The sequence below is a fragment of the Hippopotamus amphibius genome, chromosome 8, assembly GCF_030028045.1.
Source record: "Hippopotamus amphibius kiboko isolate mHipAmp2 chromosome 8, mHipAmp2.hap2, whole genome shotgun sequence".
Classification (NCBI taxonomy): Eukaryota; Metazoa; Chordata; class Mammalia; order Artiodactyla; family Hippopotamidae; genus Hippopotamus; species Hippopotamus amphibius.
The window spans coordinates 89,618,503-89,690,591 of record NC_080193.1 but is presented as its reverse complement, the minus strand read 5'-3'; positions in this window follow the sequence as shown (position 1 = coordinate 89,690,591).

The following is a 72,089-nucleotide window of genomic DNA, read 5'->3' as shown; positions in this document are numbered from 1 at the left end:
AATCTTTGCTGATATAGGTGGTGTGGAAGGACAAATATCTGGATCAGCGAGGTCAGAATTTAATTCTTGTCTTTACCTTGACCCAATCTTCCCCATTTCATTGCCACAAGTTTTCTCTCTGAAAAATACAGAATCTGTATATTTATAAATTGCCCTCTTATGCCCACTCTTTCATTTGATATTCACCACAGCCCTGTGAGTTGAACCCATACTTTGGGGGTATGTCTTAAATTGCAGAGAAGTAACCATTCAGGTGGCCAACTGATTGTTTAGTCTACCCAATGCCAAAATCAAAACAAAGGGTCACAAAGATTTTTCAGCACCCTCCCTCATATTGCTTTACTGAATCCAACCAGTGGTTTGGTGGAATTGACTGAACCAACTCTTTGGTCTTCACCATAGACACAAAAACCACCTGAGGCCACCTGTGCATACACACAGAAGACATGCTTATAAAGCTGTTTCCAGGTGGTGGAGAGAGCAGCCATATATATGGGATGCAAAACTGGCTGAGAATCAGAACAAAGAAGCTTCCTTGTGTGCCATTGTGTCGTGCACCACTCCAATCCCTGGCATCCTTACCTGGACACAGAAGTGGGGTGGTCTAAATCTATTGCTTTCAAACGTTGCTCCTTGGATCTTTCCCCAGAAGCTGCTGAAGGAGGAAGGTGCCGAGACTGCCCCTCCTGCTCCACCAGAACAGCTCCATTTTTACTTGCCTTTTGTTTGGGCTTTTGTAAGAATTTCATGGAACAGGAGTTCCCTACCTTAAAAAAAAAAAAAAGTTTGAAAACAACTAGTTTAGATCATTTTTGAAGCTTCTTTCAGCCCTAGTCACTTATGATCCAATATTCTAAAATGCTGTAATGGTTGATATAATAGAGAAATATTAAGATCGCATCTGTATTTAGATCCATTATAGTGAGTTTATATGGTGGAGTCATGTGTTACTGGGCAAGGGGCAGGGAGTTAAGTTCTAAAGACAAAGTTCGGGCAAAAAATGAATTTAGGGGACTTTCCTGGTGGTGCAGTGGTTAAGAATCTGCCTGCCAGTGCAGGGGACATGCGTTCGATCCGTCGTCCAGGAAGATCCCACACGCCGCGGAGCAATTAAGCCCGTGTGCCACAACTACTGAGCCTGCACTCTAGAGCCTGTGAGCCACAACTATTGAGCCTATGTACCACAACTACTGAAGCCCACACGTGTAGAGCCCGTGCTCCACCAAAAGATAAGCCACCACAATGAGAAACCCGAGCACCTCAATGAAGATCAGCCCCTGCTCACCGCAACTAGAGAAAGCACTCTCACAGCAATAAAGGCCCAACACAGCCAAAACAAATAAATAATTTAAAAAAATGAATTTAGTTAGAATTAGCCTTGAATTTCTTTAAACGACTCTTTTTGGCAATACCTTTATCAAGACACAATTCACAACATACAATTTACCATTTAAAGTGTACAATTCAGTGGTTTTTAGAATATTCACAGTCATGGAATAGTCATAACAATCAATTTTAGAATATTTTCAGTTCAAAACGAACCCCTATACTCATGAGCAGTCACTCCTATTTCACCAACCACACCTTAGCCTTAGGCTACCACTGATCAATTCTCTCTCTCTCTAGATTGACCAATTCTGGACATTTCATATAAATGGAATCATACAGTAAGTGGTCTTTTGTGAATGGCTTCTTCACTTAGCATAATGTCTTCAAGATTCATCTATGTTATGCTATGTATCAGAACTTCATTTCTTTTTACAGTTGAAAAATATTCTATTGTATAAACATACTATATTTTGTATATCTATTTATCAGTTGATGGACTCCTTCAGTCATTCTTAAATCACCAGAATCTGGACCCATGGATGTTCAAAAGCCAAAAATTAACTAATTTTGTTTTCCTTTGTTTAGAAAGCAATTCTGCCTCCTCACCCACCTCCACTTCTCCAGTGAAATGGAGGCTGGATTCTAATTTGAAGAGGAAAATAAGTTAACATATTTATTTTGTTTTTTATTGTCCAGGTCTTCGGGTTGAATTTAAGTATGCTAAATATGTCTGTGTGTGTGTGTGTGTGTGTGTGTGTGGTCATGAGCGTGAACCCCATTCTATCAATGCTGGTCAAACTCTAGTGTGCATCAGAATTACCCATTAAAACACTGATTCCTTGGCTGCACCCCAGACGTTGTGATTCAGCAGGTCCAGGGTAGGGCCTGAGGATCTGCATTTCTGTCAAGTGATGTTGCTGCTGCCTGTCTAAGGGCCACATTTTGGTACCACTGCAATATATTACTTTTACAATCAGAAAAATAATATACAGGCTTACCACAGAGATATTGCTGATTCAGTTCCAGATCACCGCAATAAAGTAAATATTGCAGGAAAGTGAGTCACATGAATTTTTTGGTTTCCCAGTGCATATGAAAGTTTTGTTTACACTATACTGTAGTCTATTAAGCATGTAATAACATTATGTTTAAAAAAGTTACATACCTTAAATAAAAAATATTTTATGCTAAAAAATGCTAACCATCATCTGAGCCTTCAGTGACTCATAATTTTGTTGGTGGAGAGTTTTGCCTGAATGTTGATGGATGCTGACTCATCAGAGTGGTGGTTGCTGAAGGCTGGGGTGGCTGTGGCAATTACTTAAAATAAGAAAACAGTGAAGTTTGCCGCATCCACTGACTCTTCCTTTCACGAAAGGTTTCTTTGTAGCAGGCAATGCTGTTTGATAGCATTTTACCCATAGTAGAACTTCCTTCAAAATTGAAGTCAATCTTCTCAAACCCTTCTGCTACTTTATCAACTAAGTTGCCGTGATATTCTAAGCCCTTTGTTGTCATTTGAATAAACTTCACAGCATCTTCACCAGGAGTAGACTTTCTCTCAAGAAACCAACTTCTTTGCTCCACATAGGAAGCAGCTCCTCATCTGTTACAGTTTTGTTATGAGATTGCAGCTATTCAGTCACATCTTTCAGGCTCCACTACTAATTCTAGTTCTCTTACTATTTCCACCACATCTGCAGTTACTGATGCTTTGAACCTCTCAAAGTTGTTCACAAAGGTTAGAATCAGCTTCCAAACTCCTGTTAGTATTGATATTTTGACCTCCTCCCATGAATCATGAATGCTCTTAATGGCATCTAGAATGGTGAATCCTGTTTAGAAGGTTTCAGTTTACTTTGCCCAGATCCGACAGAGGAATCACTGTCTATGGCAGCTATAACCTTAAATGTGTTTCTTAATAATAAGACTTGAAAGTCAAAATTACTCCTTGACCCATGGGCTGCAGAATGGATGTTGTATTAGCAGGCATGAAAACAACATGTCTCATTGTACATGTCCATCAAAATTCTTGGGTGACCAAGGGCATTGTCAATGAGCAGTAATATTTTAAAAGGAGTTTTTTTTTTTTCTTTTTCTGAGCAGTAAATCTCAACAATGGGCTTAATATATTCAGTAAACCATGTTGTAAACAGATGTGCTGTCATCCAGGCTTTGGTGTTTCATTTGCAGAGTACAAGCAGAGTAGATTTAGCGTAATTCTTAAGGGCCTTAGGATTTTCAGAGTGGTAAATGAGCCCTGCCTTCAACTTCAAGTCACCAGCTGCATTAGCCCCCTAATAAGAGAGTCAGCCTGTCCTTTGAAACCTTTAAAGCAGGCATTGACTTTTCCTCTCTAGCTATGAAAGTTGTAGATGGCATCTTCTTTCACTAGAAGGCTGTTTCCCCACATTGAAAATTTGTTGTTTAGTGTAGCCACTTTCAAATATTATCTTAGCTAGATCTTCTGGACAACTTGCTGCAGCTTCTACATCAGCACTTGCTGCTTCACCTTGCACTTCTGTGTCATGAAGGTGGTTTCTTAAACCTCGTGAACCAACCTCTGCTAGCTTCAAATCTTTTTACCACAGCTTAGCTTCCTCAGTACTCTCAGCCTTCCTAGAATGGAAGAGAGTTAGGGCCTTGCTCTGGATTAGGTTTTGGCTTAAGAGAAGGTTGTGGCTGGTTTGATCTTCTATCCAGACTGCTAAAACTTTCTCCATAGCAGCAATAAGGCTGGTTCACTTTCTTATCATCTGTGTGTTCACTGGAGTATCCCTTTTAATTTCCTTCAAGAACTTTTCCTCTGTATTCACAACCTGGCTGTTTGGAATAAGGGGCCTAGCTCATGGCCTATCTCAACTTAATCATTTCTAGCATTTGATTTAAAGTGAGAGATGTGTGATTCTTCCTTTTACTTGAACACTTAGAGGTCATTGTAAGGTTATTAACTGGCCTAATTTCACTATTGTTGAGTCTCAGGAAATAGAGGTCCAAGGAGAGGGAGAGAGATGGGGGGATCATCCGGTTAATGGAGAAGTCAGAGCACATACAACATTTATCCATTAAGTTAAACATCTTCCATGGGCTCAGTTTGTGGTGACCCTAAAACAATTATGATAGTAATACCAAAGTTCACTGATCACAGATCACCATAACAAATATAATAATAATGAAAAATTGAAATATTGGGAGAATTACCAAAATGTGACGCAGAGACATGTAGTGAACAAATGCTGTGGAAATATGTCACTGATAGACTTGTTCAATTCAGGATTGCCACAAACCTTCGACTCGTAAAAAATACAATTATCTGGGAAGTGCAATAAAGTGAAGCACAGTGAACCAAGGTCTGCCTGTTGGTGAGTTGCCTGCACTGTACCAGGTTACTCTTGTGCCCTAATGATGAACGCACAGAAGACACTTCTATGATCTATTATAACTATAGAAACCCTGTTAGAGGGCTGCTACTAGATGCCAGGCACTGTGCTAAGGGCTTTACCCACATTCTTCCAGGAAATCCTCACTGTCCACCTATAAGGGAAGTACTATCAATATTTCCATTGTAGATGCAGAAACTAAAGCAAGAAGTGGTTAAGTAACAGGCTTAAGGTAACTCAGAGTTGCCCCTGGCAGAACTGGCATTCTAAACCAGGCAGTTGGACTCCTACAGTAAAAGAGGTAAAGTCAGTTCTAAAGAGTTAATACTTAATCTGAACTTCTATTCATTTTAGGAGACTTCAAATGAGGACCTACGATATGCTAAGTGTTGAGATTTCTACTCCAAGGGAGCTAATAGAGAAAATAATTTCAGTGAAATTACCTTTCTTGATCACATATTTTTATATGCTATCCTTTTTATGGGCATTTTGTCTGATCTTTGCAAGCCCATAACAAATGCCTTGAGAGCAAGGATACAACCACTTGCCTTATCCCCTTTTTCCTACCCACCATTATATCCATCTGTTCTTTTGTTGTTAGTGTATAGGAATGCAGGAGATTTCTGTGCATTAATTTTGTATCCTACTACTTTACTAAATTCATTGATTAGTGCTAGCAGTTTTCTGATAGAATCTTTAGGGATTTCTATGTATAATATCATGTCATCTGCAAAGAGTGAACATTTTACTTCTTTTCCAATTTAGATTCCTTTCATTTCATTTTCTTCTCTGATTGCAGTGGCTAAAACTTCCAAAATTATGTTGAATAATAATGGTGAGTGGGCACCCTTGTCTTGTTCCTGTTGTTAGAGGGAATTCTTTCAGTTTTTTTTCACCATTGAATGATGTTTGCTGTTGGTTTCTCATATATGTCTTTTATTATGTTGTACTTTCATTTTTTGACTGTTTTGCACACAAGAAAAGTTTTTAATTTTTAATGAAGTCCAGTTTATCAATTATTTCTTTCATGGACCATGCCTTTGGTGTTGTCTTTAAAAAGTCACCACCATACCCAAGGTCTTCTAGGTTTTCTTCTATATTGTATCCTAGGAGTTTCAGTTTTGAGTTTTGTATTTGGGCTTACAGCCCATTTTGAGTTAATTTTTGTGAAGAGTATAAGGTTGGTATCCATATTCTCATTTGTTTGTTTGTTTTGCACGTGGATGTCTAGTTGTTTCAGCACGAATTGTTGAAAAGACTATCTTTGTTCCATTGTATTGCCTTTGGTCCTTTGTCAAAGATCAGTTGACTATATTTACATGGGTCTGTTTCTGGGCTCTCTATTCCATTCCATTGATCTATTTCTCTATTCTTTCCTCATTACCATACTGTCTTAATTACTATAGCTTTATAGTAAGTCTTGAATTTGGGTAGAGTCAATCCTCCAACTTTGTTCTTCTCCTTCAATATTGTCTTGTCTCTTCTGGATCTTTTGCTTCTCTGTATAAAATTTAGAATCAGTTTGTCAATATTCACATAATTTACTCATTTTCTACCAAGTGTCCACAAACCCCAATGAGTTATAAAGTCCTGGAACACAAAGATAAAAATGCATGCTGCCTGCCCTCAAGACCCCTAAGTCTAGGTGCGTCTGAAACATTGTTGACTAACTCATCACTTGAAAAGCCCCTTTCTTTACCATGTTTCAACAAACAACCCTTGAAGTCTTGTCCCATGCTCTCGCTGCCTTTTAACTGAGGGCTGAAAACTCCAGTGTGTACAGGGGACAGGCAGACCATGGAATAGAATGAAGCCAGTTATATGTAATTTAGAAAGAAGTAGAATTCAGGCCACAGCAAGATGGGGAGCACATATTGATAGAGATGTTTGCTTTCGTGAAGGGCAGACCCTGCTCTGCCTCATCTTCTGTTTTTTTGAAAGAAACCAGAAACCCAGAATTTGATGTGAATTCCTCCAATTATTAATTGTTAAAAGCAAACTAAAGTTTTTAAGGGGGTTAACCATAATAGCTGTTCAACTCAGCCTATGAGCCGCCAGTTTGCCGCCTCTATTACAGCTCCCCAAATCCCTCCAATCTGTTTCTTAGCAAGCCCTGAACTAGTAGGTTTTTGTCTTTCCAGTGTCTCTCACTTAATCCTTCATATAAATACTTTGCATCTAAAGCTTCAATTCCTTACTCCTTTCTCACATCTCTCTATCCCTGCCTCCAGACAGTTTTTAACAATGATTACGACTTTTTTGTCTTAACAGATGAGCATTTCAAGTTAGGTTTCCCCTCCTTCTCCCCTGTGACCCTTCTGGTTTTCTTTTCGGTTTTGTGTTCTGCTATAGAATGACCAAAATTATGTCCTAAGATGGGGGAAAGAAAAATCTAGTAAATCAGCTCATAGACTGGCCATAAATCTCCAATGCTTATCACCCTTTTAAGTCAATAGTCAGTTTAATTTTATAGACTGATGATGACTAACTCTGCTGCAGGAGAAATTTTGGCTCCTAATTTTTCTCAAGACCTTTAGTCAAGGTTCAGGAAAATGGGGTCAGCTAAGGGAATGGTTTTCAGGAACTCATTTAAAACACGTTCTGTACTCTTAACACCTGCTCTCACCCGAGCAGCATAAAAAAATACTGCACAAAGTATATAAAATATGGTTTTATCATCACCATCATGATTATTAAAGACTAATATTTACAGAATGCATCTGTGTAGCAGGTATTATACTAAGATGGTACATACTTTATTTTCTTTCCTTCCTCACAATAAACAATGGAGCCTTTACCTCATTATCAGTCCCATTTATAACAGCTATACCCCTGTTTTCAGTTTTGATGATCACAGAAGCATAAGAAAATTATTCAAGTTTAAAAGACTTTGAGAGTTTATGTCATCCATCTCCTAACCTCCAGGCAGGATGGAATCTTACTCATTACAGAACTGTGGGGGGAAAAAAAAAACTATTTAAAAATAATTTAAAAGATTCTTAATAAATCCTCAGCCTCTTCCAATTACTCATTTTGGTATATAACAATCATTACTAGCAGGAATTCTTTTATTTGATATACAGCCCACAAATCATGGGATTTCATTTGGATTTTTAAAATTAATTAATTAATTAATTAACTTATTTATTTGGCTGCATTGGGTCTTCGTTGCTGCATGTGGGCTTTCTCTAGTTACCACGAACAGGGGCTACTCTTTGTTGCGGTGCACGGGCTTCTCATTGCCGTGGCTTCTCTTGCTGTGGAACATGGGCTCTAGGCTTGCGGTCTTCAATTGTTGCAGCACGTGGGCTCAGTAGTTGTGGCTCACAGGTTAGTTGTTCTGCAGCATGTGGCATCTTTCTGGACCAGAGATCAAACCTGTGTCCCCTGCATTGGCAGGCAGATTCCCAACCACTGCGCCACCAGGCAAGTCCACATTTGGAATTTTATCTGGAATTTCACCTGGAACTTTGCTCTTTTCTTTTTTTAATTCAGGAAAATTGTTCTTTTTAAAAAAATTTTTTTAAGCTCTTTATTGGAATATAACTGCTTTACACTTTTGTACCAGCTTATGAGGTACACCAAAGTGAATCAGCTGTATTTATACACATATCCCCATATCCCCTCCCTCCCACGACTCCCTCTCACCTTCTCCTTCCTGGCCTTCCAAGGCATCACCCAATCAGTGAGTTGATCTCCCTTTGTTATACAGCAACTTCCCACTAGCTATCTCTTTTACAGTTGGTAGTATATATATGTCTATGCTACTCTCTCACTTCGTCCCAGCTTCCCCTTCACCCCCCACCCCCCCAACCCCAAGTCCTCCAGTCCATTCTCTCCATCTGCATCCTTATTCTTGTCCTGTTACTGGGTTCATCAGTAGCATTTTTTTTAATTTTTATTTTTTATTTTTCGTATATATGAGTTAGCATACAATATTTGTTTTTCTCTTTCTGGATTACTTCACTCTGCATGACAGACTCTAGGTCTATCCACCTCATTACATAATTTGCTCTTTTCTAATTGAGATTTTTATTTTTTTAATTTTTTTTAAATTTTATTTATTTATTTATTATTTTTTGGGGGGTACACCAAGTTCAATCATCTGTTTTTATATACCTATCCCTGTATAACTGAGATTTTTAAACTAGGTTATTTACTTGTCCTGGGACCCTCCTTTTATAGTACACAGACGTCTCTCTGAAATCCCCAGAGTATCATTTGAAATGAGAAGTAGTATGTGTCTGAACATGTGTGTGTGTTTAGTTTCGAGATAAATAAATACAAAAGCAAAATAAAATATCTGCCTAATGTCTCTTTAAGCCAGGAGTGTTATTCACCAAATCTTGGTATTTATTTGCCATTATTACACATTGTACATCAACCATGAACTAAGTAGTTGGGATAAACAATGCTAGGGGCTCTTTTCTGTGGAGTGGATAGAAAACTTGGTATGTCAAGCCCTAAAAATTCCTGTCTTCACAAAGTCCTTGACTAAATTACCTGTCTTCTATCCTCCTCTTTATGATGGGCTTTTTAATTGTTCCTGGACATGAAGAGCAGCCATAAAATATAAAGTGCTATTCACATATTGATTAGTAATTAATTTATCATTGTATTCATCTAAGAAACTGTGTTTAGATCAGAAACTATTTTCTCCCCACTTTATAGATCCGTAAAGCAAAGCTAATGATGGTGACATGCACTTGTCTAAGATTCCACACCCAGAAAATAAGGGAACAGAGAGTATGTGTGTGTTTGTATGAATCTGTGTATGAGTGGTAGGACCATCAGGTGTGTATGAGGTTGATTTATAGCCTCTGATTTTTTCATCTCTCTTGAAGGCCATCTATCTCTACTCGTCATGCAAATGGATTTGGGTAGTGATGTCAAGGACCCTCAAAACAGGCTATTCAACTACATGGACAATGTTGTAAGGAGAATTGATTACTGAAAACTTGCAACTATCTCTCTGGTTTCTCAAGAAAAGACTGAAGACTGTGGATCCCAAAGAGTAATGGTATAAAGAGAGATCCAAGAATCCTGAAGCAAAGAGAAAATGCTCAGAGAAAGAGAAAAGGGCAGCTCAGGCAAGACACACTATTCCAGTAGCTGGCAAACCCAAACCAAGAGCTGGTGTTTCCTGCTTGTCCAGGCCTAGCACCAGATCTCAGGGAACTCAGCCAAGGGGAATCAGTCTTGCATAAAAAGAACAACAGAGTGGAACCAGGAAGACAATGTGGACTCACTCCTCTCCCTGTAGCCTGCATGGAGGTCCTAAAGCCGAGAGAGGCTGGTTAGGTAGGGTCAAGCTTAAGAGAGAGCCTCATCTTCTGAAAGGTGGATGCAGGGACAGACTAACCCTCTGTCTGAATGACGTTGTCTGTCTGCATGCTATTACATGGAGGTGGAGAGTTATTTTTATTCCACTTTTTCTTCTCTTAACTACCCATCCTTGGGTCTCTGACATTTTTTTTCCCCTCAAGCTTACCTTTAGAAATTTCATTCCCTATTTGCTAACTTAAACAGATTTAATTTCAGCCTGAAATTTAAAAGAAACCCTCTTCCTTCAAGTCTTTGTTCAGATTCTTTACTACAAATACATAATAGAGAGACATCATCAAACCCTATCTGCTGGGTCACCACTAATACGTCCCCTGGGCACAAGTTGTTCTCTATTTTCAGGTCTCCAGAACCTAAAAGATGTCATTGAACCTCTGATTCTCCCCTCCAGGAATCCCTGCACAACTTATTTGTTAAGGGAGTGGTGATATTCTTTATTTTTATTTAACAGACACTTCTATAATACCTGTTATGTGCCAGGGGCTGTTTTGAAATACTTTACAAGTATTAACTCATTTAATTCTCACAGCAACCCAATGACGTTGGTACTATTATTATCCCCATTTCACAGATGAGGAAACTGAGTCATGGAGAGGTGACCTGACTTGCCCTAGTTGTGCAGCTCATAGTGGTGAAATTGGAATTCCTGCCCAGGTAGTCTGGCTCCAAGTCCCTCACTCTAAACCATCACTTCCTGTTGAATCTCAGTCCTGCTGATGTATACCACCTGTACTTGTTTTTTAATTATTTGGTACTAAATTTTCATACTTACGTGGAGAGATGATATAATTGGATCCCCTTATTTATTCAAGTAAAACCTCTGGTTTTCAGTTCCCCCTTGGTTCTACTTGTATTGAAAATACCTTGACCGTGTTTTTAGTTCATCTTTATGCTTAGAGTCTGCTGGGGGCTCCGAGGTCCCTGCACAACTGTTCTACAGGGTTTGAGGATGGGTATGACCAAACCTGGCATCTTGTTCTGAGCCAAAACCGCACAAGGAAAGAAGAGAAAACGCTCAACAGTCAAGGGTGCTCAGTTAAGCCACATAGTTTAGATTCTTAGAATCTGGTATCATCTGTGCCACCCATGATGAGTCACTTCCAGGCGGTCCCTGCCTTCTTATGGGCTGGAGCTTGGCCTTGACAGCAAGGAATTTCAGTGGGAATGGATGTCACCAGCTCCTTATACAGTCACAAAACCACCTCTGTTAAGTTCAGAGCCATGCAACACCCGCACTGCATTCCTTCCTGCCTGTGAAGCTTCCATGGCCTCCCTAACACCCAAAGGAAGAGAGGAGAGTGAGGAGGGAAGTGCAAGGGAGGGGAAGAGAGGAGAGGAGGAAAGGAAATCCTTTTCATTAAACCCCAAATAGGCCATCAACCTCCAGACTGCTCTTTTTGACTCCTCTCCAATATGTATTCTACATATTGTACTGTAAAGCTCCCTTCTAACCTCAGAATTCTGCTGCTTAGGACCCTCTGTGACTTCTGATTGCCTCGAGTTCAAGTCCAAACTCCCAAGCATGGGGGACAAAGTTCTTGATAACCTGGTCCCTGCTTTTTCTTTCTGTTTGCCTCTCAACCCTTTCCACATTCCCATATTCTCTTTCCCCTCCCTTCCTCTCCTTTACCCTCCCCCGCCTTTACCCTCCCCTTGTCTCCTCTCCTCTCCCCTCCTTTCTCCTCCTCTCTCCTCTCCTTTTGTCTCTCTCCTCTCCTTTTGTCTCTCTCTCCTACCCCAGCCCACCTCCCCTCTGTCCCTCCCTTCTTACCCTCCATTCACATTAGACCAATCATAATGCTCTAAATCCACTATCCTCCCTCTTGCCTCCTGATCCTCCGTGTGCCCAGAATTCCTTCTTCTATTCCCTTAATCTATTCACTAACTCCTCCTTAATCTCTAGGACCTCACAAAGCTTTCCTCCAGGGAGCCTATTCCCTGACTCCCCCACCCCCTTATGCCTCATGTTAACCCCTGTGATGCAACATTGCACCTCACGGTATTTTATTCTCCAGTCAATGTTCTTCCCCTTCTGCTTCTCAAAGGAATCCTTGTCACGTTATCTTTGCAAAACAGTATCTGGTACATTGAAGATGCTAGCAAAATACTAGTTGAATAGACGTCATCAATAGTACATGGTTGCATAAGTTGGTGCCCATCCCAGACAAGGGTCTTAGTCTACTTTTCTCATGTTACAGATTAGGAGTCAGGCCCAGAAAGAGTTCAAGTCATTTGAACAGAGCTCAAAGCTATTCATATTTACAGCTGGAACCCAGACCATCGGGCTATGAGCTTCCTGATGATTGATGATGGTGCAGAGAAATACATCTTATTCACTTGTGACTCCAGTGCAGAGAACTAAGTATGGAAAGCGGTAAATGCCTAATGAATGAATGAATGAATACAATGGCACCACGTTCTTTCCACTGCCTAGGGCAACATCGAACAGACTCAGCCGTATTACATTTGCTTTAATAATGCTTGACATCTAACGCGAACAATTAGAACCCTAGGATTCAGATTAGTGTGTGAGTTACCTGCTGTCAAGATTTACCAGTCCTGCTGACAATTGTCAAGTTGCTTTGACTTTGTGCAGTATTGACATAAACTGCATTTACTTCCTGCACTGATTCATTGCAATGGCTGATTTGACATCACATACAGACGTGGCCCAGATATACTGTTACCACCATTCCAACAGTAAGAGGCTGCTGCTATTTTTAAACTTCCCCTGGAAAGTAGATGATATGATTCCCTTGCTTATCCATTCTGATGTCACTCAAACCTCCGGGGAGGAAAGTTCCTCCTTATATCCTGCTAAAATTGCTTCTACCTTGTATTTGGAATGTTTCTCCCTACAGGTCAGATGACAACTGATAGGAAAGACTTCTCCTCCAGTGTCTGCCAATGTTCCTGGCTGAGTAGACAACACAGATAAGAGAAAGTAAGCAACCCTGTGTCGCTAACACAGACTGCAGCATATACACAGGGACTGGTTAGCATTGCCACCTGGGCAGCATTCAACAGGCTTGCAGAGGAGTTCCATTAGGGGTCGTCTGGTTGATTTTTTGAGCAGAAAGTTCAAAAAGTGAATGTAAAGTAGACAGAGTTTCAAATTTTAGCTTTTCCACTTAAGGAACTTGCTCCAAGTTCATACACTTATTACCTTCTCTGGACTTTTCTTTTCCCATCTGTAAAATACACCTGATGATAATATAACTGTCTTAGGTATTTGTTGAATATAATTTATACAACACACTGCATCTAATGCTTAGCACATGGTGGACAGTAAATATCTCACACAAACACACACACACACACACACACACACGCCTCCCAGGGCTGTGAGCAGTAGTTCTAAGGGATAAATCAACATCTGCGCTGTGTCTTTTTATTTGGGGACTCACATTTGAAGATACTGTTTTTTTCTGTTCGTATCCTCTTAATCCCTTTATTGATTATTTGCAGCCCTTGGATATGCTCTGAGGATGACTGTCCAACATTTTCCAATTCCCCCAGGGCCTTCCAAAGCAAATTTTTTATTCCTGGCCATAGCTTGTATTTTAGCAGATTATCCCAAATGTGCACCCTGAATTTGGTGAAAATCAGTCCAGTTGTTTTCTTTCGACATGCTAGAAAGAAAGAGGTAGTAGAAGGAGAGAGGGGGGAGAGAAAGAGAGAATTGCATTTATGTATACGGAAGATAACAAAAGGCAGTGGATAACCCACTTGCCTTTCCTGCTTCTCACCAAAAGCATGGATATAAGGCAGACACCTGAGCTTGGGAGCATGAGAGGCCCTGGCATTAGACAAAACACTTCACAAATTAATGGAGCATTTTAGCAAGTATTTCAGGGAAGAAAACCTGATATGAAAGTCAATTGAAAAATATCTTGGTACTTTGAGCATTGAGAAATCACATCAACAAAGACTGAGTGGTTAGGGTCCCCAGGGAAGAGAGTCAAATCCTAGAGTCCCCAGCAGGGGACAGGAGGGCTATGAGTGTGACAGAGAAGGTTCCACTGTAGCAGAATCTGGAAGTAGATAAATCCCTCCTGGCCTTGGCAGGGAATTCCCTTGGACCCTGATCAAGGGTCTTCATCAGATCCTGGGTAAGGAGTTGCTGGAGAATGGCTACCAGATCTCCAGTGATGGGAAGTCACATCCTTTTATGTTTTGTGCTGAAATAATTGTCAATGGTTTTCATTCCATGTTTGAAATTTATAGTTGATGAATACTTCTGTCAACGTTAATAACTTTTAAGTAGCTTTGTTCAATCTAAGAACCTATTTAAATAAAGATTTTCTAACCAGCACCAGAAAAGTCAAGGTTAGCAGCACCCTTTAATCTGTCCAGCACCTTAAGGACAAAAGCTTTTCTATCATAATCATCGTGTTAGATTTCTACGTCAAGACAATGATGGACTCGCCACCTGCCGCATAAAAATAATAATAAAAACAATGTAAGGTAGAATTGCATGGGTTCTACCTCTCAAACTAGACTGTGATGTTTTTACTAGTAGAATGTTTACAGCTTCTAACCTTTAATTAGGACTTCATCAGCTTCGTGGTGGATGTAAAGGAGCTGCAGGAGGTGATGGGAAATGCATGGGTCTCTCCCTCCCTAGGGACTTTGTGGAACAAGATTTACTCTGCAGCCTCTGGAATGCTTAGCCACGGGCCCACCTGACCCCCTAGATACAATGACTTTGAGGGGGAGTTTCAGCACTGGCATACTCACTCAAGGGTTTAGCCGTCTCCTGAGCTGTGTGCAACACACAGTTCAGGGGTTCCTGGGTGGCTACTTAGAGAACGTCTCCTACTTGCTTGTTCCCATAATTTTCCCCATCAGGGAACCATGCTGACACAAAGGACAAGTTGTCTCTGCGGGTCCAACACTTTGCTGCCACTGCTGGCTTTGCATCCTCCTGCCTCTTTCCAGGAATGGGGTTCACACTAGAGGAGTAGCTTTGACAAGATTGGGAGGAGATGGGAAAGGAGGCTGGCTCTTCTGAGCAGGGCAATCTGGCAAAAATACTGGATGCGTTAGGACGCACGTAGCAGACTTGGCCCACGAATCTGTCCTAGTTCCAGTGTTGCCAAAGATGCTTGGTGAAGTAATTAAAACATAGGTTTGTCTAGCAACTCAGACTTTTCCAAAATTCCTTCACACTTGGGGCTCCATTTTGTGCAAAAATCAGCCTAGGACTGCAATAATTCTCATGTTGCAGATGAAGACATGGATTTCAGAGAAGTTAAGCGTCTTCTTCAAGACCACACAGTAAGTGGTCAGGGACTGAAGTCTCTCAATGATAACAAAAGTATGTTGAATAAATGAGGCTGGGCTGGAAGCCAGTCTTCTCTCCTTGATTAGGGCCACCAGATTAGACAGGTAAAAACAAAGGAGTCCCAGCTAAATTTGAATTTTAGATAGGCAAAAAATATATTTTTAGTATAAGTATGTCCCATATATTTCATCTCACAGAAGTCTCACCTGTCTCTCTCTCTCTCTCTCTCTCACAGTTTGTTCAGTTCCCCCCTTTATTTTCATGGGATAATTTCAATGTCTCCCCATTTGTAATCCTTGTCATCAACAACAAAAATTCAGCAAAAACTCCAAATGCTGATTTTTGGCTTTCTATTCACTGAATACTTTAATAAAACACTTTCAATATATTTTGAGTCAAATAAAAATAAAATTAAGAGAGCTTGCTCACAAAAAAAAAAAAAAAAACCTAAAGGCCCTTAGGTTAATTTACTAAGTAATTCCTTAACAGATTAAATATTTCCAAAATCTGACTCATGAGGGGCAGCAAAGAGAAAATGTGTGTTCTCCCCTGTTAAATTATTGTTTTGTATGAAATGTCAGCTTTGTCAGAAAAATTTGTAGTGGAATTTTTCTCTGTGTATATTAAAATATTTCCAAAATTATCTACTACAGCTGTTATGTTTAAGAAACTTTTTATTTTAGAATAATTTTAGATTTATGGAAAAGTTGCAAAGATGGTCCAGAGAGTTCTCCTATACCCCTCACTCAGTTTGTCTCATTGTTAATATCTTACATAATTGTGCATTTGTCACATATGAAACCAATATTACTATTAATTGAACTCTATACATTATTAAGATTTTACTAGTTTTTTTCTACTAATGTCCTTCTATGCCAGGACTCCATCCAGGATACCACAGTACATTTTTGTTATATTTCCTCAGTCTCCTCTAGTCTATGACAATTTCTCTGTCTTTCCTTCAGAGTTTTGAGACCAGTTATTTTGTAGAGTGTCCCTCAGTTTGAGTTTGTCTGATGTATTTCTCATGATTAGCCTGGGGTTATGGGTTTTGGGGAGGAAAACCACAGAGGTGAAGTTCCCTTCACATCACATCATACAGGGTCACATGCTATCATATGACATCACTAGTGAGGTTAACCTTGATCGCTTGATTAACTTAGTCTTTGCCAGGGGTCTCTACTCTAAAGGTATCTTTTCTCCCTTTCCACAGTCCATGTAATCATATATTAAAATGTGTTTCACACACCACTCTACAAAGGAATCTGGAAGTCCGCAGCAGAATTCAAGCAAACCCTTGTACCTTATTTTAAGGCAACTATTAATGACAACACTTTGTTGGAAGATAAAAAACCCAAAGCAAATGTTAAGCAGGATAAGATACTAGGACAGCAAGCATGATTGGAATTTTCCTGGCAAACTGGGACATACGGCCAACTTACTTAAAAGTTTGTCTACCATTGTGCAGGCCCCTTGGAGTCCAAGCAATTGTCTCCTTCAGGATGCTGAGAACCTCTGTTAAAGTTCATACACTTCCAGAATTTCTCTCTCAACTATCAGGCAGCTGGTACCTTGTCCAGTTACTCTGCCATGCTGGGTTCCTGAGAGGAGCCACTCAGGGGATGCTCCATCAACATGCTGCCCCATTTACCAGCACTCTGTCCCAAACCATGTGAGCTGGGCCGGACAGCAATGACAGTTTGAACATGCATCTCTTCTTCTTTTTGATTTTTCTCCCTTAGGACAGGGTTTTTCATAGATCTTAAGCTGTCATGCTTTTGTCCCTTTCTCCAGGGCTTTTAGGGCTAAGGATGGTCCCATTGAGAAAATTTCCAGAGTTCAAGTCTTACCAAGGAGAAAGACAAAGAGGAAAGTGAGACGAGTTTTGCAAAGCCTTTTCACCCTTCACTGAAGGAGAAAAGCTCCATTCCTGGGGAAGATGGTGGGCAGGGCATTGCAATACATGTTCATGTGTGAGGCTGCCATTTTGTGCTTTGCTTTGAATGCATATCAGAGCCAGGCCCCAGGTAGAGGACAGTGTGTGTGTGTGTGTGTGTGTGTGTGTGTGTGTGTGTGTGTGTGTTGGGGGGTGGGCAGTGAGAGGACAATATATACCTCTGATACTTGTGAATTCACTTAACAAGTTATTAAACACATCATGGGGTATGCACTGGACTGCTTCTTGGAGATAAACAAATACATCACAAAACCCCTGACCTTATGAAGTTCATGGTTTAAATCAGAATCCTTCTCTCTATAACAGAAAACTGAAAATTAGACTTACTAAGTCCAATCACCATAACGTCCATATTTTGGGGAAGAGTCCATGGCTTTGAAGCTGAATGGGAGCCAAATAAACCCACCAGCTGCACCCCTTCTATGCTCAGACTTTTGGTCCAAATTCAAATACAACTTAGGAATAGCTGCCTGTGAGGAGCAGTAATGCTGAACCAGGGTGTCTTGGTTTATAGCTGGCGCTTGGTGGTTGGGAGAAATCACGGATTTTGGCTCTTGTGGTATTTGCTCTCTTGAGCACATATGATGTTATGACAATCAATGGAATCTTTATGACAGACATAAATAGTAGTAAGAAATATATATTTTTGTTGGTATAATTTTCTTTCATTTTCATCTTTAGGCTTCTTCTGGCTTGGGCCTTATGATGGCTTGGTGTTAGGCCCAGATCATGTTTCACTAAGGGTTTGCTTTGGGAATTAGGGATTGTTTCTTCACCCCACTAGGAAAATTAAACCCTTCTTACAGGAAGGATGGGTCTAGAAAAGTCTATTCGGCAGATGTGACTGGCCATATCCTATGTAAAAAGTGTTGTTCTTGAGATAGGCGAGTGGACCCCTGCCAGCCTGTGGGTTCCTTTTGTTGGAGTCTACTGTTTCTCTTGGTCTGAGCAGGACTCCGTGAGGAGTGTGGGTCCCTTTCAACCAAGAGGCCAGGCTTCACACCAAGAGTGGTGTTCTATGTGCAACTGTAGAATCACAGAATGTCAGCCATGGAGGGAAACACCAAGATGACCTGAGTTCAGGCTTCTCACTGTACCCATGCGGAGATGAGTTTACTGGCAGAGCAGACTCCAGAGTCTGGGTCTTCAGATTACTAACCCAGGATTCCTTCCACTCAGCCATAGACCATGTGGTGATTGATGTTCCACTTTGCTCTCACTTGGACCCAGATTAGTGTTGACCTTCAAAGGATTAAGAGGGAAAATAATAGCAATAAAACTTGACTGAAAGAGAAATTGAGATTTTGAGAATGAAGAAATGATTGACAATTTTGAGGGATAATATAATAAGCCTCTTGCCTGTGTAATATTTCCCCTGATAACAAACATATTTACTTTGAAGCTTCATCCCTGGAGGCTAGCTGAGGGACTACCCCGTCTGCAAAATTACCCACCAACTCCCTAACCACCATCCATGGAGGGACTTTGGGATGGACCTCTTTAATTCTCCTTAACTTCCCGCAGGGTTCAGGGTAGGAGCATCAGCAAAAGGAGGTTTCTGGTAAAAATGAGTGGGTCAGATATTCAAAAGACCCTCCACAAAGGCTGTCCCATCTGTTCTCTAACAAATTTGGGTTTTCTACACAGGAACTTTCATCACTGTCATTCTTCCCTTCAAAAATAAGCTCCATATTTAATTTCACACATAATTAAATTTAACTTTTCCATATATAATTAATATGTAATGAATGGCATGAGTATATGATTCCAGAGGAGTGGATGGATTTACAACTAATAAAGGCAGATGCTGCCAGTGAGTGAGTGCTCAAAGTCCCCTCCTCCCTTTCCTCTACAGCACAGATTCTGTATCCCTTCATTCAACTAAAAGCAAAGGTTGGGGTATGAATCTGCGACTCCTTAAAGTTTATTTCAGACTTGGGTACTCAGAAAGAAAGTCAGTGTTCGTAAACTGTGTGTCCGACACGTACTAACAGAGTACATGACAGAGGCAGAGAGTCCATGTCTGTATTCTATCCTCCTGAATATCCTTCCTAATTCTCTCTATATGGATTCTCCTCACCCCGATCAGAAGTTTCCATAGCAGGCAAGATGAAGTTTCTTTTGCTGATCCCATATAGCAAAACATGGGTTTTTTTGAAAGAGAGACCTAGGCTGGGTGCTAGAGGAGAAGATCAGGCACTATTGGTGGTCCTGAGGGCCAGCGGGGGATGAGGGGCCATCAGTGGCCCTATCAATGGCCTTTACAAGGGGCAAAGAAGGGATGGTGCTAATTAGCCTTTGTGGTATTTGACACTCTCTGTCCATGGTGTAGCATAGCCTTTCTGCAACAGCCAAGTAAACTATGCTCCTGGTGACCCAGCATGGTCCCAAATGGAAGATTTTCATTGGTTGCAAACCTGCTTCATTACTCTCCATTGGGGGTTCAACCTCAATCCATGGGCTCAAGCGTGAAAGTAATATTGTATCTCTATTTCCCATAAGTTAAATTCAATTCCTACCCTGGGGTGTCAGGAATTCAATCTTATTTTTCACCCCCAACCCCCATTCGAAGACAGACCTGAGTTTTTAGGATCTCACACAGGAACCACTTCTTGAAGAGGCACTTATGGGCCTCAGTGGGCTGTCCACTCTCTCATGACAGACATGTCTCCATGGTGCCATTGTACTGCCTTCATGCCCTCCTTTCTGCTACTTTCATGCTGTGCTTAGTGCCATGGAGGGAACTCCTGGTAGGGCTGTGAATGTCAGACTGAAGACACATCACCCTGTGCAACACTTGATTGCTTCTCCAAGATCCTCCCACCCCTTCACACATCACCAGGAGCTGCCCCCAGACCTTACTCTTACTGCACCCCCACCTCTCACCCTAGAGGATCCTATTGCAGGCAAGTCAATCCCTATCTCTCCACATCTCTCTCCATGGTTTTCTCCCCTCTGTTATCAAATCCAAGTCTCTTCAGTGGGTCTAGCTTCTAAAAAAAACAGCATGAAAATAATTCTCCAGAGGCAGCAAACATAAAACTGCTGTATACCTGAGTGGTGGGAGGATAAATAAGAAATCATGGGGGGAAAATAAATTAGAAACCAAAAACTGCCCCAGCTACCCCTTAGAATAATCAGAGATCGGGACACAGCATGATCTTCTCCTGCCTTCCTTCTTCTCTTCCCTGTTTTCTTTCTGTTTTCCTGAGGTCTTGCTGGCCATTGAGGGCAGGCCGTCATGACTGCCCACCCCACGTTCTCTGGGTCCAACCACACCACCAGCTCAGGGTTTGATTGCACAGCTCGGGATCTTGTGCCAGGTGCTCCCTTCAGATGCACTGAATCTGACCAGAGCTCCTCCAGGCCAGCTCAGTGGCTGAAATCTTTGTCTTTCCCAGTGTTCATTTCATTGTTTATTTGATCGTGAACACCTTCAGATGGCCTGCTCTCTCTGAGCCATGGCCATCCTCCTTACCTCATCCACTAACATTCCTTGCCTAGTTCCTTGAGTTGAAACTTCTGACACAGAACTTTCAATGGGAAGAAGGACTGTCAGGTAAGGCAATGAGCTTCCTGCTATTGGGCCACCACCTCCTAGGACCTAACGGAAGCTATTCTTAATTGGACACAAAATTGGATTCTGAGGCCTCTAAATGCCCTAGTCTCCAAACATTTTTTTATAGGTGAAATTATATATTTACTTATTTATTTATATTATTGAAATACAATGGAGGTACAGTATTATGTTTCTTTCAGGGGTACTACATAGAGATTTGATATTTGCATACATAATGAAACAATCACCATGATAAGTCTAGTAACCGTCTGTCCCATACAAAATTACTACAACATTATTGACCATATTTCTTATACTGTATATTAAACCCCTGTGGCTTGTTTATTTTATAAGTGGAGATTTGTACCTCTAAATCCCTCACTTATCTTACCCCCTTCACTCTCATCCTTTCTGGCAATCACCCATTTGTTTTCTGTAATTATGAGTTAGTTTTCTTTCTGTTTTATTTGTTTTATTTTTTAGATTTCACATATGAGTGAGATCATATGATAATTGTATTTCTCTGACATATTTCATTTAGCATAATACCTTCTAGATCTATCCATGTTGTCAAAAGTGGCAAGATTTTATTTTTCTTTTTATTTTGGCTAATAGTCCATTGTATATATACATCATATCTTCTTTACCCAGTCATCTATTGATAGACACTTTAGGTTGCTCTTTTTTGACATCAGTCTTAGCAATGTTTTTTTAGATCTATCAGGCAAGGGAAACGAAAGCAAAAATAAGTAAATGGGACCAAATCCAGCTAAAAAGCTTTTGCACAGCAAAGGGAACTATCAAAAAGTGAAAAGACATCCTACTGAATGAGAGAAAATTTTTGCAACTGATATATTTGATAAATGGTTAATATCCAAAATATACACAGAGCTCATGCAACTCAACATCAAAAAACCAAACAACTTGGTTAAAAAATGAGCAGAGGCTATATCTTAATAGGTGTGTTGGTTATATGCACACAATTGTCAGAAATCACTGAACTATGCTCTCAAGGTCTGTGCATTTCACTGTATGCAAATTATACCAGATAAAAATTATAATAAGGGAGTAACAGGGACAAATGGAAGTGGTCACATAAAATAAACAAGTTTTGAAGAAGTTAAAAAAATGACTCGAATAGACATTTTTCCAAAGAAGACATACATATGGTCAATAGATACATGAAAAGATGCTCAATGTCACTAATCATCAAGGAAATGCAAATCAAAACCATAATGAGATGTAACTTCACATCTGTCAGAATGGCTATCACCAAAAAAAACAAATAATAATAAGTATTGGTAAGGATGTGGAGAAAAGGAAACCCTCTTGCACTGTTGGTGGGAATGTAAATTGATGCAGCCACTATGCAAAACAGTATGGGGCCCACTGGTGTTGTGCTCACATCCAAGACTTGGGGCAGGGAAGGTGGTTGTGGGGAGTCATGGAGTTTCCTGTGAAGGAAATGGACATTCCTACAGAATGACTTGTCTTTTTGCTTTACTTGCACTATTGGTTCCTTAGGAAAACACTTCCTTTAGCCAATTTTAGGGAAAATCAGGTTCCTCGTGGGAGAGTTAAGCATTCAGGAACCAGAATCAGTCCAGCCACAATGAAGACAGGCCAGGCCATAACCATTCGGCAAGTTATTTCAGGAGCAGAAGTCCTATTCCTGCCATATCCTCAATTTCTATTGCAGAAAAAAAAAATCAGTTCTATACTGCAACAAAAGGGCTCTTCTGGCTATGATTTGCTTAACACAAAAAGTTTTGAGCATGTGTCAGAAAGCAAACTAAAACTTTTTTTTTCTAGCAAGATTTCCATGTGTGTAGCAGAACTCCAAACAGTGTAAAGCTTTGAGAGAGTAACTTTTATAGGTTTCCTTCTTTTGCTTAACAAGTACCTCCATCAGTATTAGAGAGTATTTTTTGAGGAAAGAGAGAATTGATTAGTGAGGACATACTCTACTCAGCACCTCCAGAAATATCTGATCATATCCGCACAAGGAATGGAATAAAAATGTTAACACACCTAACTTTTATGAAAGATATACATCCCCCACTATCTGTAATCTCAATCTAGATATATGTCATGTCCTATAAGCAAAGATTTATGTATGTGTTTTTTACCCCAAGACACAGGGAAAGCCATTCTATCTATGCCTCCATTCAAGTGAGAGAGTGCACGAGTAAGACAAAGAGAAAGGGGGGTGAAGATGGAGAGAGACAAAGACAAAGAGATCACTGATATACCAGCTGCATTGATATTGAAATAAACACTGATAATCACCAAACATCCCTGCAGATAATTGAGCCAGCTGCTCCAGTGTAGGATGGAGCTGGGTTTCATTCATCTTGCTCTTCTCCACAGTACCTAACACAATGTATGTTGTTTAAACAGCTGCTTGACAAATGCTGAATGTTGAATGATATCCCCTTGGAACAGAAACAGGCTGTTTGGTGGTTGGGTGGAGGGGTGCTGGGAGAAGCATACTGGTGAACAGGCAAACACACTCAGAGGAAGGAAGACCAACAGAATGACTTTTAGCTCCTCCCTTCCTTTTCCATCCATGCTCAGTGCTTGGGTGTCCAAGTTACTTCAGCAATAGGTCCTTCCCCTTTCATTCAAACTATCAATGGGGATGCATTCTCTGCTGTTCCTCTATCCCATCTCCACAACAGCAGCTCTTAGGATAAGATAGGAAACCCAATAAAGGACCCAACAGCACTTGGAAAGGTGGAGGGAACCACAGGAGCCCAAATATCTCATGGATTGAGAGAGAATCTCACCGTCCAGTTTCCTTTAATTGTTAGGGTCCTCCAACCAAGTACACACTATGGTCAGGGGAGGGTGGTATGCTTAGGAGATTGGGTGCAAGGGGAGGGAGGGAGAGAGAGTGGAGGAGAGAGAGACAGAGAGAGAGAGAGAGAAGAGAGAGACCCTAACATAATAGACAGGCCTGAAAAAGCACTTAACACCAGAAGTCCACCAAAGGCATAAGAATAGGTTCCCAGACCATGGCATGTCTGGGTTATAAGCTGATGTTATTTGAAGGTATCTCTTATTGGTCCCACTTAAAAGCCATCTCCTTTCTTGACTCTCATTCCCTGAAGTGCCTTTGCGTCTACCCTCAACACTTCCCATGGCTGTACCTAACCATGGGCACCGTATAATTCAGACCAGTTTAACTAAGACCTTTCCTATGCATCCGACATTTCACCTCTACCCTTTGGACAGTTCTTTGTCTACCATGATGCCAAAGACCAGGGCTTTAATTCTTGTTGAAGTAAAGAGTAAACATCAGTTAATATAAGATACCCCAACTCTATCTAATGTCACTTCATCCATCTAACCTTAATTCTCCCAGCTTTTCTGCTCAAACTCTGTATCTCCCTCCTCCCCAACACCCTGCTGCAGATCAGTCCTTTAGTAGCTCTTCCCATCTTCAATGCCCTTTCAATGTCCCCACTAAAAGTCCTCACACCTATTTAGGCCCTGCTCAATTCTCCTTTGCTCCTTAAAGTTTTCAAGATCTGTCTGTCCTCAAAGAGCATACTCTTCACCTTGCTCCTGTGCACTTGTAGTTGCTCATACTCATTGGCCCTTAATCACCCATAGCCATGCCTTATTACCTGCATTATGCTTGTAATTAGTCCTGCCTTCCTAACTCAGTCACCACCTCCCTCGGGGCAAAGGGTAAAGCCTCCATTCACATCTGAAATTCATAACACCCAGTGTCACCCAAGCCCTTGACAAATAAGCAATAAATCCACAAGAAATAGGTCACCCATCTTCTTGGCTTGACAGGCTCATTCATGGAAGTTAATGTCATTTGGACCAACTTGGTTAAAACATAGGTGGGAGACATTTGGACAGCCACGTGAGAAAGCAATCATAGCCAGTGGTCCCTGCCAGCTCAGAATGTAGGAAAAATGGAGCAGCAGGAAACAACTGACAGGGTGTGGGAATCAAACACCTTCCTAACAGGTGAGGAAGCATTAAAAATTGGTAGACAAGGGACTTCCCTGGCAGTCCAATGGTTAGGACTCCGCACTTCCAGTGCTGGGGGCCCAGGTTCAATTCCTGGCAGGGAACTAAGATCGCACAAGTGGTGCAGCCAAAAAAAGTTAAAAAAAAAATTGGTAGACATTTGGAAAGACATCTGGCAATATATATTAAAGTTTAAACTATGGATAGCCTTTCATCCCCTATTTCATGTCTCAGTGTCTTTCTAGAAATAAATTCATACGAGTACATAGGAGATACAAGTTAAGGTGTTTACTGCAGCCCCCTTTATAAGAAACAACCTAAAATCCATCATTAGGGTCAATGCTAGATAAGTAATGGAACATTCATATAACAGAGTGCAATGTAGCTTTTTCTTTTTAATGAAGTAGAGCTTTGTGAAGACATGGCAAAACCTCAGACAAATTAAATAAAGAAAAAATTGAGAGTAATACATATGCTATGGTATAATTAAAAAAAAAAAAACACAAAACCAGCCCTAATTCCCCCATGTTGCCTGTGTACATTTCCATAAATGTAAGTGTACAAAAATGTTTCTAGAAGGATTCACACAAAACAATAACAGTAGTTACATCTGGAGAGAGTTCTGGAAGGAGAGGGCTCATGGACAACTGTAGCTTTCTATCTGTAGGGTCTAAATTCCTTAGAAGGAAAGTATCTTCACATACTACCTCTGTTCATTAACAATAAATTAAGCTATAAGAAGAAATCACCTGAGATAACACAAGACTGGAAAGTGGGGGCAGATGAAGAGATTTATGCCTGCGGTTTTCTGAATCATAGTCATACCTCTCGGTGGAGGTTGTAGCCAAAGTGCAGACATGGGGTGGGTGGGCTTAATCAAATGTAATGAATGTGATGTCATTTGGGACCCTCTCTCTGGGGAAAGAAGCTTAAGTCAGTTTTTCCTGGATTGGGCTCAACATGTGAAGCAGAACTGAGGAATTTAGGAAGAGAGGAGCCATGTTGGTCAGAATAGAGGATGCCCCCCTTGCTCCAGCCAGTGCAAGTTCGCATCAGGAGCAGAATCGAAGTTCACAACTCGAAGCCAGTGGCTCCGGAGTGTGAGTGTGCACAGGATTCCCTGGGGGTTTTGTGGTTTTTTTGTTAAACCTGAAAAATCCTGAGTTTCACCTACGGGGCTGGTTCTGGTTCACAAGGGCTAGAGTGTGTGGCCTGGGAACCTGCCACTCTCTGAGAACACGTGGAGCAGAGTGAGGACCACCTCTCCTCTGGTGGTGGCCCACTCTTCCCACTCACGTCATGAGAAACCTTGTTTGTCATTCTATCCTGCCAACTGCCCCCTCTCCCACTCCCAGCTTCCCATTTTCGAATGTTCAAACAGCCATCAGAATTAAATACTATGTGTGGACACAGAGTGGGGGATGGAGATGGTGGGATGAATTGGGAGATTAGCCTTGACATAAATACAGTACCATGTGTAAAATAGCTAGTAGGAACACCTGCTATATAGCACAGAGAGCTTAGCCAGGTGCTCTGTGATGACCTAGATGGGTGGGATGGGGTGGGGGTGGGGGGGCGGGGCAGAGGGAGGTCCATGAGGGAGGGTATATATGTATACATATAGCTGATTCACTTCATTGTACAGCAGAAACTAACACAATATTGTAAAGCAATTATATTCCAATTAAAAAAAAAAGAATTAAATACTGAATCCCCAGGTAGGCAGTAAAGGTAGAGGAGGTGGTAAGCAGAAAAAGGAGTGGAGAAGGGGAGGTGGGGAGAGAACAAGGGGCCAAAGGGTGAAGACAAGTCAGTTTAGTTGGATCATCGGCTTGAAATGAGAAATTTTGAATCAAAGGTGGCTGCATGGGCTTCAGATACTGACCAGATAGAGTCTGAAGTTCTGCAATTATGCAGCCAGAATTGGAGCTGTTGGCTAAAACTTGTAGAGATAAACGGGAGAGAAAATGAAGCTATTCCAAGGCTTTGGGCAGAAATATGTTTTGGGCAAATTCAATGTCCCAGGTCTTATCCTTGGGGAGAGCTCAGGCTTGTCCTGTGATAGACAGGTGGAGAAGTGATTACAGTAAAAGTGGCTGACGTTTACTGAGCACTTACTCTATGCCAGGCATTGTTCTGAGCATTTATTCACTTAAGTCTCTGCAATAACTCCTGGGGTGTATGATATCTTAATCCCCATTTTACGGATGAATGAATTAAGAAACAGAGAATTAGGTAACTTTCCCCAAATCACACAGTTGAGGCAGGATTTAAATCCAGGCAGTCTGACTCCAGAGCTCATGACTCATTTATTAAGCTATTATGTTTTACTTAGATATATAAAATCCAGTCATAGAGTCATCGTAAGGAGCAGAGAAAACAGAGAGGGGGGGGAAGGTCACTTGTGGTGAGGAAAGGAGCTGTGGAACAGGTGATGTCTCAATTGGGTTTTGAAGAATGAATAGGAGTTTGATGGAAGACAGCATGCACTGGAAATGCTAGGTTACAAATGCTCAGAGACTGTATATTGGAGGAACCACAAGAAATCTGTATAAGGAGAATGAGCAAACAGCCTAAGAAAGAGGACAGAAAGTGAGGACTGGGATGGTTGGGTGTGGGGAGAGGAGGAGAATGGCAGGAGCAGAGGGTGGAGGGTCTATGCATTGAATAAGTTGTTGGGAGTTGGGATTAGGCAGTGGGAAGGGTTTTAGGTGGGGGAGTGAATGATCAGATTTGCCTATTGCTTAATAAAGTGGGTGAATAATTAGCTCAGGAAAAGGCTAGAGACAGGGAGCTGGTATTTGGAGTCTATATCAATGCAGGCCAGGACAAGTGGACCTCTGGGTAATTAGGGAAACCAAATAACAGGTCTTTCTCACTTTCAAGTTCTTCCTGAGTTAGCCAGTTTTATGCACTGTTTCCTTCACTTAGTCATAGACACAGCATATGGAGTGACCTGCAGACTTTCCCAAAGCATAAGAACTCACTTGTCAGAAAGGACTCATTGGAAGGCTTACTGCTTTCATCTGACGTGACACTCAGTGCCCTTTGGGAGCAAGGGGCAAACACTTTACATTTTGCAATGGGGGTAATCAGTAAGTATCTGTGCCTTCCTTTGTATCCTCAGCTCTTGGACCCAACTTACTTCCACAGAGAGAGATCTAGGAAATGGACATCTTGTCAGTAAAGGAAGGAAACGGACCGCCTGTGGGCAGGAGAAATGATGCTTTCCCTACGGCACGCCTGCTGTGTACATGAAGCACTGAGCTTCAGGGTTGTAAAGTAATCACCTCTTCATTTGTCTCATCAAGATTTTATAATTTGCAGAGAGTGTTCACATGTATGATCTCATCTGAGTTGGGCGGAAGCTGCCATTCGCACCTCTGTCATCAGGACCAAAATACCTTGTGATTTCACTCAGCAACTGGCTGAGGAGTGTGAAGAGCTCAGCTGCACAGGTGGCTGAAAGAGTTAGGAGTGGGGAGGGGGCCCTGGAAGTGTCTCTGTGTTCTGCGGGGAGAGGGAGCAACTATTGCTAGTGAGTGGGGGATAGAAAGTGAGCAAAGCCCAGGAAACTGTCAAATGGAAAAAGTACTGGGCTTCTTACACCACGCATTTGGTGCATCTCCTGAAGCCATGTCCAGTGAGATGGGATGGGAGGGGAAGGCACTCCAGATCCTGGAGCTCTTTTGGGGAGAAAGTTGATTCTGCCTCCATAAGGAGTTTTGATGCTTAACAAATTCACAGTACTTTTTAGCCTGATCTGATTCCCCTTGCTGTTTTCATTCTAGTTTGATTTCTTCTTCAAAATAACATGCTTTAAAAAAAAAAGCTGAATTATTAAGTTCTCCCAAACCCTTTTTTGGGGAAAATGTTCTTATCTGATATCTCCTGGTGATGTGCTACAACTAGGAGCTGGAGATGAAACTGAAGACCAAAAGGAGAGACTAGAATGTGAGCCCCTTGAGGGCAAAAAGGGTCCATAATCACCTTGGCATTCATCACCCAGGGTCCAGTAGCCAGAACACTGTTGCTTAATACATATGTGTTATATGGAAAATGAATGAATGTGGAGAGTGAGGGGGTGGGAAGAGAGAGGGTCGGGGTTAGAGAATACACATATTATCAATTGAAGCTCATAATAGTCTTCTTTCAACAAATTGCCACTCTCTAAATGGATTTTGTCTTTCATCACCCTGAATTCTCCAAAGGCAATCCACACAATGCGGGAGAATGAAGAAAAACAACAAACCCAACGTAACACAGTCCCACCTCTGAATACCAAACCAGGGCTAGGAACCACACAAACAAACATACCCTGTGCACACATTCTTCAGCCTTCAGAAGTTGAGTGCCACTCTCCACCAGCCATATGCCTTCCTAGTGTGGGAGATATGTTACTGTCAAGAGGAACCTTCCCATAGCTCTCAGTGAAGAAGAATCAGGATCAATTCATCTCCACTGACTGGAGTGTCGAATCAAAATGACTGGTTCTTCTCAGGGCAAGTCAGGATAGGATTGAGAGAGCAGGGGGTATGCCCTGGAGGAAATGACCCCTGCATGGGTAAAGGTGGCACTACAATATCTTTGTGAATTCTTTCATCTCTAAATTCTGGTTTAGAATTCTTAGAGCACTGTCCTCAGAGAACATTAGCAAAGCTTAAAACATCTAGGGACTCATTTTGCAAAGGGCCTTCAAAATCTGAAGCACATTCCTTTGAATTTCTTTACTGGTGGAATGTCTTTATCCCTTTTGGGTGAGATCTGATTTTTTTTTTTTTTTTTTTTTTTGAGAAACAATCATTCCGAAATAAAGTGGGTGAATAACATCAATGATTGGGCCATGAGTTGCACTTTTGAGCAAAAACAGAGAGTGTGTGTGTGTGTGTGTGCATTTCACATTCACTTAATATTCTAATGAAGGATTTAGAAAGATTCAAAAAATGGATTTCACCATAGAACCAAGGAAAAAAGTATGTGTTGAACTTCCCATGTGAGATTGAAGAGTGACATTTGGAAGAATGCATTATTAAAAGCAAAACTGATCTCAGAATCCAAGTATAAGCACAAGAGTACATGGGTGACTACAATATCAATTATTTTGCACACTTAATGTAGCGTGGATATCTGGCAGCTTTCAGAAATTGACAGCCACACTGCTCTTGAACGTGCCTTAGTCATTCTTCTTTTCCTGATACCATTATGTCTGCCAGGATAAGTTCACCATCACTGATTCTTTCCCTTCTGTGCGTTCCAAATATGTATATTTTGTGAAAGCCCTAAAGAAACTAGTAAGGATTCATGAGGAGAGCCACAACAAGCATAATTTCTTCAGCAGCCTTTTCTTCCTGCCCTCTTCACATCCTATTTTCTCTTCTCTGAGGAGTGCCAGAAGAAGTTAGATTATTATTATTATATTAAATAATAATTCCTGACTTTCAGTTCTTGCTTTTTAACCATCTTGGATATAGAACTATGTTTGCTCAGGGAAAATGGGTCACAGATTGCTAAACTAGTTCCTCACCGTGCAGTGGTTAAGAGCTGTTTGTTTTTCAAATACCTTAATTGTATGGTCTACCAGAAAAGAGCAGTACTGGAAATTATACCTCTGGACTAAACGCAACCAGATGGACAAAAACAACAAGGCGTTTGAAAAAGATAAATGCCCCACAATCCCCCTGTGGTTGGTTTTATCGCCAGTTAATTTTATAATAGCTTCTTTTGGAGAAGGGGAATATTCCCCAGGGCTAGGAGTGATCCCTCAGCAAAAACCAGGCAGCCTTCAGAGGGAAGGGTCCTCTCTGCTGCCTATTTGGGTAGAATTGGAGTAAACACTTTTGGTTTGGGGGCTAAAGCTGACGAGAGGGTGGAATTCTAAGCCCAAGAGCAGCAACACATCCCTCCTTGTTTTATATTTCTTATTGGCTTTAATTTTGCAGTGCCTTTTGCTGGATATAAAGCAAGAGTTTTAGTCTGGAGTTGGTGACTGGAACTGAGGATGTGGTGTTAAGTGATCTTGTTGGTTACCTACAGGTTAAAGTTCTAGAAGCCAGAGTTGATATGGGAAGAATATCCCAAGTTGAGTGAGGGTCATTTGGGCTCATCAATGGACTCAGGTTGAGACTGATCCCTGGATCTTTGCTCCTCTTCCCAGGACCATAGCGTCCAAGCTAAAACCCAGCCCTTGTGGGCATGCCTTAAAATCTAGGCGAACAGGCTGCTGGACTGTTTTCAGGCCGTGAGTAATTTAAACCATCTATTGTAGAATATAATAAACATATTGGATTCATGTTTGAACAGTGATGGAGATGTGGGAGAAAGTCCAGAAAGATGTTGACTGAAGACCTCATTGACCCTTTTCTCATGAGACAGGTGTGATTTTCTGGGATTGGTTGAAGAGTCTCATCCTTCTGGTAGAGAGTTATCCCTCTCGCACCCCATCTCCCACTCTGCCATAATTGCCACCACAGGAGTCCTTGAAAAGGGAGGACAAGGAATTTAAGTTTCTCTAAGTATCTGTGTTATAAAAGAGAAAATAGATGAGTTGAAAGAGTGAGTCCTGGAATCTCCTGAGGCTTTGAAGAAGCTGATAGAGTTATAATAAAATGATCAAGTAATTAACATTTCTTCCTCTTTCTTTTTAGAAGAGTTTAAGCTATAACCTTTGAGTATCTATGCCTATATAATTTAGTCATCACAAGTCTCCAATGATTATTCCATGTAAACTTCTCATTTCCTTCATAAGATCTTTTTCTTTCCCTGAAATCTCCCTTGAAATCCTTGCTCATGAGTTCCCCTCTACCAGAAAACGTAAAGTTATGAACTTTAAGTATCTGTAGTTTATTATGTGTCAATTATTAAGAAACATGTTTAAAAAGAATTCTCTGAATTTCTTATTGGTTTTACGTTTGGTTGCAGTCCTTTAAATTTTTTTAACTTTTAAAAAATTATGTAAAATTTATCTACAATGAAATACAATCACTTCACTATAAAATTTGATAAATTTTGGTAAATGTATACATTCATATAGCTACCATTCCAATCAATATTCAGAACATTTCAATCACCTTCAACATTTTCCTCGTACGCCTCTAATAAACCCTACATCCCATAAGAAAACACTTCTGATTTGTATCACCATGTATGTTAATTTTGCCTCTTTTTAAATGTCAGAAAAGTTTACTATTTATATAGTATTTACTGTTTTCAGGCCATCCTCTCTCACGTTCAACTTAATGGCTTTTAAATTTATTCTTGTTGCTGTCGTTAATTCTTTTTTACTCCTGCATAGTATACCATTGTATGAATATCCCATGATTTGTTTATTTGTTCTCCTGGTCGTGGACATTTGGACTGATTCTAGTTTTTGGATGACATGAGCAAAGCTGACATGAACATCCTCATACAGTTCTTTTTGCAGATGCATGCTTTATTTTCTCTTGGATGAATATGTAAGAGTGGAATTGCTGGGTCATAGGGAGGATGTAGGTTAACTTTTTTTTTTAACCAAGGTATAATTTACAAACCATAAAATTCACCCTCTTAAATGAGTTATTCAGTAGTTTTTAGTATATTTACAAGGTTGTGTAATGATCACCACTATCTAATTTGGAATATTTTCACCACTCCCAAAATAACCCCATACCTATTATCAGTCAGTCCTCATTCCTTCTTCCCTCAGTCCCTGACAACTGCTAATTTACTTTCTGTCCCTATGCGTTTGCCTTTTCTGGACATGTCATATTAATGGAATAACACAATATGTGCCCTTTTGTGTCTGGCGTCTTTCACTTAGTATAATGTTTTCAAGATTCATCCATGTTGTAACATGCATAAACACTTCATTCATTTTATGGCTGAATAAGATTCCAGTGCATGGATACACCATATTTTGTTTATTCATTCATCAGTTGACGAACATTTGGGTTGTTTCCACTTTGGGGCTATTTTGAGGTGGACTACTAATGAATATTTATGTACAAGTTTTTTGTGTGAATCTATTTTTTCAGTTCTCTTGGATATATCACTAGGAGTGGAATTGCTGGGCCATATGGTAACTCTATGTTTAACTTTCTGAGGAAATGCCACACTGTTTTTCAAAGCAGCTGTATCATTTTACATTCCTCAAACAATGTATGAGGGCTCCAAAATGTTGGTTATAGCTAACCTAGCGGGTGTGAAATAGAATTTCATTATTGTTTTAATTTGTATTTCTCTAATGACTAATAATGTTAAGCATTCTTTTATGTGCTTATTGGTCTTTTATAAATCTGTTTCGGAGACGTGTCTATTCAAATACTTTACCCATTTTTAATTAGGTTATTTGCCTTTCTATTGCCGAATTGTAAGAGTACTTTATATATTCTGAATACTAGACTCTTATCAGATATGTAATTTGCATAAATTTCTCCCAATCTGTGGATTATATTTTCATTTTCTTCATAATATACTTTGAAACAGGATTTTGAAGTCCAGTTTTTCTATTTTTTGTTGCTGTTGTTTGTGCCTTTGATGTCATATATAATTGTTGCCTAATTCAAGGTAATGAAGATTTACTCATATTTCCTTTTAAAAGTTATTTTTTTTTTAATTTTTAGCTCTTACATTTAAGTTTTTTTTTTTAATTCATTTTGAGTTAATTTTCACACGTGTGAGGCAGAGGTCCAGATTTACTTTTTTGCATGTGGATATCCAGTTGTCCTAACACTATTTGTGGAAAAGACTATTCTTTCCCCATTGAATTATTTTTGGTACACTTGTTGAAAACCAATTGGCCATAACTTTATGGCTTTATTTCTGAATTCTCAAATTTATTTCATTATTTATATGTCAACCCTTATGCCATTGTCATACAGTTTTGACTACTGTAGATATGTAGTGATTTTTTTAATTGGGAAGTGTGAATTTTTCAATTTTGTTCTTTCTCAAAGATTTCTTTGGTTATTCTGGGTCTTTTGTATTTCTGAGTGGATTTTTGGATTTGCTTGTCGATTTCAACAAAAAGGAACCTGGGGTTTTGACAGGGATTGCATTGTATCTATAGATCAACTTAGGGAACATTGTCCTCTTAAGAGTATTGTCTTCCAATCCAGGAGAATAAATATCTTTTCACTAATTTAGATTGCCTTTAATCTTTCAGTGATGTTTCGTAATTTTTGTACAAGTATTGTACTTATTTCTTTAAATATATTCTTAAGAATTTAATTTTTATAATGCTAGCATGAATGGAATCATTTTTAAAATTTCATTTTTGTATTTATTGCTAGTGTATAGCAATGTGATTGATCTTTGTATATCGAACTTATATCATGCAATCTTTTGGAATTAATTAGTTACTTCTAATCATTTTGTGTATGTGTGTGGATTTCTTAGAATTTTCTAAATACAACATGTCGTCTGCAGATATAGTTTTAGTTCTTCCTTTCCAGCCTAAATGTTTTTTATTTTTTTTTCTTCATTAATTTCCCTAGCCAGACCTTCCAGTGCAATGTTAACAGAGGATATTCTTGTCTTGTTCATGATCTAAGGAGGAAAGCTTCCATATTTCACTGTTAGTGTGATGGAATCTTAATGTTCTCCTACATGCTCTTGATCAATTGACTAAGTTCCCTTTTATCCCTGGTTTGTTAAGTGTTTGTATTAGGAAGTTGTTGGATTTTTGTCAAATGTTTTTTTTTTTGTTTGTTTGTTTACATGATATGGAGATTTTTTGTCCTTTATTCTATTAATATCATGTGTTACATATTGATTTTCATATGCTGAAGAAAGTTTGAATTTAGGGGATAAATCCTGTTTCATCATAGTGTATAATATATTGAATTATTGGTTGAAAGTTTTTTCTTTCAATACTTCAAATATCTCATCCCATTAACTTTTGGCCTCCATGGTTTCTAATGAGAAACCAGTTGTTAATTTTACTGAAGATAACTTGCGCATATGAGTCACTTCTCTCCTTCTCTTTTCAATATTCTTTCTTTGGTTGTGGCTCTCAACAGTTTAATTATGTTTCGGTGTGGATGTCTTTCTGTTTATCCTGCTTGGAGTTGTTTCTTGATGTGTGCACTAATATTTTTCATAAAATTTGAAAGGTTTTGGCCATGATTTCCTAAAAAATTATATTTGCCCCTTTCTCTCTGTCTTCTCCTTCTGTGGTTCATATTATTACTGGTGTCTCACAGGTGTCTCTGTTTCTTTTTCTTAATTCTTTTTTCTTTCTGTTCTTTAGACTGGATAATCTCAATTGCCTATCTTCAAGTTTCTGATTCTGTGTTCTGCCTGCTCAAATATACTGCTGAGGCCTTCTAGCAAACTTTTTATTTTGGTTTTTTTAACTTTTTAAACTCAGAATTTCTATTTGGTTCTATTTTTTATAATTTCCATCTCTTTATTAATATTCCCTATCAGTATTAATTTCTTTAATTTTCTAAAAGAATGGCTTCCTTTAGTTTTTTTGGACATATTTTACAGAGCTGAAATAAAGTCTTTGTCTAGTAATTCCAATATCTGTACTTCTTCAGGGACAGTTTTTATTAATTGACTTTTCTTGTGTATGGACCATAATTTCTTATTTCTTTGCATGCCTCATATTTTTTTTATTGTTGTTGAAAGCTGGGTATTTTAAATAATGTAATATGACACCTTTGAAAATCAGTTTCCTCACTCTCCTAAGGGTTTGTTGTTGTTGCTGTTTGTCATTTTTTGTTTGTGAATTGCCTTTTGTGAGCTAATTCTATAAAACCTATATTCTCATGTCTCTGTTCTTCTTCATATTCTTCTCAAGAGCCTGTTCAGTTATGTTAGTGGTCAGCTAATGATTAGACAGAGATTTAATTAAATGCCTGGAACCAACAAGCTTCCCAGTGTTGCCAAGATGCTCTGCACGCATACTGGGTTATGCCTTCCATTCACAGGCCTGCAGATTGCACTTCTGCCCAGACTCCACTTCCTGCAGGCTCAGAGCCTCAAGGTCAGCCAGAGGTGAGAGCTATGGGACTTCTCAGGTCTTTCCTGAGCACGCACACCATCCCTGGCATGTGCACAGCTGTAAATATACATTCAGCTTTCTAGATTCCCAAGAATATGTCAGAGATTTTCAAAACCCCATGAGCACATCTCATTCCCCAGATTTTTCCTTTAAACTTTTGCTTTAGCCTATTGTTTGTCCCAACTGTTATCTACTACCTCAGGCGATTGCAAACATAAATAATTGGTTCGAATTGTTTTTAACAAACACTTCTGGGGAAAGGCTTTTTGTACTGGAAAAAGCTCCAAGTCAAGTCAAATACACTCAACCTTGCAAGTGAGCCAGGAACCACCAGGGCACGTAATGACACTTCTTTGGGAATTAGGTTTGAAGGAATTCTAACTCTGCTCTTCCCTCTTTGGTGGCTGCCGAGAGAGTGTGGGGTGATGATCTTCATGGCTACTGTGGTGCTAGAGAGACAAGGATGGGAGAAAGGCAAGTTAAAACAAGACAAAATTCATTCTTTTTATCAGGATTTAGTTATTTTTCATGAGTAAATGCTCATCAGATTGCTGCAAGTATTTGGTTAATTTCCAGAGTTCAAAAAATTTGATTCTGACATTCTTTGAAAGTTTTCTCATTGCCTTTATGGAGGAGAAAATTTTCAGGGGTCCTTACTCTACAACTTTTTCTACATCACTCCCTGTATGTTTACTCTTGTGAGAAATGTCCAACCATTTTTTCAAGTGGATGTACCATTTTACACTTCCACCAGCAATGTATGAATGTTCTGGTTTCTCCACATCCTCACGAAGATTTATTGTTGTCAGTATGTTTTAATTTAGTCTTTATTTTCCTGTTTTTATTGGTGGTTTGTATTTCAATTCTGTTGCAAAATTTCTTTATATATTCTGAATGAGTCTTTTTTTGGATATATGCATTGCAGATATTTCCTCCCACTTTCTTTTATTAATGATGACTTTTGAAGTGCAGAAGTCTTTTGTTTATTTGTCTTATGTTGGTAGTATGTCATGAAGTCCAATTGATTATTTTTTCCTTTACAGTTAGACAAAGATATTCTCCTATGTTTCCTTCCAGAAACTTTACAGTTTTAATTTTTTACTTTTAAGTCTATGATCTAACTCAAATACTTTAGTGTGTATTGTGAGGTAGGTGTAGTAGTTAATTGTTTTCCACATATTTGTTTATATGTTTCATCACCATGTTTTTGAAAATACTATTCTTTTCTCATTAAATTTCCTTGGTGCTTTGTGTGAATATCAATTGACATATGTGTATTGGTCTATTTCTTGTGCTCTCTAATCACTTTTATTGATTGAGTTGTTCATCCTTACATCAGTACCACACTGTGTTAATTACCTTACCTAAATGTGTCTTTGTTTTTTTTTTTTTCAAGTTTTTTGGCTATTCTACCTATTTGCTCTCTCTATATATCATATATATGCTTTCTATATATGATATATATGATAAATACATATATTATATGTATATATCTTAGAAATTAATGTCTAAAAAAAGGCTGTCAGAATTTTTTTTATCTGGAAATCAGTTTGGGAAGAATTGATATCAAATGTTAAGTCATTCAATCGATGTACAGAGAATATCTCTCCATTTATTTAGGTCTGATTTCATTTTTCTTAGCCTTGTTGCCTAGTTTCCAGCATAGTGGTCTTTCATGCTTTTTGTCAAGTTTACATCAAAATATTTTATGCTTTTATGTGCTGCTGGAAAAGGATTTTTAACTTACATTTTCCAATTTTGTTCTGCTATAATTGATTTTTTTTATTGGCCTTGTATCCTGCAAACTTGCCAAATCTTACTTATTAGTTCTGATACTTGTTTTATAGATTTCTTAGGGCATTTTTTAAAAAGTAAACAATTCTATCACCTGCAAATAAAGATGGTTTTACTTCTTTCTTTTCCATCTATATGTTTTTAACTTCCTTGTCTCATCTTGTTGTACTAGCTTGGACCTTCAATACAATATTGAGTGAAAACGGCTAAAGCAGACATTATTGCCTTGTTTCCAATCTTAGGGATAAAACATACAATATTTCATAATTGATATGGTATTAGTAGCAGAAGTCTTTTTTTTTTTTTTTTTAAACATTGAAAATACTGGGTGAGGGGGTGCTCTTTATGAAGTTGAAGAAATTCCCTCTTTTCCTAGTTTTCTGAAAGTTGATTTTTTAATCATAAATAAGTGAAAAAAAAAATTCAAATAACTTTTCTTGGCATCTATTAAGATCATCATGTAATTGGGTTTTTCTTTGTTTTGTTGAAGTAGTTAATTTGAATGTTAAACCAACCTTGCATTCCTAGGATAAACATCACTTGTTTTATCTGTATATTTCTCACTTTGATTTGCTAATTTTGAATCTAATTTGCCATTTTCAAGGATTTTTGCATCTGTGTTCAAGGTGGGGGGAGAGTGGTCAGTAATTTTCTTTTCTATCAAAGTCTTTGACACTTTTGACAGTTTTGATATCAGAGTTATACTACTCTTATAAAAAATTACAGAGTGTTTCCCTTTATCTATTTTCTGAAATAGTTTGTAAGGCTACTGATATTATTTCTTTCTTAAATTTTTGATAGAATTCACTAGTAATAGAATCTGGGTCTGGGAATTTTTGGGTGGAAGTTGTCTTGTGAATTCAATTTCTTTAGTAGACAAAGAGCTATTCAAAATTTCTATTTCTCTTTTTGTCATTTTTGGTAAATTGTATTTTTAAAGAACCTTGTCCTCCTAAGTTGTAAAATTATTGGCATACATTTGTTCATAATATCCTTATTGCCCTTTTAATATTTGTAACGTCTGTGGGATGTCATTTCTTTTATTCCTGACATTAGTAATTTGTGGCTTTTTTCCCTTTGTCACTTTTATCAAAGCTTTACCAATTTCACTAATATCTAGAAGAACACACTTTTTGCTTTGATAATTTTATCTATAGTTTGTGTATTATTTATTTTTTTTCACTTTCACTGAATGGAGGGTCCCCGTATCTTAGTTGGTTCATTGTCTAGACAACCCTAAATGAATTTCCAGGATAAATTTTGTTCCACTCAATGCAATTACACCTCAGTTCATTCATTATACCAAGTCTTTTTTGTTTGTCACTTTCTTTGGTTCATGACATGGAGAAGCATTGTGGTGTGGTAGAAATTCCTCTGACCTTGGATCCAAACATTTCAAAACTGTTATCTAACCTTTCTTATCCTCAATTGTTTTCATATGTAAAATAGGATAATAGTGATTACATAAAATTTACATGAAGTGGCTGGAACATAGTGGCCATTCTGTGATGGTTGACCTCAGAGCCAGAGAAGTTCCTCATTGTCTATGCATCCTATTGATCAATAGCTTATATTTAACATGTAACCTGATTATACACACTTCAGGTACATCTAATCTATGATGAGGATAATTCCCAAGATGAAAATCTTCCCAAAGCCATTTATAAATACTCTCTATTACTTATCTTTCTCTAAATGCTGTCTGGAGGATGCTTAAGGAAACTATACTGAGAGTTTAATAAACATCAGCTTGCAGTTCAAAATGACTCTGTCTTCTTTTTGTTTAATTTTTGTGAAAATCAATTTCCTTGGGAAAACTGCTCTCTGTAAGTTAGCTGTATCAGTCAGCTTTTCATTTCCAAACTTAGTAGAGGAAACCAACAACTGCCTATTTAACTAAATTGTGGTTCAGCAATTTAGGTTGAGCTCAACTAGGTGCTCCTCTGCTGGTCTTAGCTGGATTTACTCTGGATTTTCAGTCAGCTGTTAGTCAGCTAAGTAAGTCTGCTGCTGGGGTGTGGCTGATTGTTGACTGGGACAATGAGAGAGCTTGTGCTGCCTGTCTCTTTCCTTCCACCCTTCCATCAGGATAACCCAGGCTTGTTCATATGGCAGCTGCAGATTCTAAGAGAGCAAAACAGCAAGTTCCTGTAAGCAAATTCTTATCAAACTTCTGTTGTATCACATTTGCTAATGTCTCATTGGTGAAAACAGGTCACCTGACCAATCCTGATTTAAAAGGGTGAAGAATGGGTTCCACCATTTGATGCGAATCAACTGCAAAGAATTTTGGCCATTTTTATTATCTACTGCATTGGTTCTGGATGCAGTAGGAGGAATATGAGGCCAAGAAGGAGGTGTTCCTCACCAGTAGCTCCAGGATATTAAAAAAAAAAAAAAAAAAAAAAAAAAAAAAGGCAAGCCATGTGCCAGGAAGGTTGGGACACACCCTATATCAACATCCAGTTAAGGCTTTAATCTGTGAAGAGCTTTCCTGGCAAATCAACAAATGCATTCCACTTAGAGACTGCTAAAAAACATTTGATTCTCCAGATAGCAGAAATATAAACTTTATTTTGTTATCTCTCACCTGCTCTTCTTCCTCTTTTCCTCAACTGCCCTACTCTCCAAACCATTTTATGTCTTTTATAAAAGCCTACCACTGACTGTCCTGGACGTGGTCCCTGTAAGTGGTTAGGAATAGTGCCAAATACCTGCTGCTTTATCTGAAATGGGGCATGAGGCTCATAAGCCCCAAAAATAAGATCAAAGAGATCTGACAGGCTAGGCTAAATTCTCTAATCCAATTTTAGATCCTTTTAGGGTAAGCCCACAGCCTGTTTGCTAGTGTGCATACCTGAACACTCACTGCACCTCTGGCCATGAGTACCTTCAAATACACACAAATTAAAATACATAAAGATTTATTTCAGCAAATATGCTGTAGAGGATGGGGTGAGTGTGGATAAACAGAAGGACAGCAAAAGGAGATGTTTTCTCTAGTATCACAGTGTCATATTTCCTTCTGTCACAGACACTGAGGCAAACACTTTGCTAGTATTTGTGCTTACTCTCCCAATATTTCGCTTCAACCTCATCTCATCATTTTCAGAAGTTCTATCAGTCAACTATTGTGTAATAAAGTTCAGCAAAATCCAGTTGCTTGAAGCAATTAAATATTTATTATGTATCATGAGCCTGTGGGTTGGCTGGGCAGTTCTGTTGATCTGAGCCAGCCTCAGCTAAGTTTCCTTGGACTCACTCATGGAGCTGTTATCAGCTTCAGATCACACTTAGGATGACCTCGACTGGGAAAACTTAGTGTTCCCCCATGTATCTCTCGCATTCCTCCTGCAGGTTAGCCCAAGGATAGCCTCATGTTCCTGGGCAAGGAACAAGTGTGGCAAGAAAGCAAACACTGATTTGCAAGTGTTTGCAAGACTCTGCTTGTGTTTTGCTTGCTAACTCCTGTTGGCCAAAGCAAGTCCCATGGCTAAGCCCAGAGAGAAGGGGTCAGTTAGAACATCTTGCCCACAATGGTTATAGCGAAAAACTGGAGACATCAACACAATCAATTTACCATCCTAGTTCTATAAAATTGTGGGGATTTAAAAAATATCCATTGACTTATTTGTCACATTATTGCATGATCCACAGTCCTATCTTTGCCCTTGATAGTGTTCATCTGGTTCAGTCATTCATGGGGTGGTTTCTTCCACACCTCAAAGTCAGTGTGTTTTTCTGAGACTCAAGTTAGCCTCGGTAGGTAGGACGTGGGAGCCGGGAGGTGGTGAAAGCAGCTCTCTTTTAGTATTCCCTTGTGGGTATACAAGTGTATGAGTCTTGAACTGGTGTTAGCCCTGAGTCTTCTCTCCTTTGACCACATGCTGGATTGCACCCCAGATGACTCATTTGTAGAAAAGAAGGTCTCTGTTTTTGAGTGACAGAACTAGCCCTTCTGACTCACAGACTTTTTTCACTCAGTCCAGGTCTTCCCATCTTGGTCCTCAATTTCCCTATGTGGATAACAGAAAGAATTGACTCTCAGAGAGGACTAGAGGTATATATGGGTGTGTGGTGGGTGAGGGAGGATATTAACCTGAATACAGGCTACTGGGCCTAATGTAAAAGAGTGAAACACCTACAAGACTCTCTCCTCTTTTTTTGTGTGTGTAGTCATTTTTTTTTTCTTATTAGTTATCTATTTTATACATGTTAGTGTATATATGTCAATCCCAATCTCACAATTCTTCCCACCCTTCCACTCTCACTTTCTCCCTTGGTGTCTATACATTTGTTCTCTACATCTATGTCTCTATTTCTGCCTTGCAAACCAGTTCATCTGTACCATTTTTCTAGATTCCACATATGTGTTAATGTACAATATTTGTTTTTCTGTTTCTGACCTCACTCTGAATGACAGACTCTAGGTCCATCCATGTCTCTCCAAATGACCCAATTTCATTCATTTTTATGGCTGAGGAATATTCCATTGTATATATGTGCCACATCTTCTTTATTCATTCATCTGCCGATGGACATTTAGGTTGCTTCCATGACCTGGCTATTGTAAACAGTGCTGCAATGAACATTGGAGTGTGTGTATCTTTTTGAATTATGGTTTTCTCTGGGTATATGCCCAGTAGTGGGATTTCTGGGTCACATAGTAATTCCAGTTTTAGTTTTTTAAGGAACCTCCATACTGTTCTCCATAGTGGCTATATCAATTTACATTCCCACCAACAGTGCAAGAGGGTTCCCTTTTCTCCACACTCTCTCCAGCATTTATTGTTTGTAGATTTTTATCCTCTTAACTATTTCTCCAAATTATTGCTGCTTAAAGATGTGACTATGAGTAATTAAAAATAAACACAAGGAAGGAATTAGATTAGATGGTAAAAATAATCTTGTGGTAAAAATTAGCACTAAGTGTAGAAATGTATGGCACTAGAATGTTGGAGGTCTCTCTTTGGATGATTTTGGGCCCTGAGTCTCAGCCATCTATCTAGGTTAGAATTGGTACCAGGGGTGGTTTAGACAAAGGGGGCGGTTGTGCTCAGACCTTGTGAATTGTACATACTGTGATTGGTCTCTTCCACCTCCAGCAGCTGCTTTGCTCACTAACCATTGCTTCTGACCTTTCTTGGGCTCTGAGATGGCCCTGCAGTGACTCTCCCTCTGTCTTCCAGAGCATAGAGACACTCCAGCGTCCCCGCCCCAGCCCTCAGGTGAACTGCGTAGCAGCTGAGGTCCTCACATCCTCAGCCTGCCTCTGAAGTGAGGTCACAAGGTATTTCAGTCCTGTTTCCAAGGTGTGAACCACAATCAAAAGGGAGGAAGTGCTTCCAGAGCCTGGGTACCAAGGTGTGATAAGATTTCAAGGTTTCGCAAGCGTTTTTTTTGTTTTTTTCTATTTTTTTGTATCTCTCTCTTTCTCTTATGTGAAAATAGTTGTCCAATTACTTTCAGAAAACTATTTCTTTTGGAAAGTACTAAAGGGTTTAACTTATCTTCAACTCAGAAATACATGCATTTCAAAAATGTGCTGAGAGTCTAAGCATATCGTTTTCATCTTCTTGCACCATGGGCATTGGGAAGTGCTTAAAAGCAGATTTTTTGTGGGATTCCTCAGTGTCCTGAGATAGATATTCCACAATATCTACACCACAATACCACAACCATCATCAATAAACACATAATTATTGAGCCAATTTTGAGCTCCACGCTCTAGTGGATGCCATGAAAGACACACAGAAGGTCAATGCATGGATGCCACCCTCAGAAAGTGCCAACTCTACAGAACACATTATCATATTCAGATCATAGGATTCTGGACCTGGAAGGGATCTTATAGTGTCAAAGCACTTACTTTACATATGAGGAAGCAGAGTCCCAGAAAGTTCACCTAGCAATTCAGTTTTGGAGTCAGACCCAAAAGTAAGTCTCCTCATTCTCAAGCCAAATGGTGTGTCTAAGGGTTACGGCTGTCCTGTGCAGAGAAAACAATGTGAACCTCTGTAGCAGGGGGAGTCACCATTGAAAGTCTTTTCTTAATCTCAGAAATGCTGGACCCTATTCCAGGTCTTAACACTGAGGAGAATTAATGCAATTACAGGGTACAGGTGCATCTTGGACACCTACTTTTCTGTCTGCTCACACACCTCTGGAGAATGAGCCCTTCCACTCATTCTATTCCCCATCCTCCCCAGCTGAGTCACTAATTAAAGGGAGCATCATATGAATATGACCAAACTTGGCCTCTATGCTGGGGCGATTACCTTAGAGGTGGCCACATGAACACAGCCCATTGGAACTGAAACTGAGCAGTCAGTTTCTCTCCATCCCACATAAAGCTCAGAGGTTGCTGGCTGGCAATCATGTGTGTGTGTGTGTGTGTGTGTGTGTGTGTGTGTGTGTATTTATTTTTATTTACTTTGCTTTGTGTCTAGAAGGAAAGAAAATGTTGTCCACCATGTGAGAGAAGAAGGAAGAAGGTGTGGAGAGAAAAACAGAAACTAAAGACAGGAGGACAAGCCTATGCATTAAAGTCCTTGTTTTCTATTGTCTCTAATGTCCAGCCATATTCCCAGTTGGGTGTTTTTGTGAGATAATCCAGTATATATACAATACATGACCCTTTATGCTTAAGTTAATATGGGTTGTGTTCCTACCACAAATAATGAGTAAAATGAGTATGTGGCAGTGAAAGATTATTGCATTCTATTGAAATCTCTCAGATAAATTAATACATTTTAGAAAATGAGGAAGTGAGGGTTAGTGTGTGGTTGTGACATAGAAAACAGTTTGTAACAATGAGCTCCAGGTAATGATGAACACACCTGGAAATCCTTCCTGATGTTGTCAGTATATTGATCAGATCAGTGTGGAGCAGAAGTGGAGCAGCTGTGGCCTTGGCTCCTTGACCACAGAGAAAACCAGAGGACACTTTCCCACCAGGTCATTGTGTCTGACACTGAGGACAATCTATGCAAAGGAAGTCCAAATCCACAATGGCCCAGGTTTGAAAGAGGGAAAGAAAGTCTTTCAAATGGCAAGGGCCATCTTTATACAGGGCACAGGTTGGGGAAGCTGGTGTTTGAGTTGAGCCAGGGCACGTGGCAGGGTTACCATAGAAATAATGGAAACATCTATCAGGAGACAAGAAAATAGGCAACTAGCACTTTACATCAAGATTCTTACATTCCAGTTTAGGTTCTCAGAGATAAGAGAGATGAGCCAGAAGAGTTTCCCTGGAGGAAACTGGCCTCCAAGGAATCTGATTCCTCTTGTTCAGCCTGTGCTTTGAAAACTTAAACTAGCACTCGTCACATTTCACTCCCACAATCCCACACAATTTCACTCCTTTTCCCTCTCTTGGCCCCTTCCTCTTTTTAGGCTCCTCTGCTCAGTTATTCAACAAAATTACTGCTCCTCTCCTTTCCCCAAACCGTTTTCAGGTAGAATACTGCCCCTGAGACACAGCTCCCTACCTTTTATTTGAAAGGTCAAACCTCTTTCGTTTTTCCAGAAACGTCCAAATAGAGCCTTCTTTCATAAAAAATCTTTCTCTTAAGATGGATCAGGGCAATGAAAGGTGACAATTTCTTCCTGCTCCATTCTGTCTGAATCTACTGCTCCCCCCCCCCCCACTGCTTTATCCCGTCTAAACGGAAACCGCTGACTTAGATAAAATGTAAATAATTTGTTTTGCCTATTTACAGATATATTTGACATGAATTATAGCATTGTCTGTCCTTTGTGTGTTGAGATTTTAAAGTCCCAGAGGCTTTTATGATTGTGTGACCCCCAGAGGAACCTGTTCCCTTGAAAAATCTGTATGAATTCACCTTGGATGGCTTTGGGGACTGCCATTTGTTGTAAGATAGTTTCTGGTTCTCATGTAAACTCTAATTATGGTTTCACACACATAATTGCTGTTTCTATCTACCAGGCACTTTGGTGGTCTCTACTGTGCATTGCATGATGTCTCAAAGGGCAATTAGATATAGTGCTAGATTAGAAACCAGGCTCATTGGCCACAGGCAAAATAACAGCAGCAGTAGATCTTAAAGAGGTTTAACAGGCTCTGTGTTTTATTTCTATTATGTACTGTTTTATTTCTATTATGTACTTTTTTTATGTTTCCTTGAATTGTTTATTTGGTAAAATTTTTATTACAGAGCCTCATCAACCAGCATCAAGTCTCTATGAAATATCTCTAGTACTGCTTTAAAATGTAGATTTCATTGTTTATAAGAGAAAGGTTAATTATCTACTGGTAACATACATGCCAATAACCTGATTTATTCAAGAATGTAGATTTCAGTATAATATCATTCTCTTACTTTTTAGCAATTTACTCACACAGGTATGTATTTCATTACTACATAATTTTAAAGATCTTCTCCTACCTTGAATAAATTGAATAAATGTCATTTTTTCCAATATTTAGGTAATATAATTTACTTGGCACCTACAGAGAAGCTCTTATAAAATCCATATATGACTTACAATTCATTACTTCTGTAGTAAAATCCTGCTGAAAATAATTCTTCAGATAGTTAAGATTCTCATCACCTCTTTGAGTCATTTTGAGCAAGTAAGAATGAAATACTTGTAGTAGTTTCTTTTAATCTATTGTATGTCCTATAAGAAGTTCTAGGAATAAATTATGTACATGTATATGTATTTAGGACATATTTAATTTCACTAAGATGGAATAGAGATTGATTTCTTTTCAGCAACGTCATAATTTTGAGTCTGAAAATCTTGAAACTGTTTGTTAAAAAGTTTACCAAATATCCATATTGGTGAAATCTAGATCAAATATATATATTTTTTATTTTTAACAATATAATATACTTTTTCCAACAAGCTGATAAAATCCCAGCCACAAATTCACTGACAATAGTTTAATGTAACTGAAACAAACAAATAAAAATGCCTCTTTCTTTTATATCCCAAGAATAGATTATATTTTGTATCTTGATATTAAGTTGTTGGACTTAATCACTTCAAACCTGCTTTTATATATTGTCATGTACAGTAAAACAAACAAATGTGGATGCAGGTCTCTTTATTCTATTTGAAGGAGCTGCTGCAGTGACACCACAAACCAGGAGATGGAACATTTCCACAGTGAAGTATTTTCCATTATATATTTTATCTAGGGTTTTGATGGAAATTTATGTGGTGTGGATACAGGATGGGGATAGGGGATGTTATTAAGACAACCGATGATGGACGGAAGAAAGTAACTGATGAGTTTTGCGTAAAAAGTCCTATGCCTCTGAATGCTCCACCCTAGGGAAGATAATAGACATCTGTTCTCCCTGTCCACCAGGGAATGAGCAAGGAAATACTGGTTAATAACATGGCTGAGGAGATTCAGGATACATAATGAATTTCACAACTGACAAGTTCCTTGGACACTGGAACCATTGACCAGGTACTCTGAGAGTGGGGTGAAGTGCCCATCTCCAGGGGCCATCAAACATCTGTCCAGCAGAATATAAATGCAGTGCTACCCAGAGGAAGAAGAAAGGACAGTTGATGGCTGGATTCCTGCATTCCAGTCTGGCAATATTTATTTTAAATCCTATTCCTGTCCTGAGAAGGAAATGTAGATATCCCACCATGATTTTGAAGATGTCCTCTTTTCATTTCATTCTCCTGAAAAGAGAGAAGAGTGAAGGGAATTTTCATGGAAGAAAGTGTGATTTGTTTACAGAAAAGGGCATGTGGATCATACTTCAGTTATTTACATGAACACCATGTATTTAAAGACACAAAAATTCACCTTGGGAATGAACAACTGTCACAGTTCTTTCCCCTCACAAAATGGGTGTGACATGGGCAGTTTTGAGTTTGCTCTGAATGCATTTTAATGACAACTGGAGAAAACAGATTTAAAGAGATTTGAATCAGAATCATAGACTGGAATGACTTGAAAACATCTTGAAAATTATCTGGTGGCTAAGGAAACTGAATCACAGAGGGTGGACTGAACTGAGGGTCACAAGAATGGTTCAAGGTTGGTGGGAAGGTATTAAAAGAAAAAAACCTATTTTTACCCAGAGTGAGGAAGAGTACCAGGAAATCTAGTCTCATAGGATGAGAGTTAAAATGCTGCTTTAAAGGATCAATAGGGAGAAAAGGACTCAGTGGAAAGCAGTGATTTGCAAAAACCGTGACATAGTTTCCCAGTCAAAGATGCAAGATAGAGAAGGAGAAATATAAGCAATTGAATTATGTGCCACTTACAACTGGAGATGTCCTCTTTAATTAAGACATACCCAAGCATCCCTTCCTTTGGGAATGATCATGATTACATTATGCGCACATTTAAATCCAAACTACGTTGGGTTTACTGAGAGATGGCACACTGGTCTCCGATGTGTGCCAGAGGATTTCCTATGCTAATTTTCTCTGCTAATTTCAGTTTACACTTTTTTTCTTTATAATGGCAAAAATTTCACTTCCAAACTTCTTAACTTCTGTACAAAGTGTGATTCTACTCCAACAGCTAATTTCTCCAACTGAACTGATTACTCAGTGGCTAACACTAAATTTATTCCACGTAAAATTAAAACAAGAGATTATTTCCATTTAAAGCGTCTCTACTTTGCTGAGTACATTCACAGGGCTACCATGATGGTATCAGTCTAGGCTGACTGGTGCTCTGATTTGCATTAGACAATAAGCCATGTCTCTGCCTAATGAAGAGCAGTGCCCCGTTGCTGGGCCTCAGCTGTAGCTTAGGCTGCCTGTTTTTATGTGCATACATCCTAATGCTCTTTCCGTGATATGAAGGCTCAGGAGTCAGGAGATCTTCAGGCTCAATCATCAACCACCTGTGTGATTCGGTAAACGATTAACCTGAATAAGGGCCTCTCTTTGCCTACGCATCACCTGAAAAAATCCTGAAGCATTTCATAAAAAGTCCTAGCTGATGATTAGACACCCTTTATCAGAGGCCTCTGTGGGGCCCGCTCAGCTCTTGTTTGAATCTAGGTGATTTCAAATTTGAGTGCAAAGTAAAACCAGACATTGTATAGGACATTGGACAGGGCATAAACTTTGGAATCAGATTACTGGCGCTGCTATTGTGGGTAAATATTTTACACCCTCTAAGCCTGTTTCCTCAACTGTAACCTGGAATAATAACCTCTCTTCATAGATTTGTTCTATGTTTTTCCACTGAGATCTTGTTTAAAAAGTGCTTAACATAAAGCCTGGCATATTGTAAATAGTTAATAAATAGTTTTTGTTATCCTGATACTTAGCTGATTTTCAAATAGAGGAGGTATATTACTTCGCATGCTCCCCTACTGTCAATTCTCAATACAATGACCTTTTAAAACATGATTCAGATCATATCAAGCCTTGACTCAGATCTCTCCAATGACTCTCCATCTCACGCAGAGTAAAAGCCTTCTTACAAAGGTCCCTCACCTACTCTCACTCCTCTGACCACATCTCCCACCACCGTCCCTGTTGTGTCCCTGCGTTCCAGTAACATTGACCTCATTGCTTCCGGTCCTTCGCCTTCTATAAGGAACATATTTCCCCAGATATCCTCAAGGTCAGTATCCTCAATACTTTCAGAAATCAATTTAAAATCTCAAGGTCATTCATCAGCTCATATAAAATAATCAGACCTATCTATTCCAGCACCCTTTATCCCTCTTCCCTGTTTTACCTTTCTCCAAATCACGTATCACCACCTAACACATTCTATCTAATTGTTTTGCTTCTAGTCTCTCTTCCACTTGAAAGTAAGTCAATAAGGGCAAGCACTTTATTTATTCCCTGAAATATTCCCCATGCTTGGTCATGACTGATATGTTTGTGGCACTCATGTATGTATATATTTTGAAAGAATAAAGAGTGATTTTTCTAGTGCCATTCATCCTTTCCGCAAGGCTTTGATAGACTTAGATACTACTTACTCCAAGTTGACATCACCTGCACCCCCACTCTGACTCCTGCCCAGCACTTGGGGTAACACAAAGCACAAGAAGCCCAAGAGAAGAAAGGTAAAGCCATAAACACTTGATGAGGCAGTCATGATGAGGAGAGGAAAGCTGTCCTATCGCTATTATATAAGACTCATTCTTCTTCATCTCCCTGCCTCTGTGACTTTAGTATCACTTGCCTAGTTTATCACACCAGACTTGTCATTGGTCTCCATTCTGCCATGTGTCCTTGCTCCAATCCACCCTGCCTCTGCCCTCAGATCTAAAGCTGTTTTCATTACCCCCTCATCTGTCTGAGACCTGCAGGTCTTCCCTATTGCTTATAGCTTCAGATCTGGACCTCACACTATGTTCATGAAACTTCTCTGTCTCATTCCTTTTTCCTATCCAGAGTCAGCCCCAGTAGGTCCCAACTTCAGGTCTGTTCCAGCTCTGTTCTGCCTTTTGTACATATTCTGTGTATTCCTGCATCTGTGACCTTATCTCTTCTGTCCAGAATGTTCTCTCTCTCCTGCCAATTCAAATCCACTCCAGATCTCAAATCTTAACTTAATCACACATTATCCAAGAACTCATCCACCAATTACTACACCAATTACTGCAATTACTTCACACCAATGTTGTTTTTTTTTAAAATATTTATTTATTTATTTGACTGCACTGAGTCTTAGTTACAACCCTCAGGATCTATCTTTGTTGCCATGTGCAGGATCTTCATTGCAGCATGCGGGCTCTTTTAGTTGCAGTATGCGGGCTCTTAGTTGCGGCATGTGGGATCTATTTCCCCAACCAGGGATCGAACCCGGGCTCCCTGCATTAGGAGGGTGGAGTCTTAACCAATGGGCCACCAGGGAAGTCCCAACACCAATGTTTCCTTGCTCTTAATGACTTCTCTACCTGGAGTTACCTACACAGTTTAGCCTGTAGCTAGTCTCCCATTGTATCACATAATAACAGTAATAATTGCAACTACAATTACAGTTTATCTAGCTTCTATTATGTCCTAAACATACTAAGTGCTCATATTAATCTTGCAAGGTAGGAATTATTATTCCCATTTTGTAGATTAAGAAACTCATAAAGTTTAAATGGATTGTCCCAAATCTTGCTATTAGTAAATAACAGAGCCAAGATTCAATTCCAATGTGCCTATGCTTTGTTGTTTTTCTCTCATATACATATAAACTCCTGGGAGATTTAGCAACATATGTGCATTCAATAGGCACTCAATAAATACTAGCTTGTTGATCAAGCAGCCAGGAGGATGCAGCTTGACTTAAATGTACCCTGACAAAGCCTCACCTATCAGAGGTGACGAGGTAAGGAATAAAACACTCTCTACTTTCACTTTTCCCTTTCCTCTGTACCAGAAGAGAAAGCTGCTGCAGAACAATGAATTAAGGCTGTTTCAGGGCTCAGAAGAGGGGGGATGTGTTCCCCAGGCTCAACTCCATTTCCTTTCAAAGAGCCAGGCTCTGCACTTGCCCTTCCCTGGCCATTCCCAGCATCCAGGTCAGTTGCGTCATTGCCACCTCGGCTTGAGAGCTTTCCAGGCAGCCCTGGGCCTGCTGAAGGCACCAGTAACATACTTCTGGACTCCAGGCCAGGAGGCCCAGGACATACATCTGACTGAAAGGAGAGCAGGGCTGAGCCTGCCAGTGTGTGCCAGAGCTGCCCTTCCCCAGCAGGCTTTAGCCCCATGTCCTGAGGTTTGCAGAAGGAGCTGACACCTGTCAGCTGCCTTCCTTCCATCAACAGCGTGCCAGGCACCATGGAAGATGCTTCACACACACAGTCTCTTTTCAAAATGCTCACCACAACCCCACCTGAGCCCACCAACTCATCTGTGAAATGGATACATTAGGATGCATCTCACCCAAAGTCACCCAGACAAGAGGAAGACTGATATAAGCCCACCTGTCTTCAACAGTCCACAAGCTTTGCAGTATGCCACAGCATCTACTTGTACTGGGAGCCAAGAGGCTTAAGTCTCTATTCTAGCTCAGCACACTACTCATCTTGGGAGACTCCAGTGTCTCTATCAAATACACATGCAAACCCACCCCCTCCACCTCCAGTTCCTTCCTACTTCACTGATTACTTTTGCATATGTATGTGCTATAATATGCAAATGCCTCAAACACCTGATGGGAACAAGAGATGGAAGATATGATTGTTAACTTTCTGTTTGTGTATCTGCACATTTACATCTTGCTCCCTCAACTACCCAAAGATATCTGACCTAGAGACTATAATGTATACACTACCCATGGCCCTTCCTCTGCCACCTACAGCTCCCTGACAGCTTGAGGAATACATGAGGAGCTCAATAAATACTAAAGATGTGCATACTCAGAATCACATGGTATGGTAGCGGTTTTTCAGACCAACCCTCTTTCCTTGAAGATCAAAGCTCAGAAGGGCACACAGCAGCCAGACTGGGGTCAGAGTCCTTACTTGCTGTTTCTTAATAAAGGACTCTGTGCAGAACCACATTTGTCTGCAGAGTTTTTCAGATAGCAGAAGCCAAGGTGTATAAAGATGCAGCTAGTTTCAGGTGTGGGCTGGTTTCTTACTCTGAGTTAGTAAATCGTTCACTTTATAAATTTGCATAATTTTTACTAATATTTGGTAATACTTTACAAACTAGTGCCAGTTAAGATGACCAAGGAATACTGGTAAGGAAGCCAAATAAAACCAGATATCCTGATCTTTTTAAATTCCAGCATATCTTGGCCTGGAAGAGAACTTGAAGGTTAAAGTTATTTAGAGTCTGATATGATGATGTTCCTCCTCCAAATCCTAGAGTATTTTTTAACATTATGAGGCATTTTTGCATGACTTCAGTTGCTCTTTTCCAAAACTCTGTAAGCTAGGAAGGGCATGAATTATCTCCACTTGACAGATAAATACCCCAGGGCTCAGATTGTGATACAACTATCTACCCATGGCAGACCTCTCCCCTGATTTCCAGCCCAGGTCATCAGGCAGGTAGAGTAGGCTGGGTAGGGTTGGGAGAGCAGGTCAGGGAATGTGGGTGGGATGCACTGGAGAAAATGTGGGGGTCCTGCAGTGTGAGTGCTGCTGGCTGAGCAGGACTCTTCTCCTTTGTTCCATGCCGCAGATCTCCTTCATCCCAGCCTGCTTGCTAGCTTTGAGCCCAGCCCAGAAGGGCTCTGCCAGCTTCTAAGCTGGCCTGTTTTACTGGTAAGGATTAGATGCCAGAGTTTTCTGCTGGTGACTGCTCTTTCCCCGCACTCTCTCGTGGTATCATATTTTCTCAGCTTGTTCTTAAACTCATCTTCCTGACCCTTCCAGTCCTCAGTGACCCTTTCTCAGGTCACTGAAAGTGAGTTCACTAAGGACTCTAACACCACCTTGCCCGTGTATCTCTCTGGAGCGAGAAACTTCTCCTCACTTCGTACCCTCCCCCTCCTCTGGAAAAGACTCAACTCAATCCTTCCATTACCTTTCCTGCCTCCCCTCACACCCCATTTGTAGATACTGGACTGCACCAGAATAGCCAAGACTATCTGTTTACCATACCTTAAGATCCCAGTTCTATAACCAAATGAGCTTTGTAGGTTGACTTAGTCTGTACTCCGTATCCCTTCCATTTTAAAGCTAAAATATCAGAGTCTCAGGGATGTTAAGGGATTGCTGCCCAAGCTCTAATAGCCAGTTACTGTCAAGCTAGTAAAGAACCCCTCATTTCCCACATTAGTTCTATTACTGTGACGGACCACCCCCCTCGCCATCCTCTCGCCCTGCCTTGCTTCAGGTCCTCATCATCTCTTCGTAGGACCTCAGTGAAATCCTCCTAATGCCACTTCCTAGTGCTTTCATATTTACAGCCTTTCAGTGTATCCCACTGGGAAGTGCCCACACCAGATTTGAGATCATGATGGATCATTTCATATCAAACTTCTTAGCTGCATCCTGTGGATCCCAGGATAAAATTTACACCCCTCAGCCTGACTTATGAGCCCCCCACTGCATCTTGTCCCTGTGCATCTCCAGCTCCATCTCATTCCAATTCCCAGCATGTGTCTTATGCACCAACCATGCCACCCTCTTTGTGATAATGCTTAGTGTCTCCTGGGGATGACATTCCAATGCCTTTGCATGTTTCCTTCTCTTCCTGGAACGCCATTCCTTGTATTTTCCTTGTAGAAAATTTCTGTTTAAAACTTTCTTGGGCATCACAGCTTCTCTGAGACCTCTACCTACAGCATGAATTACGTACGCTTTTCTAGCTTTTAAGTGCATATTTTTTGTTGCACATATAGCATTTTATCACACTGCATTTTGTGAACCATTAGGTTGTTTTTCTCATTAGCACGTTGAAGGCAGAGTTTGAATCTTCTTTTTTCTTCTTCATATCCTCCTAAGTCAAGGTTGGCTAATATTTGGAGCTCCATATATATTGTTATGTGACCAACTGGCTAAGCAGCACATGGAAGCTGCACATTAGAGAATTCAGGAGGCTTCCCTTTGAAGGAAGTAAAAGTCACTCATGGCCAAATCTTTCACCACTATCCTGTTAAGAACATCCTATTAACTACCAACCTTAGTAGCTAACGCACAACAATTACAAATGATTTACAGACACATCATTCCAGTGGGGTTCCTATTAATTAATTTAGTAATCACTGTTTGCTATAGTATAAATGTATCAGTTTCATGTAATTTGAATAACCAATATTTATTGGTCTCTTTCTAAGTAATACATAGGTATTATTTCGTTGAATTATTGCAACTACCTTGCAAGGTAAAAATTGTTATCCTTATTTAACAGATGAAGAAACTGAGGCTCAGAAAATACAAGCAACTTATAAAAGAGAAGTATCTGAAACACAAAGAACCAACTGATAATTGTATCCAAGATTCTGGCTTTCTGAATGAACATGAAACAGGAGGGAAGGGGGCAGTGCACAACCTTTGAAAGAATGACACAGCCCAGGGACATGACATAAACTGATTAGAACCAAATGGGTCCGAGATGGCAGACAAGTCGACTTCCAGGCGCCATGACTGTTCAAGGCTGACCATAAGGATCAACATGTGCGTGATGACCCAATTCCTGGAAATCCCCTCTCCTTCCTGAAATAGCTGGAATACTCCTCCCACTCATTAGCCTATGAAATTATCCACCCTTACAAAAACTAACAACCCCCATACCCTGTGCTTTTCTCACCTTCTGAGATGGCCCACACTCGGTCTCTAAATAAACTTCTTACCTATCACTTTGGCTCTTACTGAATTCTTTCTGTGATGAGACATCAAGAACCTGAGCTTCATTAAGTCCTAAAACCAGGTGTGTGATCTCAATTGGAAGATCTTGGGTTTTGGTTGGGTCTGAGTCTCAGCCATGTGGATTCAAGTCCCAGTCAGGGTTTTAGCTGGGTTTGAGTCCCAGCGCATGGGTTCAAGTCCCAATCTGAGGTGCACAATTTCAAACAGACCAAGTTAACTGTTCTCCTTACTATCTGTTGCCCAGAGAGAGCTCATTTCTATTTTTATAATATAATGTTCTTCTATGTGCAGCATGCTTATAGCACTTTATTAGTTATACATTACTCCCAAATGGAGATAAAATTTGTCGGTTATAAAAGTAGCACATATTCACTATAAAACATTTCAAAAATATGGAAAGGTATAAAGAAGATGGCTACACAATGATTTCAACAGCCTGTGATCACCACTGTAGATATTGGAAGATGTCCATTCAGATTTTTTCCTGTGCACATACACTCATATATACATACATTTCCCTTAAGTGAAGTAATGTTATACATGTTTGATAACCTCTTTTTTTCTCAGTGCAGTAGTTGTATTTCCATCATTAAGGCACACAGATCCCTATCATCATTTTTAAAAGATGGTAGTGGTCTAATAAACGGATATACCATAAAGAGGCATATATGTTGCTTGCAGTGTTCTTCTATTATAAACAACACTATGACAAAAAAAATTGTGAAAAATTTATCTTTTCCATTTTGACCAGGCTCAGAAAGAACCATGAGAGGCCAGCTTTTAATTTAAATTTCTTTGATCATTAGTGAGGTTGAACATCTGTTCATACATTCACTGACTTGATGTAGTATTTCTTTTGTGAGTTCTTTCTATTCCCTTGTCTGTATCCTTATTTGGGTGTTTCCTATTTTCTTCTTGATTTCTGGGAGCAATTTAGATAAGATAGTCATCTCTGTTCTGTCATATGTATTACAAAACATGGATAGAAGTAACCTCAGAAATCCTGTAGCTTAACCCTCCCATTTTGCAGATTAAACTCTCTGGTGAAAGGAAGTGACTCATCAAGTTCTCATGGTTATACCCTGATTTTTCCAGTGACTCAGTAAGATTTATTGACTCCGATCACTTATATTTCTAGTATACCACCCTGCCTTCTAAATTGACCAGAATTTGTTATCATAGAGTCCTTCCTATGAAAAAAATAATATTAGAAATATATTAATTTTTTTAGCCTTCTCCGCCTTCTACTCTTTACTACCCAAGAATTCTTTCTACTAGAGAATAGAAGAAGAGAGCACTGAGGAGGAAAGATCAGTGTTACAAGCTTTGCTATAGATGTCCTCTTCTTTAGAGAAAGTACACTAGACATGGCGACACTCAGAGATCTTTGCAAGACTGATGAAAATTTCTTGGATTTCATAATTTTTTATGTAATGAAACTTTTGATATTCTTTGTGTGTAATGTAGATGGTTTCTTGGCTGCTGTTTTCTGTGATGGATGAGGGCTGCTCTAAGAAGCTGCTAATTGTGTAGTGCCTCTGGCTGGGAGGCTATTTGAAGGCTGCTATCTTGATCTGATAAATATCTGCATCTGTTTTTCATACCTTTCCAAAATGGAATTCTATTTGCTTCCCCTTTTATTATGGGGAGGAGAATAGCAAAACCCACAATGAAGAATTACAGTGAACAGAATGCACACTTGCCTATCAGCTTTTATGGATATACTTCTTATGACTAATTTATTCTGGTAGAAAAAGTATTATTAGTACAAGAAGGGAAAAAGCTGGATTGAGGAGGCAATAATAGAAGTCAATTAGAAGAGAGAGAGAAAAAAGCATACAGTTAAGGGTAGGGAAGCTATCAAAGTGCACCACTTACTATAGGCGGTTCCAGACTTCCTCTCTCAAGAAAGATTGGGACATGTGGAAAATCTGCTTGTCCATTTGTGCAATGCAGAGAAGGGAGGAAGGGTTTCAGACTCCCTAAAGGGGAAAATTCAGGGGAGAAGTGAAGCAGGTGTTTCCTGCTACCTGTGCCTCAAAGGAGAGCTCAGAGTCCTGGAAGGGAGTTTCCCACAGTGACACAAATCGCAGGAAACCATACTTTTCTACCAGCCTTAATTCAGAAGTCAGACACATCCACCGTCACCTCCCAAACTTCTTCTCTCTGTCCCTCTCAGTTTCTGACAGAGTGTCCCTAGCTTCCAACTAGGAAAAAGCTAATGCAGATGTGTCATATAGACAGTTTTTTCTATCCTCCTTTCTCTGATTATCTGCTTTTGGGGGTTCACTTATCTATACTGATCTTTATTGTGTCATTTCTTAATACAAAATAATAATGAAAACAAAAGGTAAAATGAAATATCCAAGTGAAATATAAACTTGAACTTGCACACCATGACTCTAAAAGGTACTGGCTCATTTAGTGCTGCAAAACAGGTTCTTTACTCCTCTAAAAAATAAGTTTGAAAACCAACATTCATGGGAAGCAAATTGTAATATTTACATGAACATGTCAGCTACGTCTTTTAAAAATATCTCTCTTGCCTCTGCTCTTTCTTTCTCTCTCTGTCTCTGTCTCTGTCTCTCTTTTTCTTTTCTCTCTAACAGTGAAGTATCCAGGAGAAGAGTAATACAACTGGGATGTGTGTGTGTGTGTGTGTGTGTGTGTGTGTGTGCCATGCACCTAAATGTTGGAAAGCAGCTAAAATATTTTAAAATATATATATATTTGTATATTTTAGATTAAGGGAGAGTAAAAAGGGGAAAAGGAAGGAGAGGGAAGAAGAAATGTGAAGGGAATAAGGAAGGGAGAAGATGAAAGAAGAAAGGGAAAGGAAAGAGGAAGATAAAGATGGATGAGTTGGGACACTCAACTACAAAGCGAAAATGCCATATATCATGCAGATGTTTTGTCTACAGCAGACCAAACATCAGGCGTTTGGGAAACATTTGGAAGATACAATGCTCCTTTCACTGCACAGGCAACTGTTGACAGTGCTATCGCCTCTTTCTCTGTGTGTATGTGTCTATCCCTTTCAAGCCTTTTTGTGGTCAAATTATAAAGGCCTGTTCAGTGGGTGGGGTGACGTCACACTGACCACAAAAGCTTATATTTCCTGCTACTAAATACACAGCCCCTGCTGACGAAGTGGTCATTACAGAGCGAGCTTGTTCTGCCGAGGTCACCCTGAGTGGGGATAAAGGCGGGGTGGGGGGGGGGCCCAGTTGAGAGAGCAGAGCCATTATTCCCAAGTGTGTCTGTCTGCCTGCTGATCCTCATCTTGTCAGAACTGAATGATGAAAATAGAAGTCCCTTTGTGCTTCCTCCAGACCTTTGTCTCTAAGGATGCTGGGACGCAACATGGTGGAGAGAAAGGAACAGTCAAAATCCAGGTCTGATTCCAATCTCCTCATTTATATGCTGAGTGATTTTTTTACCTTTTCAGGTCTAATCATTACAATCCCCATTTTACCAAAGAGGAAAGCGCCTCATGTAGGAATCAAATGAGATCATACATTTTAAAGCAATCACCATTGGTTTTATTTTTAGGGTGTTGTTCAAATCTTAGTATCATTTCTTTGATCCTCCCACGCACCTTCCTTATGATAAATAGGAACTGCAGTTCTCTCTTCTGAGAGGAGTGAGTAAAGGGTAAGTTTTATTTTTGCAAATTTCTTTTTATTTTATTTATTTATTTTTGCAGAGGTCACAGTGAAGACTTTTTTTTTTTTTTTAACGAAGGAAACTAAAGGAACTTACACGGTAAAAAGAAGACTTAGCAAGTTAAGCAAAGAAAGCCATACCAAGTATTAGGGGGGCAGAGGGATAAGAGAGGATCCAGGTGACATCTCGTGGAAGAAGTAGCATTTGGTTGGGCAGAGACGGAGAAAAGGGGATTATCATCATGGCTCCCATCCATGAACTCCGAGGTACCACCTGGCATTAGACCAGAGTGATCTGAGGGCTTATGGCATAAGTCTTTGGCAACCCAAACCTCAGATGAAATGAAGCTGTATGAATGCACCTTTTGAGTATTTCATGCAATCGGGTTCATTTCGACATTGAGAGAAGTGGAAAGCCACTGCTCAGCCAAGACCATACAGAATTTTCCTACTCTTTGTTCTGAGCTTTTGACAAAGCAGGACTCAAATTCCCTACATTTTTCTTTCTTTTATTTTTTTCTCGCCCTTTTGGTGAAGGACTGTTACACATAGGGCCTCAAACCCAAAGAGGACTTTGGAATGAGTCCACATGACATTCAGCAAAAGGAAACTTTTGCCATTATCCATATAATTTAGGTGGTCTGGACAACCAGTCTGCATATTCCAGCTGCTGACAAGCTCCTGTAGGCCAGGGTTGTCTAGGCTGGTTCTCTATATAAACCAAAAAAATCAGAAAATTGCCAGGTTCCTTTGGGCCATGTGTGCCACCCAGCCCTTATTGGGGCACACTTTCTGCCAGGGCCACCGGCTAACTTTAAGGGCCTCCAGTAGGACCAAGGCCAGGCAGTTCACCTGATCCGAGGCTATGGCTGGGTTGGCACGTCTGAGTTATTCCCCACAAGCTGCCACCCCCTGGCTCGGGCATAAAGCCTTAGCTCCATTAATCATCCTTTTCCTGGAGCACACTAGAGGAACTCCTGGCTTAGAGTAGAACTATCATTTTCATTTCCTAATGTTAAAAAGTGTATATTTGGTAATGGGAAAGATTGTCCAGAAAGCCAGCTTCAAAGTCCCACCATAGGGGAAAAAACCTGCAGAGAGAATGTCCTGGGACACTTTTTCTGAACTCACCTCCCCTGTAGTGCTGGGGAGTGTGCCAGAAGATGAGGTCTGTGCTGGGGGCGGGGCCTCGCAAAGGGGTGGCTGCCAGCAGTTTGGGGTGGGTTTAGCTGTCAAAGATAGAGTTCTGAAAACAAAACTGAAGGAGACAAGATAGAATTTCAAGTGCCATGTTAAGCTAACAAGAGTCAAGAAACAGAGAATATGCATAAATTGGTGCCAAGAACTTAGCAAAATATAAAATCATGAGAAAAAATATGACTTCAAAGATAGAAGCCAAGCCAACAAGTTGATCAAAGCCAAGTCAGGTAGCCAAGATAGCTTTCACAGACTCAATATACCTGACACTAAAAAGGACCTAAAAACTGAGGCATTGGCATAGATAGGTCAATTCCAGGAAAAGCAAGACTCCTGGGGAGAAAAGTTGGGATGAAACTAGAAAGCAAAATGTGAGAGTTCTCATTGGTCCATAATGGAGTAAAGGAGACACAGAGACTGGGTCAAACGTTAGACGGACAGCAGAAGTAAGAGGATCCAAAGCAGGAAGGTTCTGACACAGTAAAAAATGGAAGTCATGCATTCAGAACTCCAAATGTAGGTAAATGAACAAGAGACAAGAAGGAGGGGAGCATCCTCCTTAGCGATTTCAGCTGACTCTGCCAAAAACCACTTCTATGGCTAGAGAAGTCTTTCACAAGGATTAGTTGCTTTTATAGGTATTCACTGCTTCCAAAGCGCTAAACCCAACCTCAGAAAAATGACCCTGTCCCCTTTCCTATCTTTCCTACTTAACTAATCAAGTAATTTATTTCTGTGAGAAAATCTGAGTTACTCTATCATCTATGTATCTATCTATCTATCTATCATCTATCTATCATTTATCTATCTGTCATCTATCTATCTAGTTATTTTTATGGATAACTGTTTTTATGGATACCATACATAATTATGATACCAAAGGAGTCATTTTCCACACAATAATCAACGTAATTGTTGAAAAGTGAAAAAACTCGGGCTTTCATGAAGCCAAGGGTTTGATTTCCTTGATTCCGAGCAACCTACTTGACAGATTATTTTCCCTGTGTTAATTCACATTTGGCTTAGTTACTTTGATTGACGGTGTTGTAGACACTCCTTCATAGACCCAAACCATCTGTTGGTTGATGTTACTCAAACAAACCTACCACTTAATTGGCTGGATTTTTGCCTTTTTCAAATGGAGTGATGGCATCGTGTAGACTCATTCTGTATCTGTGAGAGGCTTTTCAGTGTACCTTCAGCATAAGATTATTTTTCCTGAAATCTTGTAAAGTACAGAGCACTTCAGGAACAGAGAAATATGTTGGGTGATGCCCAGTGTAAATCTTAGTCTGGAGAAAATCTTGGGCCAAACATGAACCTTGTCAGATGTCAGCCGTAGAGGCGGAAGCTTCCCATTCATCTAACTCCTGCTCTTTGCCCCTGACAATCACCATATTACCCATGTTCTTTTCAGAACTCACAGTCTAAATAACCACTTTACTTTTTCTTAGAACTTTGTAGGAAGACTTTACTTCTTTTTATTTTTTTCAAATTGTATGTGAATTCTACTGCTTTTAGTGTAAGCTTAGCATCTGAATACATTTCATAGTCAATATCTCAGTATATCATCCATGATTACATACTGTGTCTCAGACACAGGTTTAGGACATACAACTGATGTGGCCACCTACAATTGCCAGAGTCAGTGTAATGTCAATACTGACCCTTGCTTTATACTTTGGGTGAGAAGTAGAGCTTAGGTCCATGTAGTAGTCTAGTGCCCTCTTGTGGCTTTCACACTAAGAGCTTAAGCTCCTTCGTAGAATTAGAGCTATTTGTGGAATCATAGGTTTAGAGAAGGCCATTATGAAGTTACCTCATACTTTCTGTCTTCGGTCCCTCAGTAATACTGCCATCCTCCTGCAAAGTACAGTAAGTGTTGATAGACCCATTCTACTCTGAGATAAAAAGAACCCTTTTGAGTATGTGTTGGACTTTAAAAGGGACCTTCAAACTTAGTACACTGTGGAAACATCATGCATGATCAGAAAATGCTGATTGAAGTCCCCTTCACCAACCTGGTAATATCTGCCAATTTTTCCATTTACTCTTACACATTCATTTCAAATAATTTGAAAGAAATTATTATGAGAAGAATTATAAGAGATAGAAAAAGTAACCTGAAAAATCTGAAGATTTGTCATGTGAACAGATCAGATATCCTACACAGCTCCAGAGGGACACAAGTAAAGATTACAGATATTGGTTTACTATAAGGAAGAACTTTTTAATGGTTGCAAATATATGACACAGGACCATTTTTTTCTGGGGATAAGTCTCCATTCTTTGAAACAGTTGAGGAAACTTGGGTTAATTTGATATGAAAACTTTACAGGGGTTTTTCTCTATTGGATTAGATGATCTTTAATAAAAAGTTTTAGATTTTTTAGAATTTAAAGGGTTCGCAAATATATCCAAGAAAGATTAAAGCTTCCTTTGACTACTCAAATCATTCTTGTAGTTAAGAGGTCTTTAATGTTCAATACGGAATCTTCTCAATACATAGCAAGTTCGTACCTAACATCACTCTTTCTAGGAAATCAAACTATATGTGAATGTGTGTGTGTGTTTATCCAAACCCATTCTCATAACTTACCTGGTTCTGACTTTCTAGATTACAATAAGTAAGATCTTTGATGTTTTCTTCCAAATCTAACATCCTCTCACTTAACTGTTTTTTGTTTTTAGCAAACCTTTCACATTTATGCCTAATTGTGTATGGTGATAATTTACATATTAGAGAAAACTATTCACATTTGCTTGACTCTGGTTATGTGACATATAATGAGCATATAAATACATATGTATTAAAGCAGTGACTCATCCATAGCACAGCCAAAAAGTAAGAGTAAAAAATTTAACTCGAGAAGATTATTCGTGAAAGATAAGAGTTTGATTTTGTTACCCCAAATTACAGGGACAATGAAAGTGATCATCCCTCTTGAGTTCATATTGGCTTAACTGGAGGGCAGAGGACACGATTTATGTTTCTTTCCAGCATAATCTCTTACTTTTTTAGAGGTACTGATTGAGTTGGATTTTTGTTGCTGCTATTGTTTGGGTTATTTTTCATGTTTAGTCAGTGAAATCTTCTGTTTTTCTGTCTGTACCCTAAACATCAGAAAGGGTAAACAGCTAACTCACCGTGTCTTGTAAAGGGCCAACATCAGGTTAAAACTAGAAGCCATTGAATCTTAATCCTTTGGACTTATAGTTTGAAGGTAGGTTAGAGAGCTGCCTTGCCCTCACTCTCTCTCTCCCCTAAAGACCTCATCACACTCACTACATGGGGACTGGTGGGGAGAGGGTTGAGAGTTTTCCAGGGTAAAAAGCTAATCCATCCTTGCTGTGCCCAACCTCCAAAGATCTAGAGGTTGGAGGAAAGTTCAGGCCCAGGACTCAAGTTGGTTGAGATTTCCCTCTCTTCTTTCTCACAGTAGTTCATCCACCTGACATCCTGACAAAGGAGCCAATGGCCCATATCACAGACCTAGCTGACAGCCCTAGGCTATAATGGAGAAATTCTCATCCCTGCTCACCTCCATGGGAGAGACACACTGGATTGTCACCAGCCTGTGAAATAAACCACCCACCTGGTTCATGGAGCTATTTCGAGGCCAGGAAAGCCAGCCTTACTCAGCTGTGCCATATGGGAGAAAAGAAACAGTGTTTTCCTTCCATATGGATTTGTCACACATTAATAAGAGGTATTTTCTCTCCGTATCAGCCAAATGCCTTGATTCCTCAAACACATGAGAAGACGTGCTTGGCTTAACTTGCCAGGGAATTGGCTATGTACTTTATAAAGTGAATCAAAACTAATTCTGTGTTGGGCCACTCTGTCCCTACCTCATTGGAGAGACATCCCTGCAAATGGACAGTTAATCCCTTTAATGAGCAAAATACCCCAAGGCTTTTTCTGGGGAAAGAGGCCAGTGTTTAACTACCTCTTCCTGCACAGCTACAGAACACAGAAATTTAGAGCAGAAAAGGATCTCAGAAGTCATCAAACCCCCTCCCACCTCATTTTCCATGTGAAAACTGAGGCCCGGAGAAGGGAAGTGACTTCTGCAAGACTGCTCAGCTGTGTTGTAGCATCTAGGATTTGTATCCAGGTCTTTTCACTCTTAATTCTCTTCTCTTGGGTCACAGTTCTTTTTATCCTTTCTTTCTTATGATAATTCCCTTACAGTGCATTTGCTGCTGTTTTTTCCCCCCAGACTTCTGACCCACTGCTCACAAATTCAATGGATAAATAATTATGATTTCTTTACTAACTTTCCCTTAATGATAACATTTCTGTTGATGATTCTGTTCTTTTCTTAGCTGCCACCATCATTATTCATCACTATGAAGTGAAATATAAGACAATGGGACAAAGCTCAACATTAGTCTTAGAAACCTGCGTCCTGGCCACAGATTTTTCATTGGTGACAGATGACACAAGAAGTTCATACCTTTGACCAACAACAGAAAGAACGAATTTCCAAGTTGGGTGCTACACTGTTGGTTCTTTTCTTTGTTTCCTATATATTATGGAGAAGTATTATATCCCTCAAACCGTCAAGCTAGAAAAACAAAATGAGTCAAGGAGCGATCAATAAGCAGCTTTCATGGCTATGGTCTTCTCAAGGAAACAAGAAAGAATTTTCCAGGGGTCCCTATCAGGTCTGGCCCCCAAATACTATCTGGAGCAAACTCCTTTGGAATCAGAGCCTGCCATATTTGGACATGCTCCTGAAGCCGTGTTCATACAAAGGACACTGCCTACGGATTTACCATAAAACCCTTGATTTGAATCCAGTCTGCTGTATGTAAAACACTGATCCCTGCTTTGTTCATAAAATAAGGATATTAGTATCTACTTCTTAAGGTTGTTGTGATGAAAGGAGATAGGACATATAAAACAATTAGCACGGACTGTTCAAAATCTGTTATCTATGTTATCTGGCTTTCTTTTCTTCTTTCTAGAGTAATATAAGCTTAGTGGCTGCTTCATCAGGGCAGTTTTCTTTACTAAGGCACACAAAATAAATTATCTCATAAGAAAAGACTAGTGAGAAGGAGGCCTGAACTCCAGCAAATTGTCCCAGAAAGTTCATTATCTCTGGAATTATTTCTACTCATCAAGTGTTCCTACAGTAACTCCTGTAAGAAGTAGAATGGAGAGGTAGGCCATGAAGGCAGGGAAAGAACCATGGCAGTGTGCTAATACTATTAATACTTATTAATATTAATAGATACTCCCACAACAGTCTGAGCTGCCTATTGACATGTGGTGTGTGTATGTGCATTGCACACACATGGGTATAGGTGATTGTGTACCTGTGTTTATTTCTCATCTGCCTACCTTTTTTTTTTTTTTTAGTACATCAACATTGGTTTTATTTTATATTTTTTTTCCAGTTCTTTATTGGAATATATTTGCTTTACACTGCTGTGCTAGTTTCAGCTGTACAACAAAGTGAATCAGCTGTATTTATACATATATCCCCATATCCCTTCCCTCTTGAGCCTCTCTCCCACCCTCCATATCCCATCCCTCTAGGTCATTACCAATCATCAACTTGAGGGATCATTTCTATAGTTCATCTACCTATCTTAAAATTACTCTCAGAACTGTTTTTTTTTCTCTTTCCTTATAAAATAGTTGGCTTCTACTGAATCAGGGTTAGTGACCATATTCAGCCTCTAAAGAGAGTTGGAAGGGTTAAGTAATTAAATACAAATGTAAAGTCTTAAGTGCCCAGTCAATTAAGATCTAAAATTAAAAGGCAAAGAATATAGGACAACATGAAACCAAGGCTTAACCTTTGGGAGCAGGATCAGATACCATCATCTCTCCACTTTATTCAGAAATGCTTTGACCTGCGATCTCATAGAATCCCTACTACTCAAGTTCTTCGTCACCCCTGCTTATAGCAGGTATGTGTATGTGTGTGTGTGTGTGTGTGTGGTCAACAGGAGAGGACAGTGGGTTGCTGGTTCAAGCTTTGAGGCCACAGAATCTCTAGTTCTATAAATCAATCTATCCTGAAGGAGGCAGCACTTCCTGTTCCATGTCCCCATGATAGGAGAAACAAAGCAGAGAGTAAAAGAGAAAGGGAGAAATGAAGCCCAGACTTTGAAGTGGCACCTATAGTTTTCTTTTCTTTTTTTTTTCTGTTCTTTTCAGGAGCTCAAAAAGTGCTGAGGGCATGGTTGATGCTGTGTGAATTCACCTGTTGAAACAGTTGGTAGATGAAGGTAAATGGCTAAAGTATACCAACCAACAGGTGTCTATCCCTGATACCCTATTAGCAGATTATAGCTGTGCTGGTAATTTAGCCCTCACGCAAGAGATGCTTTAATTTATGAAATAACGACAATGCCTTATTGGAGTTTTGTCTTAGGAGCAGAAGAAAGATAAAATTCCAGTGCCTCACTTTTCAAGTTATCTCTGTCTCTATCATTTCTAAAAATGAAACTTGGAGAGGTTAAGTGAGTAACTTGTCCAAGACCACACACCTAGGACAGAGACATCCATCAATGGGCATCCAGAACTATCTGTCCCTATTGCTTACAAAGAAGTTGAGTTAACGTGAAAGTAGAGCTACTAGCTGAATCAAGACCATGTATAGGTTAGAGGTGGAGTGGAATGGAGAGCTAGTTTGTGTAGAATCTGATTTTGAGACATTCTATCGCCAAGAAATGCAGGGGAAAGACTTGGAGAAACATGGTCTAAAGCAGTGCTTCTCAAAAGCAAAGTACATAGGAATCACTTGTAGATTCTGATTTAGTATGGCTGAGATAGGGCTTGAACTTTTGCATTTCCAACAGGCTCCCAAGTCATACTGAAGCTACCAGTCCACACTCTACACTTTAAGTAGCAAGGGTCTAAGACACAGCTAAAAGTGCATGAAAGAGACCACCCAGAATCACTGGAGAGTAGACTATTCCTAGAATGTTGGAGGTATCACAGACCCATTCACCTTGTTGTGCAGCTGCATGGGCCCATCCAAAGGGTGGACCACTGTCTCTCTCAGCTGTTGCTCCCTTTGCCTAAGCTCCCAGGCCTTGGGCTTGGGATCTAGAGAGAGAGAGCCAGCAAAAGCTGAAGGAAGGGCATAGTTCTACTTCAGGGAACCCATCCCTGAATAGGCATTTTTAAAGATGATGGTTTGGGGAATTTCACTGAAAATACATCGACCTTGATCATCTGTTCAGCAGCACCATGATGAGACATAACTCACTAGCCGCATGGATATTAAACATCAACAAAGGGCTGGGGGCAGAGAGCACAGCGAGTTCTTTTTTTGTCCACAGCACCTGAAAGACAGGATTGTGAGCACACCTGAGATTCTGCAGCACTCCCAATTAAGTCAAGAGATGGGAGATGATAGGATCTGATGAATCTCAGGTAACATATAGAAAGATAGAAAGAAAAAAGGTGGACAAAACATATTAAAATGCTAATTATGATAGTCTTCAAGTAGCAGCATTATGTGTGGGTCCTTTATTTTGACATGAACTTTTATTTGGTTGTCATTCTTTCTATGTGATGATTGTAGTTTTTCTTCCACTTAGGAACATAACTTGGGCATTTGCATAAGCAGAATTCTAAAATGCAACATAGTATTCTACCAAATGGATATATTCTAGATGTTTGGCAAAAGGGAATTTATTAGCCAACAATTTGTTTCCATTTTTTTGCTCTTAAAATTAACATTGTAATGAACATACAAGACATTCTGAAAGTCCTAGAGGTGGATTTGATGGGGTTTAAGTAAATGAGTCTAATGTTTACTTCCATATTACTTTCTTTTACTGAGAGTGATGTAAATTGATGTAAGCCATTTGGAAAAGACTTCCTGTCTTATCACACCCACTCCTTCAAATCTAAAGTTCTAAGGCATTTTCTTATTTGAGGTCTGATTTGACTCATCATGAACTTGAGGTTGAGCAAGTTGAAAATACTCAACTAGATGATGTTAGAGCTGTAACTAGAGCCTGTTTGAGCCTCTGCCTCTGTTGTCAGAAGCTACAGATCAACAACCATCTATGGTTAAAGGTCCGTCAGGTTCTGGAGCCCTGAGAGTAACATGATGCCCATTTTTGTTTTCCTGTCATTACTTCTGGTACCTCCTATTAGTGGCCAGGTAGAAGGATGCAGTGAAATGTGCAAGATCCAGAAAATACAAACTATAATGCCAGCTCCACTTCATTCTACCTGCAAGAATTTGAACCTGTCACTTAACCTCTCAGAGCCCATTGCATTTATGTGTAAAAGTGATGCCACCACTTCTTGCAGGATGCTCAAGAGGAACAAATGAAGTAGACGATGTGACTCTATCTGGCACAGTTCCTGACTGTATAAAATGTAGATGTCACAGCACCTCTATTGAATGTTTTTGAAGGTTAAATGGCAGGATGCTTAAAGAGCTGAGTACTGTCCCTTTCTTCCTGCTATAGCATTCCCACTCCTTTCCCACACCCCAGGTTTCTTTTCATTGCTTTGCAAACATCTTCATTATAAATATACAAATAAAAAAAAAACTCAGTGGAACAGTAAAATCATTAAATCCATGCATTCACTGAACTATAGGATAAAAACTTGTTTTTTTTTTTTTTTGAGTGGTTATTCAACATGTCTTTTTAGAATATTTAGTAGTGTTACTTGATAAGGACACTTTTTTTCAACTCTGTGCTTCCTCCCTCATCCCAAATAGATTTTGGCATACTAACGGTACAGAATTTCATCATATTTTCTTACTGTTTGAGCTTTCCTAACCAAGGGGATTCTGGAACTGATCTGTCAAAAATTTCATAAAAAGTGTAAAATTAGACAAGCAATCAAAATTTTTGCTTTAGTGGTCATGTCCTTATCTGTAACATATAAAAAATAAAAGTACCTAACTTATAGGATTGTTGCCAGCTTTAAAAGCTGTGTTCTGCCTAAAGTACTCTGCATAGGGCTCAGCAATAATAAATAGTGCATCAAAAATAGTCATTGTTAATACTTGTTGCACTTATGTCTTCTCTTTTTTTCAAATGTCTAAAACTTTGAAGATTGTAATTAAAAATTGTATTTTTTAACAGCTTTACGGAAGTGTAATTTAAATACAAAAAACTGTGCACATTTAATGTACCTGACTTGATAGGTTTGAACATAACTGCATACACTTGTGAAACCATCACCACAATGAAGATAATGTACATATATGTCACCTCCAAAAATTTCCTCTGCCACTTCCTTTTTGTAGTAATAATACTTAACTTGAGATCTGCTCTTTTAACAAATTTTTCAGTGTACAAACAGTAAAGTATAAGCACTACGTTGTGTGGCTGGTCTCTAGAACTTAGTCATCTTGCTTAAGTGAAACTTTATACTCATTGAACAATAATTCCCCATTTCTCCCGGCCCCCACCTCCCACCAGCCTCTGGTAACCACAATTCTTCTATCTACTTCTATGAGTTTGACTGTTTTAGATATCTCATGTAAGTAGCATTATGCAGTATTTGCCCTTCTGTGACTGGCTTATTTCACTTAGCAGTGTCCTCCAAGTTCGTCTATGTTGTTGCACATGGCAGGATTTCCTTCTTTTTCCCCACATTTTTCCCCCAGCTTTATTGAGAAATAATTGATATATATCACTGTATAAGTTTAAGGGTATACAGCATGATAGTTTGATTTAAATATATTGTGAAATGATTACTACCAATAGATTTAGTTAACATCCATCATCTTGTACAGACCTTTTTTTTAAAAAAATATTTATTTATTTATTTTTGTCTGCATCAGATCTTAGTTGCAGCACGAGGGATCTTCATTGCGGCATGTGGGATCATTCACTGCGGCACAATGGTTCTCTAGTTGTGGCGCACAAGCTCCTGAGCACGTGGGCTCAGTAGTTGCAATGTGTGGGCTTAGTTGCCCCTTGGCATGTGGGATCTTAGTTCCCCAGCCAAGGATCAAACCCACGTCCCCTGCATTGGAAGCAGGATTTTTGACCACTACACCACCAGGGAAGTCCCCAGACCTTCTTCTTTAAGAGCATAATTTTAAGGATAGTCCTAAGAATAATTTTTCATTGAATGTATATGTATCACATTTTCTTTGTGCATTCAGCTGTTGATAGACTTTTAGGTTGTTTCCATATCTTGGTTTTTAATGGATAATGGTGCAATGAACATGGAAGTATATCTCTTCAAGATCCTGATTTCAATTATTTTGGATATATACCCAGAGGTGGAATTGAAAGATCCCATATTGTAGCTCTAGTTTTAATTTTTTGAGGAACTTCTGAAAAAGGCATTTCTTTAAAGAAGACATATAAATGGCCAACAGGTATATGTAAAAGTTCTCAACATCACTACTCATCAGGAAAGTGCAAATCAGTGAGATTATCACTTCACATCTCTTGGAATGACTATTAGCAAAACAAAACAAAAGATTACAACTGTTGAAGAGGATATGGACAAATTGGGACCTTATACACTGGCGATGGAAATATATGGTCTGTGTGTGTGTGCGTGTGGCTGAAAATCTTATAGTTTCATGCAGTTATTTTAGAGGAAAAATACCACGATTCAGGCTCCCTTGAATTGCCACAAAAATAAAACCCAAGATACAAGTATGTCTCTGTTTCTTTAAACTGATGAGTTATGCTTATTCCCAATTCACTTCTGTTTTCCTTGGGGAAGTGCTATCATCTTTGCTGTCAAGTTCATCACAAGGAGTCTCTGTGGCAACATTGTGTCCAACAAAACTTTGGAGGGTTTCTGGTTTCTCTGCTTCTCTTTAGTTATCTTGTATATTTTCACTTGTTTCAAGCATACTTTTTGAACCATCTGCTTTTAATTACTGACTTATGTTCCAGTTGAGATATCTGAATTTTTTTTTAAAGATAGATGAATTATGACAGCAAAATGACTGAGTGTTCCATACATTTGGGTAATCAAGGAAATCACAAGGTCAAGAAAAGAAAATATACACAGGCGCATGTCTATAAACAACACATTAAATCAAACACAATGCTGGCAGAAAGTTGAAATAATTTGTGAAAGCCAATGGTGTTATTTTGCAATCAAAAGTAAAGAAAAACAAACTCTGGTTTTTAAGGTGAAAAACTCAAGATGTGCTTGATATGTACCTGAGCACACACATACAATTAGCTGAGCAGGTGTATCAGTTAGCTTTCAGTGCATAACAAATCACCCCAAAAATTAGTGATTTAAAACAACAACCAATTATTTAGCTCATAATTTTGTGGGTTGGTAATTTGAGTTGGATTCAGCTGGACAGTACTGATGATTTTGGTTGAGGTCTCTCATGAGGTTGCAGTGAAATGGAGGCTCAGCTGGGACACTGAGGAGCTCTCCCTCTCCATGTATTCTTAGGTCCTCTCCTCTTTATCTGGCCTGTCCACATGGATCCACATAGGTAGTTGGACTTCTGACATGATGGTTCAGGGCTCACCAAAGTGTGAAAATGGAAGCTTCCAGGGCTTCTTAATGGCTGGACTCAGAAGTCCTGCATGGCCACTTCTGCTGCATTCCACTGGTTAAGGCAAGTCCTAGGGCAGCCCAAGTTCAATGTAGAGAGAAGGGGCGCTAATAAGGGCATGAATACCAAGAGGCATGGCTCATCTCATAGGGGCCATTTTTGGAGACCAGCAATCACATTCCCCATATTGAGCTAAAATTTATTTCTTTTTCCCTTGACTCTGCTCAGCATTCTATGTAACACAGGATAAGTCCATTTTATATGACAAGCATTAAGATGATTTAAACAGCTATTATGCTTCCCCTTCCTCCCAGATTTCCAGAGAAAAATGTTTCCACTTCTCTCAAACATGCCTTACATGATACAGTTTTGAGTTTTCTAACCACTGTGTCACTTTCCCATAGATCCACCCCAGTTTATCAATGTAGGGCCAAGGGTGGCACCCAGAACTGAGCAGAATATTTCAGATGAGAGCAGTAGTAAAATGCCCTCTACAAAGGTGACCATACCCTAGTCCCCAACACTGTGAATATGTTGCCCTTGGAAAAGGGACATTGCAAATGTGATGAAGGTTACAGACCTTAAGATGATACAATTATCCTGGATTATCCAGGTGGGACTAATTTAATAACAATTTAGTAACAAGGGAATCTTTCCTGGTAATAAAGAGAGAGCTGCAATGATGAAAGAAGGGTCAGAGAGATGTGACATAAGAAGGACTCCCCTTGCAATTGCTGGCTTTGAAAATGGAGGAAGGGTCCATGAGCCAAGGATTGTGGTGGCCTCTGGCACCAGTGGGTGGTCCTCAGCTTACAACCAGCAAGAAAGTAGGGACATTGGTCCTTCAAACCCAAGGAACAGAATTCTACTAATGACCTGAA